Source organism: Sus scrofa, chromosome 1, assembly GCF_000003025.6.
Source record: "Sus scrofa isolate TJ Tabasco breed Duroc chromosome 1, Sscrofa11.1, whole genome shotgun sequence".
NCBI classification, from domain to species: Eukaryota; Metazoa; Chordata; class Mammalia; order Artiodactyla; family Suidae; genus Sus; species Sus scrofa.
In genome coordinates this window covers 209,722,718-209,794,806 of record NC_010443.5, presented here as the reverse complement: position 1 = coordinate 209,794,806, position 72,089 = coordinate 209,722,718, and the positions used below count along the sequence as shown (strand labels likewise).

At 34.9% G+C, this 72,089-nt stretch overlaps 1 protein-coding gene across 2 annotated transcripts; it reads left to right on the top strand.

Moving 5' to 3' along the window:
• TYRP1 (tyrosinase related protein 1) lies at positions 49,666–69,109 on the top strand. Of its 2 annotated transcripts, XM_013993569.2 has the most exons (8): positions 49,666–49,768; positions 50,193–50,657; positions 51,807–52,129; positions 55,154–55,358; positions 59,064–59,231; positions 61,419–61,598; positions 66,812–66,958; positions 67,801–69,109. In XM_013993569.2, the coding sequence occupies exons 2-8, from the start codon at positions 50,198–50,200 to the stop codon at positions 68,004–68,006; spliced, it is 1,689 nt and encodes a 562-aa protein (XP_013849023.1). In that variant the 5' UTR covers positions 49,666–49,768; positions 50,193–50,197; the 3' UTR covers positions 68,007–69,109.

Here is a 72,089-nt window from a genome sequence, read left to right as displayed (position 1 = left end):
CCGGCATTGCCGTGAGCTATGGTGTAGGTTGCAGACATGGCTTGGATCCTGCTTTGCTGTGGTTGTGGTGTAGGCCAGCAGCTGTAGTTCCGATTCAACCTCTAGTCTGGGAACCTCCATAGGCCGCAGGTGCGGCCCTAAAAAGCAGAAAATAAATAAATAAAAAATAAGTGTTGGGGTTCCCCACACAGCAATTGGCCTTGTCTTCCATTCCAGTGCCCAGGAATGGGAATGCACGTTCTGAGGCTATTTCTTATTTTCCTTCCTTAACTGAGTAATCAAGTGCCAAGATCTTATACCAAATCCCATTGATGAGAGTGTAGTGATCAAAATAAGGAATATGGTTGGGATTGATTTCTCTTCTCCCATTGCTTAGCCCTAAAGGTTGAGCCTTTCTGGTGTCAGGGAGCTGTGTAGGTGTGCAATATCTTTGATGAAGGAAACTGTAACTTCATTAAAAAAAAAAAGTTTTTTTCTCAAATTAATTCTAGATTCCTGATTATTGCCACTGCCACATAATTATCCTCAAAAAGACATGGACAAATTGGTCTGGTCTTAATTTTGGATAGTTATGGGGACACACAATTCCATCTGACTACTTTGTGATAAGGACTTCAAATACCTAATACTTTGTTCTTAATATCAGAAATGGAGACCTCGGTATAAGGGCTTCTGAATGTTTTTTTGTTAGCTTCTCTGTATATGCATACACACACATTTAAATTAAGATTCTTATATATTCAGTGTTAACCTCTTTTCCTCAACATGCAAGCTCAAACCACTCAAATGTTGGATTACAAAGACATTTTTAGTGCTATACTGATAATGGACCAAAACATGCTCGTATTGAAAGTATCAAAGTTCCAATTAACAGCAAAATCATGCTAAAAAACACACAGCACATGAAGGCTACTTGCTTCCCCTGATCATTTCATATTGTTTCAGTATAAACTCAAGTCTCCTTTCAAGGGAATTCCACACACCTATTCCTGCCATTTTCTATAGGCTCTTAAATACTCCTTGGTTCCTGTGTTCTCCCTCCCTCTCTCTCTCTCCTAGCTATCTAAAAATCCAGCCAACAAGACTGCACACTTCATGAAACTTTTAATTTTCACATATAGTCTCTCTAGTGTGTATTATGTGCAGAGTACATTTAATGATACTCATTATAAACACGATGATCATTGTATTTCCATAGGTTCATACAGTAGCAAGAATATTACTTTGGAAGCATAACTAACTTCATTATTAAATGTGCAAGCACATGCTCTTGAAAGTAAATGTCCTCCAAATGAGAAACCTGTGAATAATTCTCAGTAAAGAACATTGAGATTGTTGACAGAGATCCTAGTACCTCTCTTTCTCCTACAATTATAATCATATAACTGTGTTTCTTCTATTTTCAAAAAAGGTTCTTTTTTATTATTTGAGTGTATGTAAATACATTTAAAAAAGGCTGACAGTTCTGTATGGTATTCTCAACCAGTCCCTTCAGGGATATATTTGATCCATTAGGATAGACTACAAAAAGTGTGTGCATGTATGTATCATGTATATTTATAATTCTATTTAGTTCAGATTTTTAAAATATATTTGAACAGTTACATGAAAAATTTACTTAGAATTTTATTTTCTAAATAATATTTAGGAGTTCCTGTCATGGCGCAGTGGTTAACGAATCCGACTAGGAACCATGAGGTTGCGGGTTCGGTCCCTGCCCTTGCTCAGTGGGTTAAAGATCCGGCGTTGCCGTGAGCTGTGGTGTAGGTCGCAGACGCGGCTCAGATCCCGCGTTGCTGTGGCTCTGGCGTAGGCCAGTGGCTACAGCTCCGATTCGACTCCTAGCCTGGGAACCTCCATATGCCGCGAGAGCGGCCCAAGAAACGGCAAAAAGACTAAATAAATAAATAAATAATAATATTTAGCATGCTGTAATTCTTCAGCTAATTTGTTCAACATTCTCCTTCAGTTTCCCATTTAAGAAAAGACTATATTTTATATTTAAATAAACAGAAACATTTTAAATATATTTTTATTGAATTTTGTTTCCTTGAAAGATGGCAGTAAGATAAAGAATCTTTTTTCTGTTTTAGGACTTGCCAACATTTTTTGATCAGGCACCTTATTAGGGAAAAAAAAAAAGTCTCTTAACTAGTACCACTGACACAAGTAAATGTATTTACTCACACATGATACATACTTAGAAATCTGTTAATATATCTTTATAAATTATGTATGAAAATATACCATTTATGTGTTGATAAGATGAATAATATTCATTTCATTTTTTAAATGAACCAAATATTTCAAAAAGATTGAGTAGGGTTTTTTAATCAAAAATGTTTTAACACTTTGTGATAGACAATTTGAATATCTGACTCTAAGAAGAGTTCATTTTTATATGTCGTTTGAAAACTTTCAGAGCTAGACAAAGTTATGCAAACCCAAAATAGAAAAAAGTCATCATTGACTGTTCTTACTTAATTAAGATAATCATTTTTTGGAGTTTCCATTGTGGCTCAGTGGTTAATGAACCGGACTAGCATCCATGAGGATGCAGATTCTATCCCTAGCCTCGCTTAGTGGGTTAAGGATTCGGCATTGCCGTGACCTGTGGTAGGTCTCAGACGTATCTTGGATCTGTGTTGCTGTGACTATATGGTGTAGGCCCTCAGCTACAGCTTTGATTTGACCCCTGATTTGAGTTAGCCTAGGAAACTCCACACACCATGGGTGCAGCCTTAAAGAGACAAGAAGACGAAAAAAAAAAAGATAATCATTTTCCATTTCAGCCACAAGCTATTCAAAGAAATTTGCTGAAATACAGTTAGTAAAAAGACATCTTTTTAAGACAGCAAACAGATGTTCTGACAAACTACATGTAATAGCTTTTATTTTATGTTTTCTGAGCTGGGTGATATCAATTATGCTTTATGACAATACATACTCACCAATGAAAAGAAACAATGTCAATCCATCCATATAATATTAGTAATGCTGAATTACTTTCATCTAAAAATAAATAAATTTAAAGTCTAATATTTCCTTAAATACCACTTAAATACCCCCAACAGACTATTTTGCCTGCTGATAAGGATATCAGACCCTCATAATCAACGAATCTTCATGTCCTATATTCTCAAAGCTTGAAAAATGAACTAACAAATAAATCATTAATGTGTGATACTTCTTGGGACAGAACCTGTGCCTTTAGCATTCTATTCCCCAGGGAAAATACCATAATCCCTTCAGAGGTCCTAAATCTTTATAACAAACATTACTGTGACCTGTTTTAAATGCATGTTGTCCAATCTCTTTCAACTACCTTTTTCTAATTTGTTAACATTGAAGTCTAGAGTATATCTTTTTCTCCTTAATCCAGTGCCATAATCTCACATGTCACCTGCCCCACAGCTAACCACAGGCACATTTTAGAGGGTGTTTTAGGTGCAACTGGAAAGACAGTCTGAACTTGTGATCTGTTAAGGTACTGGGGTGAAGAGTTTCTAGCCCCAACTGATGGACACTCTCTGCCATCCTGCAGCACAGTTTTATCAACAGGCCAGTCTTACATTTCAATGCTGAGACTTTTGCCTGTGATATTTTCTCCCATGGCAACACTACTTGGGGGGTAAATGGGAGGAGGGGTGTTCACTTACTTTGGGATTCACTTGTCTAAGAAGGGTCAGTTTAAAATATTTTTTTAATAATATGACCATTTGCACTCAATAATTAAAATACTTCCTCATTCTCATTAGCTGGGTAAAAGGAAAGCTCCCTTAAATGAATAAAATAAAATTTAAAATGCCAGTGAGTGGTTCTGAAATCCTAGCCTTGTTTAGTAGTTTTGCTGTGTGCCTTTTTCAATCACGAATGGTGAAAAGGTCACATCTGATTGAAAAACACATCAGAGCAAATATCAGATTCAGCAGTACAATAACAAGATGATCAAGATGTATAATTCAGCTGACAGCCATGCTTGGTTATTTGATGCTTGTCGGCTCCCAGAAACCTTATCTTTATTTGGAAGTACCTACTAAAAGATTCTTCAATGACTTGCTATCACAACACAAGCATTATTGTGCATTTAATGTGATTTCCTGCGGAGTCTGGGAAAAAAATGAAAACGAGTTCAAATCAAGATGTGAAATGATGTGAAAGGCATATCAAAAAGCCAATGGCCAAGCTTTAAAAACTGTTTTTATGTCCTGATAACACTACTAAAATGATGAGAAATTTTTGAGCACAATCTACAAAACAGACATATAATAGACTTCTACAAAGTAATCTTATATTTCAAATAAGGGGAACAGGAATTACCTAGTTTTTTTTTTTTAATTTTGAGAGAAAAAAAGTGTAATCTTGGTTGAATGAGTTTCACATGCACAGCAGATTTGTCCTCCATCACCCAGAATGTGAATCAAAATTGCATGATAAATCACTGCTTATTCAATCTATTTCATGCAAGCATAAACAAGAACACAACAGACAGCAAAGAAACTATCACCAGGCTGTATTTCAAGGCCCCTTGAAAATTATTTCACATGGTATGCTAAATATATCAAATCTCATAGGAAGTAGGAATTGAGGAAATGATACAATTGTCCAAATAACTTAGTTTCAAATCTTGTTAAAATTCAAAAGAGTTAATAAATGATGGGCTTGGCTCACAGAAGAGAGACATAGTCTGACCAAGTTTTATTTCCTGATGCCATTGTTTTTGTTTTTAATTTTTTATTATAGTTGATTTATAATGCTCTCTCAATTTCTGCTCTACAGGAAAGTAACCCAGTTGTATATATATATGCATTTTTTTTCACATTATCCTCCATCCTGATGCTATTGTGTATTCCTCTTCCTTCAGGATTGCCAGGCTGCAGCCAGATATAAACCGAAGTAGCCTCAGCTGATTTGCCAGGACCTCATGGGCTCAAGTCTCAAAAACATCAGAGATGGGATTGTTCCCTTACATCCAGGCCCTCAGTGACAGATTTTGGAAAGATGTGTAAAGTTCAAGTTAATGACAGGTGATGAAGAGTAGATTGGTAAGCCAACTTTATCTGTTTAATTGTTTTGATTATATATCTACCCTTAATGACTTAAATCAATAAATTAATCTGGAAATACCAAAAAAAAAAAAAAACTCAGAGAAAACCTCTGTTTTTATATGTATACAGCCATACAATAAAATCTGATTTACGGCCCATTGTGGGATCAGGATTGTACTAGATTCAATGAGCAAAAACTAGTTTGCAACACAGGGAGAATTATTCTAGAATGAGAAACCTACCAGAAGGTAGGCTGTTATCATGATGTGTGTAATAAAGGACAACTAGGGAAGTTTTGAACAAATTATTCGGTTCAACTCAGGTTGGTTTAGAGATTAGTCAGGATAGACTTTCTAGTCTAAGTGATTCTCAGACTATTAGAAGGAGCAGAGAAGAAGATGAGAAGAGAGGATTTCAGATGATATAAATTGTTCTTAATCCTTGAAGCACAGAGCATTGAGGGATTGGGAGGCTAAAAGGGCTTCAGTATGGCTGCACCCTAGATACTGAGAGGAAAATTGACAAAAGATAAAAATGAAGAGGGAAGTACAGGTCTTGAACTGATGTCAAGTTTGAACTCTGTCCTGAGGATAGAGATGAGCCACCTCAACAATGCTCAGTGGTAGGCATTATTCTGTGTCTTGAATAAAGAGGAATTTGAAATTCAAGTATCAAATAGGACTTTTCAAGGTAAATTAGTGTATCAGTCTGAGTTCTTTCAGGAAACAGATGGCATCCTCAAGCAAGGAATTGAGGCAAGATAAAAGGATTGTGTATTTATAAAGGTGAGTTCAGGATATAGGGAAATCAACACATTGCAGGTCTAAGCAGTAAGTGCTTATTACCTCCAGGGACATTGCCTCAGGGACAAAAATTACCAGAATGCAGAGGGAAAAGATTTGTGGAGGGGGCCATCTGATACACTGAAGAATAATCCCTTATCCACTGTGAGCAGCACTTCATAAAGGAATAGGGGAAATGTAAACCTTGACCCCGTATGACATTGGTTGAACCCAACAGGAAGTCAAAGGACAAGGGACAGTCTGAGGACATAAAGCATGGTAGAGAAAAATGGAAAGAGAATATAAATAAGACAAGTAAGAAATTAATAAGAGAGTTTAAACATAACCTGGTTCTCTGTCTCCATCCAAAAATTATTACTGTATAAAAAATCATTGAATTATTAAAATAAAATTTCCTTTATAAGCCATGATTGCTTTTCCATTCCTATATAATACTAACTCAGGTAGTCAGTGTAGGAGTATGGGCTTAAATACATTCTCGACATGGCTATTGATTAACATTTATGGCTTAAGGTCTCCAGGGAGTAACATCTCCATAAGCATTGTTTACTATAGGGAGTGTACCTACCCCCAGATGGACATTAATCCCTAATCCTACATGACTCAGTCTGCAGGAAGAAAAGGGCAAAGAAACCATGAGACTTATGGGATATGTCCACCCCTAAGACTCCTATTGGACAAGGACAGATATAGGTAAATGATCAAGGCCAATGGGAGAAAACCACACCTTTCTGGACCCCATGCTGGTATGCCTGCATCTTTAAGGGGTAAAAATCCCTATAAGACAATAGAGAAGGGGGGCTCTTCTCCCCTCCCCTAGCAGCCCTGGGAGCTATCTGCTTTCCTGTAATAAAGACTTTGTTTGCTTGCAAATATATATATATATACACACACATATATATATATATATTTAAAAAATAATAATAGATTTTAAAAGTCTTTTTTTGTTGTTGTTTTTTGTTTTTTGGCAGTGCCCACAGCATGCCAAATTTCCTAGGCTAGGAATTGAACCAGCGCCATAGCAGTGACCTGAGCCACCAGGGAACTCCAAGAAAGTCTATTAACAAGATATTCAGATCCTGAACTATTTTTTTAAATTCTTGAAACTCCTCAGTAATTAAGAACTGAGCCATAGAATTTGGGCAGTAGGATCTGCCTTTAGGTTCCTACAAAGAATGCAGTGGTCTTGATGCTGTTCAGATCATAGAAAAGAATGAATGTTTATTCATTTTAAATGAAAATTACTATTAAAATAACTTGAATTTCATGACAGAATTTCTAAGATAATTAGAATTTATGTCACTTCAAATTCATTTACTTCACTAATAACTAATTTACCAGTGTAAAGTGCTTTAAGGAATGAAGAACATTTGTTTTCCTTCTTTTTTCCTTCAAATATTAAGGTATGCTTTACTACTTTCAGTAAATTAGACAATTTAATCATATCTATCTTTAGATAAATTTAACCAAAATTTTAATTGCATACTTTATTTTCAAAAGAATTCTTAACCCAAAAAAATGTACTGTAATAATTTTTTTAAAAAGCTGTGGATGTTAATAAATTATCTTAATAATAAAGAGAATCATTCTTCCTGAAACATGCTATATAACAGTTTCTGGGAGGAATAAAAAATTAAGGTATAAAACAGCACAGAAACACTTGACTGGCAGACCAGAGGTAATTATTTCATTTTTACCAAGGCATAAACTAGCTCATTAACACATTCAGTTCACCCAACTTACATAGGCCTTCATTTTTCCTTTGGAAATTGAGGAAATGACACTGAGATTCACCCTAGCTCTGAAATCCTATGACTTATGGATAATTAAAACATCCATATGTGCAATTAAATATGCCATGTCAGTAATACAGAGGAAAAGAGCCCTGGGTTCTGATTCCTCCACTTAAATATTACTAACAAAACTTAAAACTCTAAGTCTCAGTCGCTTTGCATCCAGAGTAGGGAATATATATTAAATTTCTTATAGAATTGCTGGGTGAATTAAATGAGAAAAAATTACAGGTGAAGTCAGCTAATAAAACATAGCTAATATTTTTATATGAGAGAACTAATAGAAATTGCTGGCACTCTGAATTTGAAAGAGTGTACCAAATACTCCCTATTCTATTTATGAAGCTCCTTGTAGATAATAGATATTTGTTTATTTGTTTGTTTGTTCCTAGTCCCTCAGGAAGAAATTACATGTGTTTTATGGTTTCCCTATGTTTATCAGAATGATCATGTTCACTAGAGCAAGAATGAAAAGTGTAAACATGGAAATGCTACTGGGAATAAAATGGCAGACTAACAGGAACTACTGACTTTCTCCCTATTCCCCTATCCCCAGCCTCATCCCAGTAATGTCCCAATGTGGTCTTCAAAATGTGATGAAATTTTTTAAACTTTCCCATTTTTTATTGGAAAAGCTGGTGAAAATCTGTAAGAATCTTCCAGGGAGACAATGGGTATCTGGGCCCCATTCTTAGAGATGCCCCATAAGAAGCACAGGTAATATTGGGAAGCATTCCTGGGCAAGGTACTTTTGGTTGCACTTTTCTCTTTTATGTACACTTTCCCTGGTACATAACCTGATATCTCTTTGCTCTGGTGGTGGATGGGAGAGTAATCTCATGCAACACCAATTCCTGCTGAATGGTGAGTCAAAAAGAGGTGCAAGTATTTCTCAGTCCCTCAGGCACTTCCTCCACCACCTCTACTCCAACAGACAAACCTAGATCTCAGTAAACTTTCTAAAACGGGGCCTTTTCTGAGGGACTTTCAGTTGAAAAGGAAGCACATGGTAAAAGACAACTCAGACTATATTTCCAGAGACACATCACTCAAACAGTACAAAAGAAAATAATCATCCTGAAAAACATACAAACAATAAAGTAAAACTTGACTTCCAAGTAGAACAAGTTTTAAATTAACACTTAATACTCTCAAAGAGTAAGAGAAGAGAAGACAGCAAGATGACATAAATAAGCATTTTAAAAAAGAAAATTGGAAGTATAGGGCATAGAAACATATTAATCTTTATAAAGTACAGAAAAGAAGTGTTGAGTAGCATAATGAGAATGTAATCAGAGAGCTGGAAGATGAGATAGGGAGATTATCCAGGAAATATCAGAAATGGATGAAGAGGTTCTAAGGTCAGTTAAGATCTAGGTGGGCAGAAATAGAACTGTTAAAAGCTGTATAGAGGCGGTCACAAAGAGGAAAGTAAAATAATGAAATTATCTGAAAAATATTAATTCAGAAATTCCCAGAACTGAGAAAAATAAAAAGCAACACATGAGAAGAAAAAAAAGTTAAATACTAGTAAACTGTCACACAAGGTGTATAAGAAGAAGAAAATATAAATAAAAATAGTAAAATTTTAAGAATTTTAAAATAAAGAGAAATTCCTAAATACTTTCAGAGAGAAAGAAATGGTAATAGGATCATATTTGCAACAGATTACTCAAGAGTAACATGGGTTATAGGAACAAAATGGTGTGATATGTACAAGACATTGAGGGAAATTAATTCAAAATTTTATATCTAGCTAAAATAGCATTTTAATGCCAGTATAAAATGCATTTTCAGTCATCTAAGGCCCCAGGCTGTTCCCACACAGAGAACAACTTTGAAAATGATTTTGAAATGTATTAGCAATAAGAGGAATTCATCCACAAGATATATCAGAAACAAAGGTAAATAAATAACTTCAAAAAAATGCAACTCATTCTACATCTGGATCATAGTGGGCTTGTGACAGCTCTCCTTGGCATCTTAGAATATATCCATTTCAATACTTTTGGCAATGCACTGTTACTGTTTTGTCATCTAGTCTGGCTTTCCACATGACAGAAGACAATTCAGAGCAAGGACACTTTGAAAATTTGAGTTATATAAAAATTAATGAAGAGTGTATTTTAAGGGTGATACTCAAAAAAATGATACATTTCACACTTGTAAATTTCACCTAAATTTTGCTTCAAATAAAAAAATAAAGTATCATATTTCTAGCTCAGTGGTAAGTGTCAGTGATCTGAGCTTCAGCAAAAAAAAAGGACTGTGAAGTTCCTGCCATGGTAGAGTGGATTAAGGATCTGACTATAGCAGCCCAGGTCGCTGCGGAGGTGGTGCAGGTTTGATCCTGGCCTGGCACAGTGGGTTAAATTATCCAGCATTGCTGCAGCCATGGATTGGAGTTGAAGCTGCAGCTTGGATTCAATCCCTGGCCCAGGAACTTCCATAAGCCTTGGGTGCAGGCGTAAAAAGAAAAAGGAAAAGAAAAAAGACTGTATTAGAGAGCTATTGAGTCAGATGAACATCTGTACTTTGGAAGACATTTATACACTGTATTAATTTTCATCATAAGTTAAAGTCAACTACTTCTGGCTTTGAACTGGACTAGAAGTTTTGCTTGAGGCTTTTTCCCTTTGTCTTGATTCACCAAAAATTTTTGAAACGTAAAAATTTTCCATCCATTCATTTTCAACTTTCATGGCATATACACTAGAATTTACTCTTGATATGAAAATAATGATTTTTGGATAAATTACAGACTCTTTCCCATAGAGATATCTTAAAAAAAAAGTAGCCTTATTCATTTGGCATGACAAAAAACATGACAATCATATAGACAACTATCTAAACATTTTAGAACTTAAAATTTGTTTCAGTTATCATGATTGCATATATCTAGTTTCTGGTTATATAAATTAAAATTTTTTTCCAATTAAAAAAAATTCCATTTGGTAGTGAAGTGCTAGGAGACTTGATTTGGGTCTTATTTCTAACAATTTTTAGAATATGTTTCACATTTTAAAGAATATGCATTTTAATTTGTTTTTAAATCAAAATTATTAGATATTTCTTAGTAAAAATTCACACTCTGGAGAGTGAGAAAAGGAATCATTAAAAAAAATGCTAAGTTGTTTATGTGAATTCTCATTGAGTTCAAAATTTTATAGCCTAGAAAAGGTGGGTAGGGGAGATTCTTCTGTGATGCTATAGGTTAAGGATCTGACAGGAGCAGTTCAAGTCACTGTGGAGGCATGGGTTTGATCCACAGTGGGCTAAGGATCCAATGTTGCTGTTGCTGTAGCTGTGGCGTAGGTTACACTTGTGGCTTGGATTCAGTCACTGACCAGGAGACTTCCATATGTTGGCTGGTGTGGCAAAAAAAAAAAAAAAAAAAAAGAAGAAAAGAAAAGAGAAGAGAAGAAAAGGAGGTCTAGTGACTACTGCTAGAGATGAAGCATAAGATTACTTACCACACGCCTTCCAAAATCAATGTAACATTTTAAATTTAATCTTCCTCAATCACCTATAAAATTGGTTTTAAATAATCATTTATTTTCTTTAAAATTATGATATACCACTAGCTGCTAAAGAGAGTGCTTTTTGTTTTTGAAATGTGTAGATAATCCAAATCAAGAACTGTCCAAGAAGATCTATTCTTAGGACTTGAAATCCCATGTGTTCTTATAAATAAATAAATAAATACTTTAATTTATAAATAATTTCAACTTTACAGAGAAATTTCAAGAATAGTTTAAAAAACATTCATTTACCATATCTCGGAATAATCCAGTGTTAAAGTTTGGTCCATTTACTGTATAGCTTGCTCTCTTTCTATCATGTCAAAGAAATAACAAGCATCTGGACATTGACAAGAGTATTGTTTCCTATCAATTCTCATCAGAAATGATCAGGGTCAAATGCATCTTTCATCTTTGAGGTGGACCAGATCTCTGCTCCAATACTGCTACACTAGTTGTTTTTATTGAACCTAACAATTTTCTTTATAGTTGTTTTTCTTCAGTGCAGGATCAGACTTAGAATCAGGTGTTGTTCAGTTCCCTTTAATTAAAATAGTTTCTCAGTCTGGCTTTGTCTTATATGACATTGAAATTTTTTTGCTGAATAGTCTCTACCTTGATCTCCTTTTTAAATAGAATGTTCCACATTTTGTTTGTCTGATGTTTCCTCATGATTAGATTTAGGTTATACATTCCCCACTGGAATACAACAGAAGCAATGTTGCATCCTCAAGTCACCACATTCAGAGGTACCTTAAGTCAACTTGTCTTTATTTTGAAATTAATTTTGGTTCCTTGCTCTTCTATTCCACTCCTATGTAGTTGGTTTTTTTTCCTCTTCCCACTCCTAAGGCATCCATGAAAAAGATTCTTTAGGATCAAACACATATCCTGCTCTTCGTCAAAATTTCCATCCTAAAGTAAGCATATATTAATGATTCTTGCCTGACCCAATTTTTACTGTGATAGTTACAAAAGGGGATTTTCTAGCTGCAGCACTTCTTCCATATTTAACAGTGTGCGACTGGCATTCTACTGCGAATAAGATCACTCATTCTCCCTTTCCCACATTTATTTTTAGTCTATTTATTAATGATCTGGATTATAATTTTTCCAGTAGTTTATAAATCACTACTCTCCTTTGATACTTGATGCTCAAGTTGCCATTGATTTAGTAGGAGGGAGATGCTGTAAGCTGACTCTATTGTCTGTGTGACAGAAATCACCATTGTTTTTAACACTTCCTTACTTTCCAGCAAAACAAAATGTTCCAGACTTCTTTTTTGCCCTAGCTCTATATTCAGCCTTGCAGGAAGCCTGAATATTCTTATTTTTAGCATGTGGTATTAGAATCCAAGACCTGAGCAGTGGGTGTGCTCACCAATCCCAGGTGTCAGTAGACAGAGTTAGGAAACAGATGCATACTTATACAGCCATACATACACTAACATACCTAAATATATAAGGACATACAAACATACAGATATCTAAATATATAAACATATACATGAGTATACACTACACATTTTTAGAAATCAAGTATCTATTCCGTCCTTCAACTGCTATCCATCCTCTCATGGTTCATCTTTGTCTTCTCCCATTTTATATCTTTATCTACCTCCTTCCTCGGTAAGAGCTCTGTCTCCCAACCATCTGGCACATTTACATATTTGCACAATAACGATTTTTTCACCCATACTACTACAAAACTAAACCCACTATTAAAAGTTTGGTATTTGTTTGCTGCTCAAGAATAAGAGTAAATATATTTAATTAATAAATTTAATAATAATTTATGCCCAAAAATCTCTCTGATTTAGTAAAAAATCAGTCTATTCTATAGATTATTATTCCAATACGTATAGAGTTAGATCTGGTTTCAAAGAATGGCAATCCATTTCAACTGTGACAAAATTCAGCTTAATTCAGAAATACTCATTGCATCAACTATTCTCTATATGTTGAATTTAAAAACATAAAGAAGGCATGGGAGTTGGCTCTGTCGCTTAGTTGGTGAAAGCACCTGCCTAGTAGTAAAGAAGGCATGTCCTCCACCTTTGAGTGTGTATAATAAAATATGCAGATGCAGGTAGGTAAAATAATTATGATCACAAATTACTATAAAGGCCACATTGTGCTAAAAGGAACTGAGATTAGGGAAAATGTATTAGAACTTAAAGTACTTCTAGTTATTTTTGTTTATTTGTTTTTGTTTTTGTTTTTTTGTCTTTTTGCCATTTCTTGGGCCGCTCCCACTGCATATGGAGGTTCCCAGGCTAGGGGTCTAATCGGAGCTGCTGCCGCCTGCTTATACCGGAGCCACAGCAACGCGGGATCCAAGCCGCGTCTGCGACCTACACCACAGCTCACGGCAACACCGGATCGTTAATCCACTGAGCAAGGGCAGGGATCGAACCAGCAACCTCATGGTTCCTAGTTGGATTCGTTAACCACTGCGCCACGAGGGGAACTCCAAAGTACTTCTAATTATTAATGGAGCTCCAATGGTTTCTATAATTCTTATAGGAAATTAAAGGGAATTTTCTGTAAAAAAAAAAAAAATTCTCCCTAATTCTAAAATTCCATTGAAACTGTTTATAATAATTTTTCCAAATGAGAGTACTGAGACAATTTCTACAATACCAAATTAAATTGTGACCCCTGCTTGGCTATGACTTGAAACTCAGTTTATAAATGATGCAACATTTTATGAAGTTGTGCCCACCCATAATATATTTTATCAAGCAAGCTTTCATGATATAAAAATAATCTTTATCCATATTTTCCTTCTCACTGGCTTACTATTTATAAGAAAAGTTTGGGTTCAATGAAAGAAAGATTTCAAATGAACAACTACAAAATTTACTCAGTTTTTACAATGTCTATCACGCTGCTAGCATATAGGGCACTAGAAAATTATCAGTAACCTTGTGTGATTTCTTAATTTTTTGAGATATAATTAACATATCATTATATTAGTTTCAAAAGTATGAGGTAATGATTCAATATATGTATATATAGAAGTCTAGTTAAGATTTATCACCACACAGATATAGATTTTTCTTGTGATAAGAACTTTTATGATCTACTCTCTTAACATTTTCCAAATATACAATATTGTTGACTATATTTACAATGCTGTACATTCCACTCCCATGGCTTATTCATTTTATAACTGAAAGTTTTTACATTTTAACTACCTTCACCCCTTTCACCCACTCTCCAGCCCAACCTCTGATAATTTCCAACTTGTTCCCTGTATCTATAAATTCATTTTGATTTTGGTTTAGTTTCTTGGTTTGGAGTTTTAATATCTGATTCTCCTAGATATTTTCTAAAAGTTTTCCAAATGTTATACAATAATAAAACTATCACAAGGGAATATTCTCCAAAAATCATTTTCCCTCAAGAAAATATTTGGTTACCCATTCATAAACACACCTCACTGAATGGAGATGAGTGTCAGTATTTTGCTCATTACCTTCAAGGCAGTGATTATTTTCTGTTATATTTTTATTGTTAACCTCCCCATTGATTCTAGTATATAAATATTCAGATAATTATAGACATAGCTGAAATGAGGCAAGATAGTATTCAAACCCTCTATCCCACCACAAATTGATAATATGGGTCATTTGTGCTAAGAAAAATCAATCTGGCTTTTTCCTCCAGGGAAGACATAGTAGATCACAGCTAAATATTGTTCTCATGACAAGCACTGAAGAAAGCAGGATAAATTACAAAAATCATGTTTAAAAAAAAAAGAATAGTTGACCTAAAATCCTAGAGAGGGGATAGTCCTTCTAAACTAAACTGCTAATCCTACCCATTTTTTTCCCTAAAGGCATTTGCTAATTTTTTTGTTTTATTTTTTCTCTCTGTCTGCACCTGCATCATATGGAAGTTCCCAGGCCAGGGATCAAATCTAAGGCAGAGTGGTGACCTACACCACACTGTGATAACACCGGATCCTTAACCCACTGTGCTGGGTTAGGGACCCAATCAGTGCCTCCACAGAGAATGCTGGATCATTAACCCATGGTACCATTGTGGGAACTCCAGCATTTGCTAATTCTAGGCATAAGCTATGTTATTGGGATTGATTTGGACAGAAGGATTCTGCTGGGGAAAAGGAAAAACATCTTAAGCTTTAGCAGTTTAAAAAGCTCCATATAAGAAATTGGACAATTAGTGGGCCACAAATGCATAGTCAGTTTTACCCTTTAGAAACTTGCTGATATCTGAGGCTGCTGATATCTAGGCCAAGGGATGCAAGAATGTCGGTTACACCTCATTTCTGGATATGTCAGTGAAGGTGTTCCAGAAGAGATCAATAATTGAGTTCATGAACAGCATAAAATACGTGGCCCTCCTCTATATGAGGATATATCATCCAAACCTTTGAGGGTCTGAATAGAGCACAAGCTGAGAAGAACATTGTACTTTCTCTCTGTATGACTGTCTGGGATGGGGCATTGGCTCCTGTCATTGTCATTCCTACCTCTCAAGCCTTCATACCAGGACTAAAATCTACATCATCAGCTCTCTGGCTATGAGGCCTTTGAACTACACCATAGGCTTTTCTGGGTCTCCAGACCGCAGAGGGCAGATGGTGGGATTTCTTACCTTCTAAAATCACATGAGCCAATACTTTATAATAAATCCCTTTTCAGATATGCATGGATATATGTTTATACCTGGATAGTTACATAGCTACATATCTATATTTATATCCTATTAGTTCCCTTTCTCAGGAGAACTGTGGCTAATACTTGAGTCTAGAGAGATGGGCTCAAAAAAATCTGAAGGGCAAAAGCAGACCACTCCTAATATCTCAGGGTAAGGAAACAGAGAACCACCAGGTAATCAGCCAGACACCAGATGAAACAGAGGTACACTGAATCTTAACTAAAGCATCAATATAATTCTGCAACATATCAAGCCCAATTGGATTTAGGTGATCACCTCTCCATCTTATATGCTTATAAATGGAAATCAATGTCTCTGGTGAAATATAACAGCACCTATAACTTCCAGTTTTCTTTAATACATAATATCTAGAATAAGATTTTTAAAGTTATGAGAGATGAGGAAACAAAAATCAAGAGGTAAGACAACAGAAGTAGATGCAAAGATGATCTGACTATTGGAAGACAAGGACAAGGAGTTCCCACTGTGGCACAATGGGATAAGTGGATTTCCTGGAGCACTGGGACACAGGTGTGATTCCCGGCCTGGCACAGTGGGTTAAGGATCTTGGTGTTGCCACAACTGTAGTGTAGGTTGCAACTGCAGCTTGGATTGATCACTGGTCCAGGAACTCTATATGCCAAAGGGTGACCAAAAAAGAGAAAAAAAAAAAAAGAATAAGAAGAAGACAAGAAATATACACTGACAGAAACCAATATACTTTAATTGAAGATGGAGAATTTCAGCAGATAAATAGAATCTAGTATTTATTTATTTATTTATTTATTTATTTATTCAGTCATTAGTCACTCAGTCTTTCATTTTAGGGGCACACCTACAGCATCTGGAAGTTCCCAGGTGAGGGGTTGACTTGGAGCTGCAGCTGCTGGCCTACACCACAGCAACAACAACGCAGGTTCCCAGCCATGTCTGCAACATACACCACAGCTCATGGACAACACCAGATCCTCAACCCACTGAGTGATGCCAGGAATTGAACCCACTAGTATCCACTCTTGGATACCAGCTAGGATCATAAATCACTGAGCCACAATGGGAACTCCTTAGAATCTAGTTTTTAAATGGATCTTCTGGAATTGAAAAATACAGATTTGAAATTGCTAATGCATTAGATAAGCTTAAAAGCAGAGTGGAACAATGAGAAACCTCACTAAATAACTGGAAAAGATATCAATGGAATATAGAAAACATCCATAATAAAACACAGAGATTAAGAAAAAAAAGCAAGGAACAGAAATTTAAGAAGAATATGGAACATAAATGGGACAGTCAAAATGTCTAGGATGAACTTGAAAGATCAACAAAAGGTAGAAGTAATATTTGAAAAAATGATGGCTAGAGTTTCTACTGAGACCTAAAGAAAAGCCTGAATAGCAGCTTCAGAAATAAAAGCTGGGGTAAGGTGTGTGGGGAGAGGAGGATGAGGAGGAGACAGGGACACAGTACTATCAAAAGTGAAACAAAAGCCTATACTGACTTCTCTGTAGAAAATATAGAAGCCCAAGCATAGATAAATTACATTCAGGAAATGCTGGAAAAAAAATAAGACAACCTATACAATGAAATGCTTTTCAAAAATGAAGGTTATGGATTTTCTGCTGTAGCACAACAGGATAAGTGGCATCTCTGCAGCACATAGACATGGGTTTGTTTCCAAGTCCAACATAAGGGTTAAAGGATCTGGCTTTGCCACAGCTGTGACATAGACTGCAACTGTGGCTCCGATCTGATCAGGAGCTCCATATGCCACAAGAAAGCCAAAAAAGAAAAAAAAAAAAAAAAAGAAGAAGGTTATACCATAATTCAAAAAGACACATTCACCTAAATGTTCACTGCAGCACTATTTACAATAGCCAAGTCATAGAAGCAACCCAAATGTCCATCAAGAGAGGAATGGATAAAGAAGGTGAGGTATGTACATACAATGGAATATTACTCACTGTAAACCAGCTATAATGGAAAAAATAAAAATCATTATTAAAAAAAAAGAATGAAATCATGCCATTTGCCACAACATGGACGGAACTAGAGATTGTTATACTGAGTGAAGTAAGTCAGACAAAGACAAATATCATGTGATATCACTAATATGTGGAATCTAATTAAAATAATACACAAGAAGTTATTTATAAAACAGAAACAAACCCACAGATTTCAAAACCAATCTTATGGTTAACACAGGTGAAACCATTCATAGTAGGGAGGAATTGGGAGGGTGGGAATAATATATACACACTACTGTATAAAATAGATGCTTTACAAGAAGAATCTACTGTATAGCACGGGAAAATCTACTCTATAATATGTAATAACTTATATAGAAAAAGAATGGATATATTTATATGCATAGCCAATTCACTTGTACACCTGAAACAAATACAATAAGTCAGCTATACTCCAAAAACATTTTTTTTTTTTTTTTTTTTTTTGCTTTTTAGGTCCACACCTGCAACATTTAGAAGTTCCCAGCTGGGGGTTGAATTGTAGGTACAGCTGGCAGCCTATACCACAGCCACAGTAACACAGGATCTGAGTTGCATCTGTGACCTACACCACAGCTCATGACAACACCAGATCCTTAACCCATTGAGTAAAGAAAATTTAATTTTTTTAAAATGAAGGTTATAATACACTTAGAAATTAAATATAAGGTAATAATAGCAAAATATGTGAGATAGGAAAAAAATTACATTGGAAAGTTACTTGCATAGTTTAAAAAGTGATAAAAAAGTAGAAATAATAAAGAAGATTTGAACATTATTTGCAATAGTACCTAACTGTCATTTATTGGACATCCACTGAAAAGATGCAGTATATAATTCTTTTCAAGTGTATATGTAATTTTTCTGAAATCAAACATATACTGAGTTATAAATCAGGTCTAAACAAATTTTATAGGATTGAAATCATACAGAGTATGTCTTATGACCACACAACAGTAGAAAATATTTTGATTTAAATGAACTGAAGGAAGTGAAAAATGTAACTTGGAAAAAGTATAAGACCTGAATAATTATGATAACTTATAAAGAAACTAAATCCATAACTGAAGATCTTCCCATGAGAAAAACGCAAGCTGCAGTTTGCTTTACCAGTGAATTTTAACAAATATTTAATTAAATTAATTAATTAACATACTCAGACACTCCTCCAAACATCAGAAGAACAGAGGACACTGCAGCCCATTTTCTGAGGCCAGTATAATGTTGACACGCACATGTGATAAAGATATTAAAATAACAAATATATTCTCTCATGAATATGGATGTGAAAAATTTCTAAAAATGTTAGCAGGAAAAAATCCAGTGATATAAAATAAATACAATATATAATGAGTTTATCCCATCAATGCAGTTTGCTTAGCATTAGAAAACAAATCAATGTAACATCATATTAACAAAAAGTTAAAAATCATAATCTTGAGATTCAAAAAGATTCAATCTCTATAATCTTTAAAAATGTATAAGCAAATTAGCAATAGAAGAGAATGTTTGTTATCTGATTAAGAATACTTACTAAAAAATGTACAAGTAACATTATAATCATTAGTGAAATGTTCAATATTTCCTCCTGAATTTAAGAATAGGAAAAAGATGCCTAGTATTACCACTTCGAGTCAACACTGTGTTGGAAGGCTTTACAACTGCAGTAAAGCTGTAAAAATAAGTAAAAAGTAAGGAGATTAAAAGGAAGAATGAAAACTGACTTCGTACATGAATGGCTTGATTGTTTGCACTGAAAAAAGTTGAAAAGAGCCTATAAAAACCGCTATTAGAATTACTAAAGGAATTTAGCGAGGTGGCTAAATTCAAGGTTGATAGATTTAAAAAATAAATTGCAGTTATGTTGTGAGACACATGGGAAGTGCAAAGAGAATAATGTGAGAAAAATAATGTATATATGTATGTGACGGTCACTTTTCTGTACAGTAGAAAACTGACAGAACACTGTAAACCAGCTATAATGGAAAAATAAAAATCATTAATAAAATAAGTAAATAAAAAAATTTCACTTCTGTATAACAGAGACAAAAATGTAAAAGAAATTTTAAAATGCAATTTTAAATCCTATAATTAAATATAAAATATCTATGAATGAAAATAATGAAAGATGTATAAGGACATTAAACTAATAATCACAAATATAGCTGAGAAAAACTAAAAACAAATAAATACAAGGTGTAGAGCAAATGATAAATCCCATATATTGCTGGTATGAGTCTAAATTTGTACAGTTTCCTAGGAAAAACTTTTGGCAACAACTACTAACACTTTATATTCACATAATCCATGATCAAGTAATTGCATTTTGAAGTGTATACCCAAGAGAAGTGCATACTTCTGTACATCAAATCTACTACACAAGATGTTCATCCATAGTATTAATATTTGTAATAGCCCCAAACTGGAAACAATACATGCTCCTATTTAAAGCTCAATAACCAGCAAACTGTGGTATGTGTATACAATTACTTATTACACAGAAATCACAAAAAATGTAATTTCTCCTACATAAAACAATACAGATAAATCTCAAAGCCATATGTTGCATGAAGAGTTCAGAATAGCCTTTATCTGGAGAAGCGTATTAATTGGAAAGAGGCATGTGGGAGCCTTTCAAATCTGCTAGAAATGTTCTATAGATGGTCCTAGGTAGTTATTACATAAGTGAATACACATGGAAAAAAATGTATCAAGTTGGACACTCAAGATGTAGTCACTTGACTATTTAAATTATACTTCAATTTTTAAAAAGCAGCGATAGGGTAATGGAAGTGAACATTCATCTTCTGAACCAGAACTGTCTTTTACACAGACTGCTCGACTGCACTTTCATTGTGTATTTCTAATATTAGTTTATATGCGTTTTTAATTCTTGATTCTTTGCTACATGAAAATACACCAGTATATTCTAAGATCCTACTTATGACTGTATCCTGAGTTTCTAACTCAGTGCCTGACAGCAATATGAATACAAGAATAAACATGAAACGTGGCTGTGAGGGATAAATGTTCTAACAATTATTTTGAACGTATTAGAGAACAGTGCCAGAAAATAGCGTGTTTTTAAAAATACTTAGTATTTTTCTTCCCTTCCTAGCAACACAAGCTAATTTTACCTGCTTCTTTCATTCTATAATGAAGTTCCCTCTGTGAAACGTACTGTGGGGTATATTCCTTTTTAATAATATGGATTTTGTGTAAAGTATGATTCAAAGTGTATAACAGAATTACCGTGTTAGTCAAATAGCAAAATCTTGAAAAATGTTGACCTTCCATCAAAGGTGAGCCAGAGTGATCTGTTTATTTATGGCAATGTAATAATATCCAGGGTATAAGACTTGATATTCACCTTGTTTTTAAATAAATATTATTCAGCAATAGCTAAAATATATAAAATATTTCTAAAAATTTCAGGAGTGATGAAAGTCTAACTTGATTAAACAATTGAATTATTTTAAATGATTTTGTGAGTAAAAGACATATTCTCAACTTATTATTAAGATTCTGTCTCTTCTATTAATTCCTTCTAGGCTATGTATATAAACAATGTCTTCTTTGGATCTGGGGCAAAGGAAAGCGACATATAAAAGAGATAGGCAATTAGCATTAAAAGTAGTTGAAAGTGAGGAACAGGACAGACTCTTGTATTTCCCAATCAGAAGTAAATGGCACGATTCCAATATGAGCCTTAAATTGTAATTCACAGGGACAGACACAAAATTACTAGCATTGATTTGTGATTAAACTGCTGCTCACATGAGTAATTCTATGAAGTATATTTCTCGGGTGAGTAGCATCAGGAATATATTCATTTTAAGAAGGGAAATGATTTTCCTCAGGAATGATGGGAGAGGTCAGCTAATCAAACATAAATTCATATGGCTGATAAAAGAGTTGTTTTAGAATGCTATGGGATAAAGAGTTGTTCTCAAAGTGTCAATTGCCTATGAATATGTTATTTTTGTTATTGGGTTAATTTTTAGTATTATATGATAATTGTTCTTTAAAACAATTTTTAAGCAGAATTTTAAAAATATTTAGCAGAGAGATTTAGGATAACCCCAATAACTTACCTAGATTATCCACATAATTTTACTAGCTCTTCAATTTATACTGAACAATTTGTCTGTATATTTGTGTATGTATCTTCCGGACACTTTATCTATTACATACAAGAATGCAAAAGTGATCCCTCTGTGATGTATCTCCATATATCTCCTTCTAATGAGATGTTTTTACAAGTACATATTTTATGTATTTTACAAATAAACCAAAGGTAACTTAGCCAAACATAAGTCTGGGAAGTCATTGCTACTTCTAAAGAAAGAAAATAGTAATATATATTTACTTATCTGTAACCACAAGATAACAATTAAATGTTAAACTTTAAAAAAAATAATGTGCATGCTGACATAAATATATTGTTACTTCTTCATTAGCGAAGGTCAGAACATCCTACCTGTAGTAGAAAGTATGGGGACTGTAAATATGTTAAAAGCATTTGCAAAAGGTAGAGAGCTTCTCTAGCCAGCTATGATTCAAAGGCAAAAGGAGTAAGAACCTTCTCAGCAGATGGGATGGTGTAATGTGTCTGGGGCCAGGGATTTGCATGAATATGAATTACAAATAGCACAGATAACATGGTGTTCAAAAGCTGTTACGAATCTTGAATGTCAAAGTCATTTAGCTGACATTTGAAGGGACATAATTACCTTAAGAACATGGAAATGGGTTGGTCTAAATTGCATGGGCAGAAACTCACAGGACACACAATGGCATTGCTTTGGCAATAATTGTGACAAGCAGGCATGGCCAAGAAGCCAAGAATGGCACACATTAATGCAGTGACATTTTTTCAATGCCTGCTGCCCTTTCAGAAATATGCATATGAGGCCTAAATAACCTCTGACCCACTATAAAATAACAGAAGACCAAAAAAAAAAAAAAAAAAAAAAACAAAACCTACCATAAGCCCTATTACTGGCAGTCCAAAGAAAAGTGTTCATTCACATTTGATACATACAGTTTTACATATCTCAAACACTTAAAATGCATTTTACATTACCAGACTTCAAAGTTTCATCATTTGTATGTAGGTTTTCTCACAAGTGCTAATGGTACCTGAGTATTTACATTGAAAAGACTGACAGTTCCTGATTGGAGAATATGATGCTATCAACTCATTTCCTATATTATCATAAATTATGTATCAAAAATTAAATATGCATTTATAGAGGAAAAATGTTTTTCATCAGTTTCTTATTCATTCAGGTGTGTAAAAAAGATGCTTGAAAGTGAGGCACTGTAAGATCTGGAGGAAGTGTACTAGACATGATATTTATAATAATAGGTCAGTTCATGGTTTCCAGGAGGAGGTAATTTACCACATGTGGTAGGGAACACAGGAGAGCATATTTTACTTCCTAATTTTTGACATTGGTGCTACATCTTTAGTATCAACCAGGATATGAGCAGACACAGCAAGAAAGTCATGCCCCATTAACATTTAATCAGATAATTCACGTATCATTTCTGAAATATTGATTAAAATTCAACACCAGTGATGCAATGAACATTTTAATATCTTTCCACTAAAAGGAAATTTGTGAGCTCTAATTAATATTTCATTTTCAAAAGTGAATGAGATACTTGATTTCTCTAGCAGATCAATATCTCAGTCTGTAACAACATTTGGAGCCTAGCAAGTAGACTTCAATTTGCACCTCTATTCACCTCCACTCTGATGCTCTGATGAACCCAAGCCTCACCAATCACAAATTCCCCTTATCTTCAATGGCACCTGTGGTCTATTTCACATTGTTTAACACTTGCTCACTCCTGTATGGTTTGCTAAGCTTTCATATATGTTAGTATTTCCTTTTTAGTGGAATTATAAGAATTATTTAATTATATATATATTTGCTTTTAAGGGCCACATCTGCAGCACATGGAAATTCCAGGCTAGGGGTCGAATTGGAGCTGTAGCTGTCAGCCTATGCCATAGCAATGCCAGATCTGAGTTGCATCTGCAACCTACACCACAGCTCATGGCTATGCTGGCTCCTTAACCCACTGAGCAAGGCCAGGGATTGACCGCGCATCTTCATGGTTACTCGTGGGATTCGCTTCCACTGCACCACAGTGGGAACTCCTGATTATTATTATATTAAGGATGTAATAGCTGCTGGTAGAATTAGTTGATAGATTAGAAAGACACTGATTGCTATATGGTGATGAAAATAACAAATATGGATTGTTTATTTATGCTAGAAACTGTGTTTAAAATACAGAATAAAAAACAAACATATAGTTACTTTTAATGAAGATCACAGGCTGGAAAAATCAGAAAGTAGATGTATACATAGTCTTAGAAGTCAGAGTGATTGAGAGCCAGAGAGACATGATAATAATTACTACATTAGAAAAACATTATGATAGCAAGTAATGTCAAAGATTCAAGGAGTTTCTGTTAGTGAAACGAATATAACCACCCATCACAGAGAAGCTTATTTTGTTAACTGTGAAATATTTCAAAGTCAAACTTGAAGAATAACTTAAGATCAGGAAAAATAAACTGACAGCATTTTCAAGATTCATGAAAATAAAATCAATATAAAACTATCTCTAATCTAGATGAACAAAATAGGGAAATCATAAGATATGTGTAAAGGATTCTGTCCTAAAGAACCTGATTCTGAAATCTAATCAGCAGAATCAAAACTGGTTCATTTATTCAGTCATTGAATATTGAGCCCATACTCTACTGAAATAAAAGCTAAGGTGTTGAAAGAGAAAGGTGAGCAAGATAGACTCGATCCTTTCCTATAACAGGATTTCCTTTGTACAAAACTGTCCTTATTTAATTTGACTCAGTACAAATCTAAAATTTTAAATTGTTGCAGTTACATTTCCTTGACAGTAATGATAATATATACACACTGTGGGAAAATTAGAAGACAGAAAAAGTATAAAAACCTGAAAAACCATCACTTTGATATTTAATAATAATTTCATTTTTCCTGAATACCTCTTTTTTCTGTTTAAATATCATATTTTAAAACCTGATATGTCATTGTATAGAGAAATTATACCATGCTTTCATATAGCTTTATGTTTTAATTATTATCCCCATAAATCTTCACAAGCATGAGTATGAATGTTTTCATATTACTTCAGTTCATTCATTCAACAAATAGCTTTCAGGGCACACTATGTTCCTGACACCATCCTAGATGCGGTGATACATCAGCAAACAAGGCAGAGGAAAGTCGTAGTCTCAGGGATCTCTCAGCAGCTCATATGGCTTTGCCATAATTAACTCCAATTCACTGGTTTGGACAACCGTTTATTATTTACCGCTAGAGTAAGGAAGGGCAATGAAAGACATATAACTATGTCATCAAATACTTGATTATTACCTAATGATACAGTTCTTGAAATGTCATGTTGTGAGCATGAACAATTTAATATTATTGATGCATTATGCAAATTTCTTTAAAGAAGAATTTCAGAACTATCCACATGCTCACCTACAGTATATGAGTGTAAATTTCATTACACACTCAAGGTTATAAAGGATGTTTTTATTTTCATATATTTATTCATTTATTTGTCTTTTTAGGGCCACACCCACAGCATATGGAGGTTCTCAGGCTAGGGGCTGAATCTGAGCTGTAACTGCCAGCCTACACCACAGCCACAGCAACACAGGATCGGAGTTGCATTTTCAACCTACACCACAGCTCACAGCAACCCTAGATCCTTAACCCACTGAGCAAGGCCAGGAATCAAACCTGAGTCCTCATGGATACTAGGGTTCACTAACCACTGAGCCATGACAGGAACTCCAAAGGATGTTTTTAAAAGTCTTTGCCAATTTAACAGTCAAAAAACAACATCAAAAATTGACTTATTATAAGATTGCACAGATTTTCTTAAATTCACTAGTAACTTGTATTTCTATTATTTAAACTGAAAAATGTTTACTTGCTTGTCAACTGATGGCATCTTTAGTGGATTGCTAAGTACAATTTGTGTGGTTTAGTCTGTAATTTTTATATTTACCTTTTAATAAAATGTCTCTGTGCTGGAAAATGCTTTCCTACTTAAGATTAATTACCTTTTTTATAGAAATTTATATTTTACACTATTTTAATACATTTAATTTATTTTTCTTATTGACATAATGTATGAGATACATTGATTTTCACTCCTATCATCACCATCAACAGAGTAGCATCATAAGCTCATTTCAAAATAGTGGTTTAACAAAAATTACTAAAGTATTTCCCTCTTAATTGAAATGCTAGCTATTGAGATATATATATATTTCAATGAAGTTAGGGAAATAGTCTCCTGTTTTTAGTTCATAAAGAAGTTTTTTTCATCAGAAACAGGTATTAGGTTTTCTTAAACATCTTTTAACCATTTACTAAAAACTTGATGTTTTTACTTTTACTTGGTGATAGACTATATTTATTTTTCTAAAATTAGGTCTCATTTGTATATCACAAATAAAGTATTGAATCAAATTTATTATATTTTAATAAGCTTCTTAAATTTATTTACTGGTACTTTATTTGTATATTTACAAATATTATTTGTAAATCTCATGTATTCCCACATAAGATTTGTGTGTAGTTTTGTTTTATGCTCCGTTTTTATGAGGTTTTGAAATTGGCATTTTTAGAGCTTCATACAATAAATTTGAAAGAATTTCAAGATTTTTTATTTTATTTTATTTTTTTATTTATTTTATTTTTTTTAATTTTTTTTGTCTTTTTGCCATTTTTCTTGGACCGCTCCCGCGGCATATGGAGGTTCCCAGGCTAGGGGTCGAATCGGAGGTGTACCCACTGGCCTACGCCAGAGCCACAGCAACGCGGGATCCGAGCCCCATCTGCAACCTACACCACAGCTCACGGCAACGCCGGATCATTAACCCACTGAGCAAGGGCAGGGACCGAACCCGCAACCTCATGGTTCCTAGTCGGATTCGTTAACCACTGCGCCATGACGGGAACTCCTCAAGATTTTTTAAGTAGGAGCTCCCACTGTGGCTCAGCAGTAACAGACCCAACTACTACCCATGAGGATGTGGATTTGATCCCTGGCCTCACTCAGTGGGTTAAAGATCTGGTGTTGCTACAAGTTGTGGTGTAGGTCACAGACATGGCTCAGATACGGCGTTGCTGTGGCTGTGGTGTAGGCCCACAGCTGCAGCTCCAATTCAACCCCTAGCCTGGGAACTTCCATATGCCGCAGTGCAGCCCTAAAAAAGAAAAAAAAAAAAATGTGAGATATAATTTCATGTGGCACAGGATTTAATATCAGGAACCAACAACCACATATTTATATAGAAATTTTTGTTTACACTAAGTCCAAGCTTTCTCTTTGATGTAGACCCAAATAGACATAAAATAAGTAATAGTTAACACACAGCACAGATTTACACCTGCCTTTCCATACCAACATATTTTGTTTTTGTTTCTTTCATGTGTTTTGCTTTGTTTTGTCACTGTACTCAATAGTTTAACAATTCCAATCTGGAGCTATAAGGAGTGGGCATATCAGCTTAAAAAGAAACAAAATTTATGGTAACCAAAGGGGAAATGTGGGGTGGGAGGGATAAATTGGGGGTGTGGGATTGACATATACACACTATTATATGTAAAATAGATAGGTAACAAGGACCTAGTATACTGTGTAATAACTACTCAGTACTGCATAATAACCTATTTGGGGAAAGAATCTGAAAAGAAATGGTTTTATGTATATGTTTAACTGTTTTACTTTGCTGTACACCTGAAACTAACACAATTTTCTAGGTCAATTATACTCCAATAAAATTTATTGAGAAAAAAAGAGAAAGTTTTACCATATTCCTTTTAAATAATTAATGTGATTTGTACATTTTATAGATGTTCCTTGGCATTAATTATTCCCCAGAAGTTAATAGCTGTGAATGTATAAATAATGAACTAATTGAAGGTGGGGTGTCATTTAAGTGGCCGGCAAATTGGTTTAAGATTTACACTCTTTTCTCCAACTATTTGCACTTATTTTAAGGTGCTACTTTCTTCTTAATGTCTTTAAAATCTCAGATAACTACACATGGAAAAGGCTCTGACCGCGGCATGACAAACTTAATTAGAAAAGGGGAACTATAGTGTTATAGAGCTTATGAGAACATAATATTTTCATAGTTTAAACTGGTGACTTTCAAATGTGTGAGGGAAACAATATCGTATTCTTTGTCTTGCATATCATGGGTTACTTTGTACATGTGCGTGCGTACTTGACTGACGTCATTTGGCTCAGTGAACAATGCCAACTTATCAAGGCATCCATGAGAACTGCATTTATGGAATTCATTCAGTTATTTTCTTTTGTATATATCCCTTTGGCATTTCCTTCCATTAAAAAAAGTAGAATGGTTTTAATATTTTTACTGTGGAATTTCTCCAATTTGACTTGCCAAAATAATTAATTCTTTTCATGTCTTCTGAGTCTCAGTTCTTTCATATTTAATACATTCCACTAAATTTGAAAATTTCTGAGATCCAATCCCCATGTAACATTATAACTAATAGGCCATAAAAGATATGGGTATTGTAGACAACATTAATGACTTGAAAGTGAATTTTTTTTAACTTACCTACATTTCTTCATAGCTAATTCAATTAAATCAATTAACTCTGAGTTATCTACATATGGAAAATAATGATAGCAATAGACACTATATCATAGGATTGTGGGCAAATTTTTAAAAATATGTTTGCAAATGCTTTTACTGTACCTAGCATATTGTGAGTACTTAATAAATCTTGTTATTATTATAATGATTATTATTATTCCTTCACATTAATGGGGATGTTTTTAATCATGTACTAATATCAGTGAGGACAATGTAGCCTATAAAATATATTTTTAATAAGAAGCTACAATCATAATCTATTATCATTATTTTTAGTTAAAATCTATTCAACTGCCATAAAATTTCTTATGTGCCTATTTTGGAAACATTTAACAATTCTTAATTTTAATCTTCACATCTTTATTGTAAGATTATTAAAATGTTATAGGCAGGAGTTCCTACTGTGGCACGATGGGTTTAGAATCCAACTGCAGCTGCTGCAGAGGTGCTATTCAATTTCCAGCCTGGCTCGGTGGGTTAAAGGATCTGGCATTTCTGTACCTGTGGCACAGGTCACAGCTGTGGCTCAGATTCAATCCTTGGCCCGGGAATTTGTATACACTGAGGGGATAGCCATAAATAAAATAAAATAAAATAAAATAAAATGTTATAGGCATAGTGTGGCTGATTTTGAATAATAATTTTAATAGTCTTAGATTTCATTTTGCAAAAACTAAAACAATGAGTGCTGAATTAATGTTTAATGGCTTTTCTGTGGGCTGAATTGTTGTTCAATGGGTCATTACTAACTGAGCAAAGTTCACATGAAAAAACAACTCTGTAAAATTCTGGGTACAACTTTAGCTACCAAAACTGTCAAATTTTTGGATAAAGAGATAGTTGACATCAAATTCAGAGGTGACATAGAACTGGATATAAAAACTAGAAAAATAATAGGTTAGAATTGTAAGAAATCTTACCAGTCTATAAAAATTGGCAAAACTGAGCAAGTCATGAAAAAAATTTTTTAAGAATGCCTCAGGATATTTTTAGGACATTGTAAACACATGTTTTTATTTTTGTTTAAATATGAAGTTCCATCAGAGAAATATATTCATTATTATTGACAGAAAAATGTTGATTCCCCAATCAGAGAACTTTTCTCTTTATTGGACAATGAAAAGTCTGTAACTGCTCATATTATTCTTTTCCCCTCTATTGCTTAGAAACTCAGAATTCACTTACTCCTTTATTCAGTGTTTATGCATAATATTTGTGCATTTTATTACAGCAGCTGTTCTGTCCTGGGTACTGGAAATGCAAGAATGAAAATGACATGTTCTTGTGGAACATCTATTCTTATGGCCATGGAAGGTGAAAAGAAAAGACATGAAACAAACAAGAAGCACATGAGAAAAATACTTTCAATAGAGAGACTGTTTTGAAGGAAATTAAATAAGTTGACATAATCGAGAAAATCTGACATTTAGATAAGGCATTAAAGTTGATGATTAATTCAGGACAACTGACAAAGCTCTGGGACAGGGATCTAAGCAAATGGAAAAGCAAGAATCAAAACCCGAAGGAAGACAAGAATTTGGACTGATGATGGAAAATAGGAGAAAAAGGCTACAAAAGTGCTGAAATTAGTGTGCAGTCAAGAAGGTCAGAGAGCTGGGTAAGAGTAGACAATACTGATACTGTAGTATGAAGACGTAATTAGAATTTTACCAATTAGAAATTAGAATTTGCTAATTCCCCTCCATGTGTGAGGGGAAGTCATTCAAGGATCTTAAACAGAGTACAGAATGATTTGTTCCTGGTCTTTCAATAATCAATCATTGTATAATGCTGTCAACTCTGTAGAAATCTATGATATATATATGCACATGCATTCTTAGTTTCTCCCATCTTGATCTCCTATTCTGATTTCTTTGCTCTCTAGCCTTGTCAATTATTATTTACATCTCAATATGTATACACACGTTTATACACACACACACACACACACACACATATATTGGCACACAGCAAGTGGAAGTTTCCAAGCCAGGGATCAAATCCACACCACAGAGGTGACAACACTTGATCCTATAACTGCTAGGCCAAGAGGGAACTAGAGGGAAGTTCTACGTATACATTCTTTTTTCCTCACAAGCTATTGAAATCTTAGGGAAAAAAAAAGTAGATTATAAATTTTAAACTTGAATGATTATGGTTTGTTGAAGATTTTTTGAGAAGAATTAATTTCCAAGACTTGAGTTCGGTCTTTAAAAACTCTATCATATCTGAAATTCTAAAAATCTCTGTTATTGTCCACGGAAAAGGGTAAGTTGAAAGCAAATTTCAGGACAGGCTGAAGGGGAAAAGATAGTTGATCAAAGATTAGAGAATACCGGAAATGCAAGCTTGGCCTAAAGCCATATGCACTCATTATTTCCTAAAGTTGTGTTGACCAAGCAAGATGTGATTCTCCCTCAGAATTTGGTGTTTTCCACAACACTTGTTGAAGATCTTGGTCTACAGACTTAGGAGTGAGAGAAACACTGTTTTATTTTCCTTATGTCAACTCCTTCCCCACTGAGATGTGAGAAATTCCACTGACTAATGGGATCTGTCCTGCATTCAGCCGTATTAGAATCTGGAACTTCAAATGATGCCAAGAAATTTTGGAAAGGAATGCTAATTTTTAGTATATCCTGGTCACTGCTGGTACCCTCATTTTCCAAGTTCATAATGACCACCCCAAATCCAATGGCTCTCCTTTTCTTGCCACATACTTAGAATAGGAATATTACTTTGGTTAGGATCCTGTGATTCAAGTCCCACATCTCTAAATGCACCATGCTAACAGTACTTGTAAGGACTGGTCACAGAGCACTTCCTGGGTCCCCATACTCCCTAAACAATGCCCCCAACATACCTCCACTCACCCCACCACCTCATTCCCTTACCCAATAAACCTTCTGCATCAGCTTTTAAAAGATACCTTCCCTTTCCTTTTTTGCCAGTAAATCAAAGGAAATCTCATCAGCTGGCTTTGAATTTCTGAAACATAGTCCTTTTCAGGCTATTCTTACTGTTCACGTAAAGATTCCCCAAACCCATCTGACTCAAATAAGAGGGAAGAGATAAATAAATCAAAAACAATTATTTAAATAACAAATCATACCTTTAACAAACTATTTCTGCCTGAAAGTATGGTCTTATTTTAAAAATTATCTGAAAATTCTAGTAGGAAGTCACAGAAAAATCATACATATTACTTTACTTTCTGAGCTTTCTTAATGTAAAATAAATTAATTACCTATGTTGCAGATGATATATGAACAATATCATTTCAAATTTAATGTAAGGGCACACACTATCTTAAGCAGTAGTTTAACACTTTTTATATTAAATGCCACCTTTTCATAAAATTCTCCCTGATCTCAATAAAAAAAAAAGTGTGTTTCCCCACCTGCCATGGTTAACCCCTTTCTCATCACCATGTCAATTTCCTTTATATCACTTATCACAACTTGTAATGATTTTAATTTATATATCTGTTTGTTTTGTTTAACTGTCAGAGCTTGGAGCTTGGGACTTATACTTTACTTATTCTGTGTGTGTGTGTGTGTGTGTGTGTGTGTGTGTGTGTGTGTTTATACTGGTTCTTTGATTGGAATGAAAACTTCTTAAAACCAGGGCCATTTTGCATCACACAAATCTGCATTGCCTTTGTTTTCACAGTGCCCGCAATGTAGATGATCAATTATTTGTTGAATAAAATAATGATTCTAGATCATTAACCAGAATTAATCACTTCATGTTCTCATTCCCCTTTCTCCAGTCATTTAGCTTCATTTTAGCAATTAATATTGTGTGCCTTCTTGAATGATTTGAGTTCCTTGAGAGAAGGGGGCACATCTCACTTGTCTGTGTACGTATGTAGGTCCGTCACCCAGCGCCTGGTCCATAGATGGAGTTATTAAATGGCAGCTGAAATGCAAATGGAAGACAGCAAAAACTGTTTCTATTGCTTCCCCATAACAAAGACACACTTATCTGGCCAGACTGAGATGTTTAACTACTCAAAGACTGACCCTCAACCACAGAACACGGGGTTTATTCCAAGATCATATGAGTTACAATAAAAAAAGAAGAAAGGAATGCAAACTATTTCTGCCTGAAAGCATGCTCTTACTCTAAAAGTCGTACAAAAAAAAAAATCAGGCAGCAAATCACTGACAAATCATAAGCACTGCTGTCTGAGATTTTTGGGGTTTTTCGTTTTTTTTTTTTTTTTGTCTTTTTGCCTTTTCTAGGGCCGCTCCCTAGGCATATGGAGGTTCCCAGGCTAGGTGTCGAATCAGAGCTGTAGCCACTGGCCTATGCCACAGCCATAGCAGCTCGGGATCTGAGCCGTGTCTGTGACCCACACCACAGCTCACGGCTATGCCGGATCCATAACCCACTGACCAAGGCCAGGGATCAAACTAGCAACCTCATGGTTCCTAGTCGGATTTGTTAACCACTGAGCCACGACAGGAGCTCCCTGAGATTTTTGAATTATATATTCCAAATATTTCCTCTTAGGAAACAAATAATTAATAACATAACCTAATTCTTATGTCTCTTCCAGCTTTTGGAAGCTGGGAAATCAATAAGTCTGAGAAATGGACAGCCTAAATCTTGTTCCATCTCAAAGAACCAAGGATACTTGACTTTCTCCTTTAAGGCTATTGATTTGGGACCCATAGTATGATTGTGTTAATTTTTTAACAGTTTAATGCAATGTATCAAACACAAGAATGAATGCGATGAATTGGTAAAGTTCTACATTTAAACAAATGCCAGCAGGGTGGGGGCCCTGTTTTTTTTTTTTTGTTTTTTTTTTTTGCCATTGTTACCACATGGCTATTTTAGACCAAATGTTTAGTGGCAGGTGGGTCTTTGCAGTTCAGTTGAGGAGAAATTTATTTATTTATTTATTTTTTGGTTTTAGGGCCACACCCGCAGCATATGGAAGGTTCCCAGGCTAGGGGTCAAAACGGAGCTACAGCTGCCAGCCTATGCCACAGCCACAGCAATGCAGGATCCGAGCTGCATCTGTGACCTACACCATAGCTCACAGCAATGCCAGATTCTTAACCCACTGAGAGAGGCCAGGGATTAAACCTGCAACCTCATGGTTCCTAGTCGGATTTGTTTCCACTGTGCCACAAAGGGAACTCTGAGAGATTTTTATTCATATCAAATTATCCACATTATTTATTTGAGAATACCCTGGAAAAATAAGAAACAGTGTTTTATACATTTCAATTAAAAATTACATTGCTCTTAAGAATGTAGAATATAGTGTAATTATGAAATTATGGACAAAGTGTATATCTTAATGACTCTAAGTAGGGAGGCCAGATTTAGCAAATAAGATTACAAGATTTGTCAACAGGGTCCTGCTGTATAGCACAGGGAACTCTACTCAATATTCTGTGATAATCTATATGGGAAAAGAATCTGAAAAAAAAACGGGTGTGTATATATGTATAACTGAATCACTTGGTTGTACAGCAGAAATTACCACAACATGGTAAATCAACTATATTTCAATAAAACTTTAAAAAATGGAAACAGTGAAATAAAATTACAGGATATCTAGGTAAATTTGGGCATTAATAAAGAACAGTTTTGTTTTGTATAAGTATGTCCTATGGGACACACTTACACTGAAAAAAAGTTCTTGAGGTTATAAAAAAATCGAATTTACCTGGGTGTTTTGTATTTTATCAGACAACTCTTCCCTAAATTTAAATTCCAATTTTTCTACCAAATATGGTTGGCTTATAATTTAACCTCTCTGAGTTTTCCTGTAGAAATGAGAGTGGACACATTACCTTGCATGGTTTGAGTTAATGAGACATTGTGTTTCTTTGCATGGATGCCAGATCAAAAATAAATTTAAGCATATCTTTCAGTGTTAAGGCATATTATCAGTCAAGATAAGGTTAAGCATGCATTGTGTTAACAACGTCCAAATGTCCAGTGTCCTAACATAAGAAGAGTTAATTTCCTATTCATGAATATTACTTTGGATTCCATGTAGCTTATCAGTTGTCTAGACCGCCTGGATCCTATAGTCCTACCATTTTGCCATAGGACTGCTTTCATAATTGTCAGCACAAGAGAGAGAAATAAGAAATACGAACTGTGCCAGCCATTAGTTGCTTCATTGACAAAACTTGTCACATAGCCCTGACTAGCTACAAGGGGGCAACAAAATATAATCTCCACATGCCTGGAAGAAGAAAGGACCAGTATGTGTGAGCCCTACAAGCTATTACCAAAAAGTTATCATGATATTAGAAGCAATAATAGAATCTGCAAGTTAACTAAGCACTCAGTAGTCCAAACTTCATCCTCATGTGAAAATCTCTTCCAAGATGTCATCTCATTCTCCATCCTCCATTAGCTTGAATGTTTCCAATGGCGTGGGGCTCACAGCTCATTATTAAAGATTCCTATCTTTGTTGAACTTAAACTCTGTAGCCTTACATTTCCTAAAATTTGCTCCACTCTATGGCTGTCACCATCAATGTTTCCACTTTATTAAACAAAGAAAAACTAAAGAAAATAAGATTTAAAAATGAGAAGGCATAATTATTTTAAGATTGATGAATAGATACTTGAGAAAAGACTACATCTTTTTTTTTTTCTTTTTAGGGCTGCATCTGCAACATATAAAATTTCCCAGGCTATGTGTCTAATTGGAGTTGCAGCTGCCACCCTACACCACAGCCACAGCAACACCAGATCCAAGCCACAACTGTGACCTAGACGCAGCTTGTGGCAACGCCAAATCCTTAAACCAAAGAGCTAGGCCACAGATCAAACCCACATCCTCATGGATACTAGTCAGGTTCTTAACCCACTGAGCCACAATGGGAACTTCTAAATCACTTTTAAAAGCTAAGCACGCCTAGGGATAATTACAGTATATAATCAGTCAATTTGTTTTATTTTAATTTCTAAGAGGTTATTCTCCAAAAGATGTGGATAGAGGTGCAATGGGTTGGGAGGGGGAGTTGTTTACTGCAAAAAGAAATTGTGGCTTTTCATTCTAGTTGCTGTGTGTATGTACCACTTTTATTTTGAAAGAAGAATTTTATGTGGAAAATTTCTAACTACAAAAAAAGGGAAAGCTTAATAGCCATGACTAATTTGGGGCTACATTTTTAAATGCACTAGCCAGGTAAAAGTGTTTAGTGTACCACATTAGGTCTTGAAAAACAATAAACTGCCATGATGGCAGTTCCTAAGGTTTTAAGAACTTTCTTCCTATTGTTTTTTTACTCAAGGGCTAAAATAATAGAATATTTAATATAAATTCTATGACTAGAGAAAATAAGTTGTTTTGTTACTGGATTACTATTCTTCATGTATTCAAAAGAAAAGTTTTCTTTGCTTCCCATTTGATCTTTCCAACTTATTAGCAGCTGGTCTTAATTTTCTTTCTCATCAGGTTTCTATTTATTCGTTAAAACCTTTCATGCATTTTGGAGGAAAATCACTGAGCACTTCAGACAGGATATAGAGTTCTATTTTTATACTGACCTACTTATAGTTCTGAATAAGAAAATAACCTACAGATAGAGATCATTTCAAATTATAGGAAAAGATTTAATAATGACCACTGACTAAAGGGAGACTCAAATAGGACCTGGAAAATTACCCTAGGACTAGACAAGAAGATTGATATTAAAAGGTTATAGTCTATAATAGTTAATACAAATCATTAACATAGCTTATAAGTGAAATATATCTATTAACCAATTTCTGAGCCCCAAAGACATCAGTTGACTGCTCTTTATAATTCCCTCCATACTTATTCCATTCCTATACTCTACTTACAATTGTCCTGTTTAGTTAAAACTGTATAATAACACAAGGCCAGTCAGATGTAGTGCTGTGGAAATGTTGATGGAAACGGCACTAAGAAAACATGTTCAATCCCACTTTGTTTCTTTCTTTTCTTGAATTTAATTTTTATTTTATATTATATAGTTTATTCATGATGTTACGGTAGTTTCAGGTGTACAACAAGGTGATTCAAACATATACGTATATCCATTCTTTTTCAGATTCTTTTCCCCATCAATCTTGCTTCTTTACTGATATACAAATATAAGCAAATAGTTTTGTGAGCCTCTATGATCAAGGATATCTACCTTATAAAGTGGGTGTAAGATTAAATGGAAGATAAGCTACAAATTTGTCCCCAATATTGTAAGTATTCTTGGTGTGTGAGTTCCCTACCCATTTTGATGTCCACAGAGACAAAGGATTCACAAAAGATGGTTAATCTATGTAGGTGTTTACTATCAACAATCTAGATAAAGAGCTAAGTTATAAAACAAGTAAAAAGTCAATGTAAAATTTGAAAAACAGGAGTTAATGAGCCCTGGGAGTTCCCACTGTGGCACAGCATAAATGAACCTGACTAATATCCATGGCTCAGATCCAGTGTTGCTGTGGCTATGGCCGGCAGCTGTAACTCCGATTCGACCCCTAGCTTGGGAACTTCCATATGCCTATACCATGGGTGTGGTCCTTAAAAAAAAAGAAAAAGAAAGAAATTAATGAGCCCTTGAAAGATAGAAAATATAAAATGAGCAGTGTTAATAGTTTTTTTTTTAAATGCTTCTTCTCTATAGAGTCTATAAAGCACATACAGTCATACTTAAGAATTCTCATAAATATTTTACAAAGGTAAGTCACTGTTGACATTAACTTTAGGCCTTTTTGCAGGTCTCAAGTATCTCTAGACGCGGAGAGCAACAGATGTGAATAAATAGGCACAAGAATATTTGTAATAAGTAGCTTGTCAAGCTACAACCAACTGCCTCACAATCTCAACGTCACCCATGTGAAAATAACACATTTTTTCTTCCACTTTTCTCCATAGATATGCATTTCTGCCTGAGGACTGCTGCTTCCTCCCACACCCTCATACTGAACATTCCAAGAGAACAATCAAGCGCAGAAATTCTTTTATATTACCATAGTGTTGGTAATCTTCTGCTTCGACTCCAGTGTGAAAAGGCGGGGTGGTTAAGAGCTCTCAAATAAAAGCCCTGTCTGATAAAATTCACTCAGTTACAGAACTTGTTTTAATCATCTACATAATTTAAAGGTAAATGATGTTTAACCTCCTACAGCTCAATACCAAAAAAACAAACAACCCCATCAAAAAATGGGCAGAAGATCTAAACAGACAGTTCTCCAAAGAAGACCTACAGATGGCCAAAAAACACATGAAAAGATGTCCAACATCACTCATTATTAGAAAATTGCAAATCAAAACCACTATGAGGTACCACCTTACACTGGCCAGAATGGCCATCATCAAAAACTCTACAAACAATAAGTGCTGGAGAGGGTGTGGAGAAAAAAAACCCTATTGCACTGTTGGTGGGATTGTAAATTGGTGCAATCACTGTGGAAAACAGCATGGAGATGCCTCAGAAAACTAAACATAGAACTACCATTTGATCCCACAATCCCACTCCTGGGCATCTATCCAGAGAAAACCATGACTCGAAAAGACACATGTTGGAGTACCCATCATGGCTCAGTGGTTAACAAATCTGACTAGGAACCATGAGGTTGCCAGTTCAATCCCTGGCCTTGCTCAGTGGGTTAAGGATCTGGTGTTGCTGTGAGCTGTGGTGTAGGTTGCAGACGCGGCTCGGATCCTGCGTTGCTGTGGCTCTGGCATAGGCCAGCGGCTACCGCTCTGATTTGACCTCTAGCCTGGGAACGTCCATATGCCATGGGAGTAGCCCAAGAAATGGCAAAAAGACAAAAAAAAAAAAAAAGAAAAGACGCATGTACTCCAATGTTCACTGCAACATTGTATACAATAGCCAAGACATGGAAACAACCTAAATGTCCATCAACAGAGGAGTAGATAAAGAAGGTGTGGTACATGTATACAATGGAAAATTACTCAGCCATTAAAAGGAAAGAAATAACAGCATTTGCAGCAACATGGATGGACATAGAAATTATCATGCTAAGTGAAGTCAGTCATACAATGAGACACCATAATCAAATGCTATCATATACATGTGGAATCTAAAAAAAAGGACACAATTAACTTCTTTTCAGAATAGATACTGACTCAAAGACTTTGAAAAACTTATGGTTTCCAAATGAGACAGGTTGGGGGGTGGTGGTGAGAGGATGCACTGAGAATTTGGGATCGAAATGCTATAAACTGTGGTGGTGATGATTGTCGTACAACTATAAATGTAATAAAATTCATCGAGTAATTAAAAAAAAAAGGTAACTGATGTTTCTCAACCACACAGAGTCCACAGGGTACTAAGTACTGAGAGTGCCTTCCCTAGACCCCATGTACCTGAGTACCATCTCTGTTTATAGATGCTCACCCTCCTAACTTAGTCCTTTATAGTCAACTTACAGGACTGCCCACACCCTTTCCCTGCTGCCCTATAGCCCTCCCACCAGCACTCTGCTGCTCTCTGCTTCCTCATTCCCTCCCCTTGTGGTGTAACTGCTGATGTCCAGTCTCTATGAATGAATGACCAGATGGAGGAAGGAGGAAGGAGAGAGTAAATTTTGATCTGAGGAAGAAGTGGAAAGAGCAAGAGAGCTCCACCACTGTTTGACTTCTGAAAGGTTATCTAAAAATTAAGAAGGCATCTTTAATGAGAGTATTAGCAATACTCTGTTGCCTCTTCAAACTTCTTATGGTTAAAAAAAAGAAAACAAACAAAAAAAAGCTCTGTCTTCTTACCTATATTTGGTTTACATATCCAAATAAGACAGATCTAACAGATTTCAGTGTACCGAAGATGTATGTGCATGAGTATATGGACACAGAGAAGGGTGATAACCTATCTAAACATTTCAGCAATACTTGTAGGAAATAATAGCAGTGATCATGCACCTACACAAAGTCCTTCAGGGTTTTCTTATTTATCTCTCTGGATCCTCTAATTTTAACTTCTTAAATGTCTCACTCTATCCATCTATAAATCAGAAAATTATCTAACTTAATTCAGTGAGAAAACATTTATTTGAAATGATGACAAATAACTAGCCTTATCACACTAGATGAAATTCAGAGTTCCTGTTGTAGCTCAGTGGCTTAAGAACTGACAATAGTGTCCCTGAGAATGTGGGTTCAATCCATGGCCTTGCTCAGTGGGTTAAGGATCCAGGATTGCCACAAGCTGTGGCATAGATTGCAGATGTGGCTCAGATCAGGAGTTGCTGTGGCTGTGGTGTAGGCCTGAATGCAGTTCTGACATGACCCCTAACCTGGGTGCCAATGTCATAGGTGCGGCCATTAAAAAAAAAAAAAAAAAAAAGGTAATCTTCCTCAATCCATTACTGTATATAGATGTCCTCTTATTTTATTAGTAAATTAATTTTTTTGGCTGCCCCTGCCAGCATGTGAAAGTTCCCAGGCCAGGGATCAAACCTACACCATGGTAGCAACACAAGCTGCTACAGTGACAATGCCAGATCCTGAAATCCCCTGCACCACAAGAGAACTCCTTATTAGTAAATTTGACACTGATTATGGTATCTTTCGTGATCTTCACTTCTCCATCTATGAATTTCAAAGTTTAATTTTACTTTTTAAGGATGTTTTAAAAGTTCAATCTTTTATAGGTTTTCAATATTAAATATAAAATAATTGAAATATAACTTGGAAGTATTATTTAAAAAGTATTTAGGGTACTTAGGCTTCAAGTTAGTTCTCTTTTATACATGAAGCTATTTCTTTAAGCAAAATGATGGATCATGGAGGTGACTGGAGAGCTGTATTATGGTTGAAAATTAGTAAATAACCTAAAGGCAATGACTTTGCCCTCTGAGCTTCCCCATAACCTGTTCTTGAATATACTCTTTCCACTTAACAGCAAGTTCTCTGGATCTGTTCCCTCTTTAATTTGAATGTTTATCTGAAATTACCCAAAGCTAACAGATTTTTCTGGTCTCAGAATTATCTGATATCCTTTGGTAGTGAGGTTTCTATAAGAACCAAGCTAAAAAATTACCAACTATCCTTCAAGTGGGCAAAAAGGAAGAGAAATTGAATCTAAATCTCAGGGTCTCCTTTGACCAACAGTATTTAATTTCTGGTAGCACTCATTTTACTGCATTTTAGTGAAAACACTAAAAAATGGTCCCAACAGGACAGCCATACCTTTGTAAATTTTTTAATGCTTGTCACTGCATTATTTGTGAATAGGGATTAGAAATGTTTTTAAATGGGAAATGTGATTTTGCCAACAATGAGAAGTCCCATCAATCTCAGCTTCCTGTCTTGTAGATGTAAAACTAAGAGGTAAAAATTGATTTCTCATTATTGGAAATGTTCCTGGTTTCTCTAGCCCAAAATTTATAACCCAGGTTAGGGTTTGGATTTTGCCTGTGTCTTTCAGTTAACATCTATGTGTCTTATGAGTTATCGAAATCCTCACCTCCTTCCACGCTTTCTCAGTTATCATGGTATTACTGATGCAGTGTGCTACTTTCCACTTAATAATATTACAAATACATGACATCCCTTCCAATTAAGTAACAGAAATATAACCATAGAATATTGTCTTGGCACCATAGCAGCACTACCATCTCCAAGCATCAATACTCTGTTTTTATTCATATTCTTCTCTGGAAAAGAGTCTTGATAATACACCAATCCATAATGATCTTACTCAACTAAATTTCCATCACCTTTGTAGCCATTATCAGGCATTTCAGCAAACACATTTTGAGGATCATAATTCTTTCTCCCCAGTTAGATGCAGGCTCATAGAGGAAGGGTGGCATTTCCTACTCTTATGGTTGAGGCACTGACTAATATATGAGGAATTTAATCCATCAGATATTACCATCTATTTAAGAATTATGTTAGGCCACTTCTAAAGAATGAGCTTAAGTCAGAGCAAAAAGGATCAAATAAGAAAACAGAATCACTAATGAACTCGACATATAAAAAATATGATGTCTTCCATCTGGAACAATAAATACATATTTATAATTATTATGCTAGCTATTTTGGAATCTTCAAAATAACTAATAACTGGTCACCAAAATAGGGACTGCTAACTTATGGACAAACCTATTGCACTTTTTTCCTTGGTGTATAGCTATATGACATTTCCCAGCTTCCCTTGCAATAGTGTGGGGCCAAATAATTAATTTCTAGCCAGTGGAATTGTGTAGGAAGTGATGAAATCTGCTTTCAAGTCTGGCCTGTTAAAAAAATCTTCCTTATAATTTTAATCCATATTCCTCTCTTTCACTATACTGATGCAAATATATATGATGACCTTTTAAGTCAGGTATTGAAGATATGAGTTTCACAAAATGGAAGTAATATAAATTCTCTATCTTAAAGGAGAATCACTCTGATTAGAAACATCCTTTACCCTTCACATGAGAAGGAAAAAAATAAATATGATAAGCTACAGCCTGTCTGAGATTTGTCTATAAATGCAACTAGAGCTAAAAATAAAGTAGGTCATCCCTCCTTTTTGCACAAGGCAACATACTGAAAGAAGAGGAGGAAGAAATGTCACCACCAAACCTCCAACCTCATTTCATCCATGAAGCCAGATTGGAGTACCACAGAAGTTATTGGGCTCTCTCATGTCATTTCATAAGACATGTCTCAGAAATAAGATATATATATATATATATATATATATATATATATATATATATATAATGTATATTCTGTACATGAGTATATAGATACACACATGTACATATATACTATATATTTCATATCTCTATATATTTATACAATATACATTTCATTTAACTATTATATATTATACACTGCATATCTATATAAAACTATTATTAATAGTATATTATGTTTAAAAATTAAAATTACAACCCATACATTAAACTTTTCAAGTAATTAATAAGAAAATGGTTTTATATTCATTCTTTATTTATTTACTTATTTTTTGCTTTTTAGGGCTGCACCCGCGCATATGGAGATTCCCAGGCTAGGGGTCAAATCGGAGCTGTAGCTGCCCACCTACACCACGGCCACAGCAACACAGGATCCGAGCTATGTCTGTGACCTGCACCACAGTCCACAACAATTTTTTTTTTTTGTCTTTTTGACATTTCTTGGGCCGCTCCCGCGGCATATGGGAGGTTCCCAGGCTAGGGGTCTAATCGGAGCTAGAGTCGCCAGCCTATGCCAGAGCCACAGCAACGCAAGATCCGAGCTGCCTCTGCGACCTACACCACAGCTCACCGCAACGCAGGATCGTCAACCCACTGAGCAACGGCTGGGACTGAACCCTCAACCTCATGGTTCCTAGTCAGATTCGTTAACCACTGCGCCACAATGGGAACTCCCCAATGCTGGATTCTTAACCCACTGAGCAAAGCCTGGGATCAAACCTGTGTCTTCATGGATGCTAGTCAGATTCGTTAACCACTGAGCCATGATGGGAACTCCTCATTCTTTATTAATTGACACTTCCTTTACTGTAGAAAGCTTATGCCTTCTTAAATATTTCTTTTGCTAGAAAATCTATTACTATTCCTAAGGTAATTATGGATATACTAGACATTAAAGTAGAATATGTTAACATTATTGATCAATTATATAGGCTTGATATTTTGTTCATTTCTACTTAATTTCAAAATATGGTTAAAAATATAAATGAGCCAATGTGCTCATTATATACATATTTAAATGTGTGTATATTTAAACAGAGCATCAGCCCTGTTTCATTCCCTAGCACAGAGTAGATGCTAAATAAGAGGATATGATGATAATAATGACCATAGAGATATGTTTAACAATCTCAGAATAATGGAAATTTTATCTTTCACAAATATTACACACATAATCTTTGGAAGTGGGCACAATGATCTTAATTACACACAAATGCCCTATTTAATTCCTCTCCCCAGACAAGTATTGATTATTTTGACTTAAAGCCTAACACACACGTATTTAAAAATGTCTTTGTGGGAACTCTTACAAGGTCATTTGTACAAGCAAGCAGAATACAAATCATCAGCTAAAAAAAATACTTCAAATGATTTAATCTTAGTAAGAAAGGATTTCGCTAAATAGATGTCAAATAATTGTTAATTGGCCCTAAACCAGTATTTGTAATATTGTTTTAGAAAATTCAATTAAGAAATAAGTGGCAAATTTTATGGGAATTTTATGGTATCTGAGATGTAAACTTGAAATATTCTGTCCTAACATATCAATGTTATGTTTGACTGACTCTATGCTAAGTGACACAAAAACACTGTCTTAACATTCTCCCTCTTTGCATTCACAGAATTTAAGCTTCTGCATGAGGCAAAAACACATGACTGGCCTAACAGATGACTTTGAGTTGTCTTAATGCCTTTGGAATTCTAGGCATTAGTCTAAGCTTAGTACAACTATGCATATAATTTAATAACATGTAATCCAATTGGACAATTAATATCATTTGCCACTAATAATCACTAAAGATATTAATATTCACTAACAATTTTTCTGGAAAAATTAAGATGCTCCTGAAACCCTTCTCATTTAGCCTAAATTTGTGGTCTTTATAAGTTAGCTTTTTTATTGCATATTTTATAAATGACAATCCTTAAGACTTCAAAGGAAAAACTAGGATGGGGAAATCAGTCTTTTTTCTTGAGATATAAGCTTCACATCAACTCTGTATATATATGACATGCCCAATAATAGTGGTTACTAATAAACCTATCATGCTGCCTGTGTGTATATTTCTGAACAGCCCAATTCTTCATCCTCCAATGTGCTTATTTCCTATTGTCTTCAGAGCTATTTCTTTGATTTATTAATGATTTAATATTAAGAGGTAATTTATGCAATTCAGTAGTATCAGATATATAAGTAGTTTTTAATAAATGCATGCATTATTTGTTATAGACAGATGTAGGCAAAGCTTCATACTTAGCTTGTTGTCTTATCATAAAGCAAAATTACTGCATAAAACTTAAGGTCCATCAAATAAATATTTCTTAGAAAAAATTTCTGCAGGAGACCAAGGAATGTTACATGTATATTTCTGACCTATGCTCTGAACAGCTTTGTTAGAGTATGGCAGTTTAACCATTCCAAAATATCTGATTAAAGAGGAAGGACAAGATACATTTTTCTTTTTACACTTTGCACCAGCCTCCTGGTTGAGAAAAAACTGTAAGCTGAAGAGTAATGTCAGTATGTGCAGATGAATACACTGCTGCTTGTCTATTGCCAAGTTTTCACAATGAAGAGAGATTTTCATTTCAGCTTTTCCTCTTCAATGCTTGAAGTTCTTGTTTCACAGAACTACTCGTAAAATGAATGGAATATTTAGCAATAGCAAGGCATGGTGTGAATTGTGTTCCAGTCTAAGAAAATTATTTATTAAAATATTAATTTCAGTATTTTTCATCTACTTTAATATTTCTTTTTGTTGTTGTTATTGTTTTGGTATTTGTTTGTTTTTCACTTTTTAGGGCCACACTTTCAGCATATGGAAGTTCCCAGGCTAGGGGTCAAATCGGAGCCACAGCTGCTAGCCTATGCCACAGTCGCAACAAGGCAGGATCCGAGCAGTGACTGTGACCTACACCACAGCTCACGGCAATGCTGGATCCTTAATCCACTGAGCGAGGCTGGGGATCGAACCTACATCATCATGGATCCTAGTTGAGTTCATTAACCACTGAGCCATGAAGGGAACTCCTAGGCTTTTCTAATATTCATGTCCATGTAACAGGATTGTGCAATGTTTAAAAAATAATATAAAAATGTATTCTGAAAGAAAAAATACACTGCAAAATTATTGCGCAACATGTGAGTATATTGTATACACTTTTCAAGAGGTGCTACATATATGATATTCAAACAAGAGTACAGGTTATTTTAGCATAAATACCAGAGAAGATATACTGGAGCTACATTTGAAAACAAAGAAACTAAGCTTGTAGAAGAATATTTACAGATTCCAATTAAGAAATACAAAAGAAAAAAATATTCAAATATCAAACTTAGTTTTGGATAAATATCTGGTGTCTTTTGAGGTAACTTGCCTTCTTCTTTTTTCTTTTCTCCCTACAAGTGTGCAGTAACAGAAAAACAACTTGAATTATTAATATAAACACTGAGCCTGGTAACTTTAGATCAATTTTTATGGTTAAAGAACTGCCTGTTAAAGATACGGGTATATTCACAGTCCATTCTCCTGGGAATAGAGTCATTCTACACTATAATAATAAAATTCCCAGCCTGAGAATTCCCCCTGTGGCTCAGTGGTAATGAACAAAACTAGTATCCATGAGGATGCAGGTCTGGTCCCTGACCTTGCTCAGTGGGTTAAGGATCTGGAATTTCTGTGAGCTGTGATGTAAGTTACAGATGCAGCTCAGATCCCACGTTGCTGTGGCTATGGCCTAGGCTGGCATCTCTTGTTCAAACCATAGCCTGGGGACTTCCATGTGCTGCAAGTGGAGCCCTAACAAAATAAAAAGAAAAGAAAAAAAAGTCCCCAGCCTGTGTTTTGTGATTCTAATAAATTCAGGCCTAGCTGCTGACCCAAAGAATATGGGTATTATTTTCTTTACATATTTTAATATTATTCTACTGATAGAACCAATTTCTATTTGACTTTAGGTAGTTCCATCTGACCTATATGACAATACTTTAAATGCTCAACAACTTATAAATATACTTCTTCTAATAGAAACCATTAACCCTGCCAATTCATACAAAATAAAAAGACAGGTTACGTAATATGAAGTACAGAGTAAGAACATATGCCTAATCATTGATCCAAATGATGTAAATAGATTATGGAGATGAGGGAAATTTTGAAGCAAAAAATCACTAAAACATTTCCAGTACTGACAAAGTAATGAATCTGTAAGTACATAAAGCAAAAGTAGAATAAATAAAAATATATCCATTTCTGTACACAACCTATGATGCAGAGACAAAAATAATATTTTAAAAGCAGTCAGAGAGAAAAAATAAAAAGATAACTTACAAAGGAACAGCTGTAAGAATAACAGCAGACTTCTGAATAAGTTCAAGGTCAATGCAAAAACAGCACAGTAGTAGCTTCAAAACTATCATTCAAGAACTAAAGTGAAATAAGCCATAAGGAGATAAACAAGTAGTGAGAGAATTTACCCTCTGATTAAAAAAGCCAAAAGAAGGGATAGTCATATAGACATTGAAGATATTTAATCAGTGTTAAAAATCTATCCACAGAGTAGTCATCTCAGATAATTTTACAAGAGTTTCTACCAATTTGCAGGGAACAAATGACCTCAATATAACTCAAACATCTTCATAGATTTTTTTTTTAAAAAAAGGAAAAACACTCCGCAATGTATTTAATGACTCTAGAATAATTTTTTTCCCAAATCCAGAGAATGACAATTTGAGAAGGCAATTTAAGGCATAACTCACTCATTAATATAGCTGCAAAATAACTCTATACAAAATGTTACAAGCCTAAGAGTATAAAAATTCTGGAATTAGAACAATTTGGTAAGACTTTCTCAACTACAATAAGATATATTATAAAGTAATAGCAATCAAGAATATATAGTATTAAGACAGGGAGAGTCAAATTCACCAATAGAATAGAACAGCAATGCCAGAAATAAATCCATTCATACAGGAAAATCTGGAAGTGTAATTATGCAAATGACTTAAGAGAAGATGAATCCTTTTGTAAATGGTACTCAGAAAAACTGGGTTTTGATATGGAATAAAAATGTAGCTGACATTCCTATTTTACATCAGGCATAATACCCAGTTTTACTTGTGTTTAGAGACTGTAATATGAAAAGTAATACTTAAAATACTCAAAGACTATTAAAAAATAGTTCAATGTTTATGGAATGTGAAGGTTTTCTTAAGACATGGAAGCTACTAACCATAAAATAAGATAGATATAATGCCATTAAAATTAAGAACAACTAATCATCAGAAGATTGTATCAGGAATGCAAAAATTAAGCCATATTTTCAAAGAATTTATCTGAAGGAAGATTAGAAGCCAGAATACATAAAGAACTACTATATATCCAAAGGACAAAAAAAAATTAAAAATGGGCAATAGACATGAAAAAATAGTTTGTAATGAAGGAAACAATAGTGATAAAAATCACAAGAATAGTATTAAACATTTGAGTTATTATTACGAATGAAATATCTATATCTAATACGTCAGTTAAGTCTCTTAATACCAGTGTTAGCAAGTTTGTGACCCAATAAGAAATCTTAAGCACTTGTGGTGAGAACATAAATTGATACAATCACTTTGGAAAACAATTTAAAATTATCTCATAAATATTCACAAATCCTATGACTAGCAATCCACTGTTTAGATATTCACCACAAGAAATTCTTACATAAGTTTAAAAAGAAATACTCTTCGTAGCAGCTTTGTTCATAAGATCAAAAAATAAATGGAAAATCCTTGAAAATAACCCAAATATTCACTAACAAAAGAACGGATACATATGTTGAGTATATACTTACAATGATATATAAAACGTACATTAAAAAAACATAAAATATTGCTACATACAATAACTTGGATATGTAGTATTAGTGGGGAAAAAAAAATGTCTGGGAGTTCCCATCACGGCTCAGTGGAAATGAATCTGGCTAGTGTCCATGAGGATGTAGGTTCAATCCCTGGCCTTGCTCAGTGGGTTAAAGATCCAACAGTGCCATGAGCTATGGTATAGGTAGCAGAGAGAGCTTGGATCTGGTGTTGCCATGGCTCTGACATAGGTTGGCAGCTGCAGCTCCAATTCAACCCCTAGCCTGGGAACTTCCATATACTATGGGTTTAGCACTAAAAAAAAAAAAGGAAAAAAAAGTGTCTGCTCATTAAAGTGTACATATATAGAACTGATGATATCATTTTTGTGAGTCTAGTATCCTAGAGATCCAGGGCCAAAAAAGAAAAGGGACTTTTGGCCTCTATGCACAGGACAGATCACCATAACCAGGATTGTTGTGTTTTAAAAACATTTTAGGATATATCCTAATATGTATTCATATTAATAGATTATTGTACACATAAAAGATCAAAACATAATAATAAATTTTAAAAGAATAACATGTTAGATTTATAAATATAAATCTTAATAACCGTGGCTTCGTATGGTTGTGATAAATCATGCTGATAGTCTGGCCAAGGGGCTATGAACAGGAAATACTTGTTCTTTTTTATCTTAATTTATAGGCATAGCCTTGACTAACTTTTTATTTGTAACCATACATCTAAATCCCTTATATAGGTTTCTGGACAATTTTACGGCTGAGAGTCAAATAAGACAGGTAACCCTGATCATGAATTCTGATAACTTCTATACAGTAATTATATATTCCAAACTAAAGATTCATTTAGAAGATTGATTCACTATGCATGGGTTCTCAACCCCAGAAGAAAATTCTTTTTGAAAATGAATCCCTTAATTTTAGTGTCATTAACTTAAGCCTGCATGCAGAGAAGGTGGAAATGAATAAGCCAAGTAGTGGTCACTTTCTAAACAGACGTAGCAGTGACTCTGTGATGCTTGCCACAGGGATGAACACCACCCCAAATGGAAGTAAGGTGTTGGAGGACACAAATGTCCATACCAGCAGACCCAGTGATAGCCAGCATCATGTGAGTTTGTGTAATTGTAGCTGATCCTTCTTCTACTTCATTTATTCTCTCTGGAAATTATAAGAATGGTAGCGTCTATTTTGAAGATGGAACAAAATCAAAACCTATCATCAGGTACAAGCACTAGCCTAGCCCTTTATCACTAAGAAAAGGTAAGTAATTTCACTTTATCCTTTAAAGATATACTATCAAAGTTGAAAATAAAATCTCTACAATGAAAACAAAAGTCCTCTAGTTTCTCTGACTTGTTGCATTCCAAATTAGTGTCTCTGACCTTTTCTTAAAACTTCAAGCATCACCAGGAAATCAGTGGGAAGGCAATCATGTGCTAACCAAATACTTAAAGGGCAGAAAAACTCACTGAAGTGAAAGAGGATTAGTAAAGAGTGGAAAAGAGGACCAGCCCCTCCCAGTTTGGGTGAACAGATTTGGGATTAGTTATCAGGCAGAAACCCACAAGCAATTAACAGCTCTGACATCAGGGGACAAGCAAATATAAAACACTCAGTTCTAAAAGAGGTTCAGCAGAGAATCCCCTCAGGAGTTCAAGGTACTGGAGAGAAACTCTATGGGAAGTGGGTGGACTCCCGCCAAAACTCCACTAGGATATGGGGGACTTTAAAACATGGAAATTAACTTGCTAAAAATCTGCTCTCAATGCTTCTTTCAGCTTTATAGATAAATGTAATTAATGGTGGTGACCTGCTAATGAAGGCTTTTGACATTCAAGATAGATATTTTTTTAATATAGAAAGAAATTTAAAATGAAGAAAATTAAATGATTAGGATGGGGAATTTAATTATGTAGGAACTATACGTTTCAAATTTTTAGAGGTAAATTACTATTTTTATGATTTTTTAAAATGTCATTTTACAGATATTAAAAGCATTTTAAAGGTGGGTGGGAAGGGGCTCATACTAGTTATAATGGTACAAAAATTCATGCATAATCCATTTGTTTTTTTCCTTTTCAGATCGAATGTTATCTACTCCTTGGTCTCTACACAAAGGGCTACAAACCAAAGCCTCATCCTGCACCCTTGCCTCAAGCAGGATGAAAGCTCAGAAACTCCTCTCTCTGGGGTACACTTTCTTGCCTCTGCTGTTTATTCAGCAGGCCTGGGCTCAGTTCCCCAGAGAGTGTACCACCATTGAGGCTTTGAGAAGTGGGGTATGTTGCCCAGATCTGTCCCCACTGTCTGGGCCCGGGACTGACCGCTGTGGCTTCTCCTCAGGGAGGGGCAGGTGTGAGGCCGTGACAGCAGACTCCCGACCCCACAGCCACCACTACCACCATGATGGCAGAGATGACCGAGAGGGTTGGCCCACACGGTTCTTCAACAGGACATGCCACTGCAACGGCAATTTTTCAGGACACAACTGTGGGACTTGCCGTCCTGGATGGAGAGGACCTGCCTGTGACCAGAAGGTTCTCACAGGTAAGTGGGTTTGTGAATGGATCCACAGTCCTGCAAGGGACTCAACCCACTTAATAGACTCCTGAGTCACTGAGCTGGAAGAACCCCTAGAAATAAGTCATCAAGGTCAAGGCTTACTTTTTGCAGCTGAGGAAATTGAGGCTAAGTGAGGCTAAGAAATGTATCTGATGTAAAGAACTGAAGTTGAAGCTCAAATCTTGTGATTAAAAATGTTTCCTTCTAAAACACTTGTGGAGCAGCCACTTTATGCTAAGAACTCTGCTAGGTGTTTATGACTGGACTTTTCAGCAACTTCGCAAGGTAGTTATGTTAATTGTCCTAAGTCAAGTCCAAATAGTTGGTGCATGGGAAACCTGGAATTCACATTGAGACCTGTCCAGCGCTAACCCTTGAGCTTCTTCTGCCATCCTTGCTGACCCCAAAGACATTTCCCACTATGATGATTAAGTTTAGCCATTTGAGATGATGAGCCTGGCCTGCAGGCTAAAGAGCATTAACTGCAGGCTACAGAGTAATACAGGCTACAGAGTAATAAACGACAAAGCTTTAAATACCAACAGCCTCCAATAATGCCTTGTTCTCTGTGTGCCAAACATGGGACCAAGAGTTTCCGTGAACATTTACTGAGTCTTTGTTATTAACTAGGCTCTGGTCTAAGTGCTTTTTATGTGTGTATTCTTTAATCTTTATAACTGTATGAAGCAGATATCTTTATACGTATTTTACAGATGAAAAACTGATGCTTAGAGAAATGTGCACAGTCATAGAATAAGGCTCTTAACCATTTTGCTATAACACATACTATAGTTTTGCAAAATGTGTGATATTAAAAAGGTAGAAAGCTTCAAGAAAGATGCCAGTAGTGAACAGAAATAAATAATAGAGGATCACAGAATTATAAAGTTCATGCATGGTAAGGTTAAGGAAAGCTCATATAAATCCTAGAGAAAGTTGGAGAGAGAACAAGAGAAGGGAAGGGGGGGTGAAGAAGGGATTTTGCAACAGGTATTTTTTAAAGCATAAAATGATGTGAGTATACACACTAATTGCCATGAATGGGTAAATGCGACATGGCATTACAAGACCATTAGGCTCATTTTCATGCCCACCAGGCATATGTTTTCATGCTTGAATCTTGTATCCCTAAAGTCAGGAGAAACCTACTGGACCTAAGTACAGAAGAAAAGAACCATTTTGTACGGGCCCTGGATATGGCAAAGCGCACAATGCACCCTCAGTTCGTCATTGCCACCAGGAGATCAGAAGAAATATTGGGGCCGGATGGCAACACACCACAATTTGAGAACATTTCCATTTACAACTACTTTGTCTGGACACACTACTACTCAGTCAAAAAGACTTTCCTTGGGGCAGGGCAGGAAAGCTTTGGTGAAGTGGATTTCTCTCACGAAGGACCTGCCTTTCTCACATGGCACAGGTACCACTTACTGCAGCTGGAGAGAGACATGCAGGTATGCTAAAACATTGCCATGTTCACACCATTTATAGAGGATGCAGCTTGTTTGCAAGTGCTTTTAATGCTCTGTGTTCTGAATGATCCAAAGGTGCCATGACAAATCAGTTTCATGAAATTGATCTGCCATGGGCATTTTGTTAAATTTCTCCTATACTAGTTACTTCCTTCCTTATCAATTAATCTTTATCCTTTGTGAAATGAAAAGAGAGTTATATCAGTGATGAGGAAGCCAACTGAGACATGTGTGGGTGTGAATTAAAATACTGGGCATAACTGCCAACTTTGCCATTGAAAAAAATGATCCTCATATGGTATGCAACAAAGGAATCTCACTTGATAGTTCTTTCTCTTCATATATAAACCAATACCCCCTCCTGGTTTAGATGAAGCAAGGGGCCATAAAGTTTTAGTCATCCAAACCCCAAAAGTGTATATGGCTCATCATACCAGTTAATGATTCTTTCTGGTATGGCACAGGCTTTAAATTATGGGGAAAAAAGTACATTTAGCTTATATTGTCTTTTTTTTTTTTTTTTTTTTTTTTTTTTTTTGCTTTTTGGCCATACCCATGGCATATGGTGGTTCCCAGGCTAGGGGTGGAATTGGAGCTGTAGCTGCTGGCCTATACCACAGCCACAGCAACGCAGGATCCAAGCCACATCTGCTACCTACACCAGAGCTCACAGCAACACCAGATCCTCAACCCACTGAGCAAGGCAAGGGATAGAACCAGCAACCTTATGGTTCCTAGCCTGATTCGTTTCCTCTGTACCACAACGGGAACTCCTATATTGTCATATTTTAACTGAACTGCATTTTTTCCATGCCCCGCTCCCATACCACTTTGAAACTTGTGGTAGAAACCTACTGAAAACATCCCATTGGTCAGACATCATTTTAATTGAAAAGGCTTTTTAGGCATAAAGTGAAACTCAAACCAAAACAGTTATTGCTTGCTTATTTTTAAGGAGATAGGCTAAAACCATGGCACCTTTGGATCTGAATGATTTCCCATTGTTTATTTTATTGATTTTCTCTTAAGAAAAGCATTGTAATTTTAAAATGAATTTTTTAATTATTAGATCTCAGCTAGGAAATCCACAAATAAAAAATTGTCTTCTATGTAAAACAACACCAATGAATCTCCACCCCAAATTAAAATCTAAAAATTAACTGAAAAATATCTGAGGGCAGAAGAAATACCTGCGGGCAGATTCATTTATTGATTTGCAGTGCACTTGTGTCCAGGGTTATCCGAGAAAATAAATGGTAAGAAAGTGGAGATTTAATGCACTAAAATACAGAACAAAATATTCACATGTAAGTGGTCCATCCATATGCAGTTTGATGATTAAATGAATTCATCTGATACTCTGAACTTCCTATTTTATAGCTCTGATTTCAAGTAAGATATGTAGTAGATTATGAGTAGATAAATCTGTCATTTGTAATCAAATCCAGATCTTCCTGCCTTCAAATCATTTTCCCCGTGGGCACACCAAAATGAAAGGGCAGGTGGAAAGTATTTAAAAGCTTCAATTTTGTCTGGGTAAACTTCAGCCTCTACGACTTGCATTTTTAAAACCCAGCAGCACAAGGGATCCAACAAATTACAATCTAAATGTAATGCACCACTGAAATGCCACATGAATATGCTCCAGCTCTCAAATGTCACTTGCTGAACCACAAACTGACTCTTAATGATGCCCTGGAAGCTGTCACCGATTTGGGTAAGCCAAACAATGGCTTCTAAACAAGGACTCTAAACCCCTGGAGATCAATAACAGGGGATACCTTAAAAGCTTTTGACCCTCTAAAATACCCAGAGGACAAGGAAATGCTTCCTAGAAAGGGTTGAAAGTAAAAAAAAACAAAAATGTACTAAATGCTTGCAAGGCAGGATAAAACAATGGCAATCCCTTATGTATACCCCAGACTCTAAATAAAACTCCCCACAGGCCTGAATCCATACATAAATATATGTTTTTAAGGAACCAAATAAAATGAGCATGTGATCTTGAGCCCAGCATTTTTTAAATTGTTGAGATCAGAGCTACATGGAAACTAGGTCCCTGGTCTAAAGCACAGTGCACACAAAGAAACAACCTGCTTCCATTTGGCACTTTCTGTCTGTATGAGTTTCAGGCCGAAGCCTGAGTCTTTACAGTTTAGATTGTGAAGGAGGGGTCTCTAAATAAAACACCTTCCTTGCCCAGGCAGATAAGGCGAGTTTGAAAGAGTCTCTGCAGTCTGTGGCCAAACCAGAATCTAAATGCCAAGAGCCTTTCCAGTTACATTGAAAAGCAGAAACAAAACAAAAAGCACTGCTTCACATAGCATATTTCAAGTCTGGATCTGGCTACAGACCCAGAGTTAGTGATGCTCAAATTAGAGATGGGAATATGGAGGGAGGTGGAAATGCCGAGTAGAAGCTATTATTGATAATTTCTGGTATAACCAATAGAAATGTAATTATCCACCAAAAGACGAAATGGAAGATACCTCCCCAAAGCATTTGCAGAAACTTCTGTATAATGAGTGGAGTTGTATCCCCTCCAGTGCCTAAGTGACTTCTTGTGGTAAATTAAAGGCTTTGGTAAATAAGCTATTTAAGTTCTTTAGCCCTTCAGACACCAACACCCTAATTTCTAAGTGGCTGGAAGGAACTAGTAGAAACAAACTGCCAAGGAGTAAACTAAAAAAAAGGGAGACTCTTTGGGGGTCGGGGGTCGGAGAGAAGGTTCACCTGCAGCGTGTGGAAGTTCCCAGGCTTGGGGTCAAACCAGAGCTGTAGACACTGGCCTGTGCCACAGCCCCAGCACCGCAAGATCTAAGCTGTGTCTGCAGCCTACACCACAGCTCACCAAAATGCTGGATTTCACAACCTACTGAGTGAGGCCAGGGATTGAACCTCATGGATGCTAGTCAGATTCATTTCCTGCTGCTCCATAACAGAACGCCCACAACGGGAGGATTTAAAACAAGAGCAGAGATTGCTAACTGAGTTTCTGTAATCTAGGAAATGTTGCAGGATCCTTCTTTCTCCCTCCCTTACTGGAATTTTGCCACTGGGAAGAACACCTGTGACATTTGCACTGATGACTTGATGGGATCAAGAAGCAACTTTGATTCCACTCTTATAAGCCCGAACTCTGTCTTTTCTCAATGGCGAGTGGTCTGTGAATCCTTGGAAGATTACGATACCCTGGGAACCCTTTGTAACAGTAAGTTCCAACTGATATCTAGGATGCAGAATTCCCTACTAGGTAAAGTGATGAAATGTGCTGCCTGAAGGCCCTTCATTCAACTAAGGGCTTCAGACTAAAATCTACTTTTTTAGGGAGAATTGATGTACAGATATCCACTCAGCACCTGGCATAGTCTGGGCAACCTAAGGTGATCTAGGGGAAAAAAGAAAGTCCCTATACATTTTTCTGTTGCTTTTCTCCAGCAATTTGGTTAGTGCTTTGCTCACTTTCTTATTTTGGAAACATCTGTTTGTATTCATTAATCCTCTTAGTGCCCTCAGCACTGGCTAGTGGTCATGTGTCTTGTGTTGGAATTTCACAGAAAATGTGTTTCTAGGAAAACTGAAATATGCAGAAAGAACTGGAAGTGCCCCGGAAGTAAAATATACATACTACTACTACTACTTGTAGTAATAATAATTAGTAGTCGTATATAATAGTCATTACTATTATTTTGTTATTTTACTATGTTAATCTAATCAAAAGGTTAAAAACCAAAAGGGAAGCAATATGGAGGATACCTTTAAGAAAAGAAAGATACTGTACAGAACACATTTGCCAACTAGCTCTTTCCAGGTTTCCCAAAGTAAACATAGAAAGAGAATGCTTAACCACTTGTGCTAGCATCCTTTCTCCAGTGATCTGAATGCCCTCTGCCACAGGTCAAATTTCTGCCATATGTAGATCTGTTCCTGTGGAGCTTTGTGTTCTCTTCCTTGGATTATAGTTTTATCATTTCCCTTGCTACAAATACAAGGTCTTAATTATCAGAGTCTTATTATCCCATCTTATTTTTATTCTTCAGGCATGTGTGACTATTTTGAACTAATGTTCTTGAATATAAAAACTAGATTTATGAGAATTTATTTTTTATTAGTATAGTCCTAACATTTATTCTATATATACTCTTTTAAGCATCAAATATTAAATTACTTTGTGAACTTAAGAGAATATTTTAAATAGAACAAAGAAATTAGGTAGATTTTTTTCATCGTTAGTTTATTTAGCTGTGTATAGGGATAAGAGAAGTAATATCATATAAAACTTTCTTCTGTAAAATTTAAAAATTAGAATAAATTTTTATTTCTTCGTTGTGCTGAATGAGTTGTCCCACCTTGTGGCAGGGAAATGAGAATGAGATCAGCATATCTTTAGATATCAAAACATTCATTTTTTCTGACTGGGATGTTTTATTTTGGCCTGGGAGTTTTCCAGGTATTTTCTGATCATACCAAAATTTAGCAAAATTTAAATGGGTAAATGAAATTACATCAAAGGAGACAAGAAGAAAGGGTAGAAGATTGTATCACAATTTTTCTTGTCAATTAATATAATGTCTCATCTGACACTTAGTTTCATGAAATATTAAAGTTACATATTTTAGGTAAAACGATTGTCACGTTTACCCCTTGCCTTAATTTGTGATGTAAATACTAAGCATTTTCTTTATCAAGAGAGTGAAAGAAAAAAAGGAAACTTACATTTTATACAACACATATTACAGGTCTGATATGGTCCAAATGCTTTAGTGAGATATCTGTTTAGCTCTCATAGTAATTCTTTCCTCTCTCCACTTTTCTTCTTGAATGAAATTATCCATGCCTGTGGTTTCACTGATCATCTTTTACAGGACACCCATACATGTACATCTTTATATAAAACTGTGCTAAGACACCCCATGCTTATGTTGTCATAGGCTTTTGGGACAGCATCTAGCCAATATTCCATAAATGCATCAAACTCAGTGTACTAAAAGAGTTAATTATTGGCACCTAATATTCTTTTAGCCACTAATAATATCATCTTTGATTCATCATATGAAAAAATAGGCTCTTTTTTCATAATCGTTCTCAGATCTAATTTCTACTTCAGATACTGTGAACTTTCCATTCATTCCTCCATGCAAATTCCACAGACCTCCAATCCATCCATAAGATGTTAATAGGTGCAATGACAGTTGGCTGCATGCAAACAAATTTAAAAATCACTGGATTAAAATTAAATGGGTTTAACCAGTTGCTTTACTTGTCAGAATTCTCTACTATGAAAATCCATGAAGGCAAATTAGACCACAGTGTTTCGAAAACCCATGTAATCAATACTTTCTTCTTGGGATGTATTGATAGCTCTCCGAACAGTAATCCACAAACCACCAGTTTGAACTGATAGTTTAACGGGTATCGTTTGAAAGTTTTAATGATAATGTATATCTAAAAAATATACATGCAGTTTCCAGTCTCAATATAGGCATATGTTTTATTTTTGTTTTCTATAAATAAAGTCAGGTATACTAATTCATCAAGTACTGATCATTATGTTAATTATAGAGCATGCAATATAGGCAGTTTTTTGAATGAGCTAAAATAAATATAAGTAGACGTTACAGTATCATCTCTTCTACTTCGTTGGATTATCCTCTAGGGCACAAACACTCCTTCCTGGAGACTACTGGGACAATGTAATGCCAAATGTTCCTAACCAATCTCTTCTCCAACTTTCTAATGAATTAAACACAACTTTCTCATCTCGCTTTTTGATTTCTTCACAATACGGTTCTGGTATAGCTTCCTATCTTTCTCACCATCTACTCTTGCCTTACATTGCCACTCTACACACCACCCCTGCCCCCGCAAGCTATTCCCCAGACAGGCCCTCTTTTGCAGTCAATCTGATTTTTTTCCCTATATCAACATGCACTGAACAACTACTTAGCTTCTACTATATCCCGGGCACTGTGTCAAGACTGGGGGATACAACAGTTACCAAGAACAGTTTTTGCTCTAATGGGGCTTATAGTACAGATAGAAAAAATATCATTTCTTATTACCTCTGCCTAAAATGTTTGCATTGTAAAATTTCTATTTTACCTATGGAATTTTTCTTAGTCTTTCAGGGCTCTTTGCAAATTTTTCTTCCTTAATGAAGCCTTCCTAAGGCCACCTAACTGGGTAGAACTGATCTCTAGCCTCTCTCCCCTTACCTCCCCTGAGGCAACCAAGTATCCCTAGGAGTACATATTATCCCTAGTATCACAGATCTTTGTTTACCTCTTTGTCTTATGGTAGCTCTATATTTAGTTTTCTGAGGTACCTCCATACTGTTTTCCATAGTGGTTGTTTACCTGTTTGTCTTAGTGACCTTCAAATTTTTTAATTGCTTCTCATTTTAGTTGCTGAAAAATACTTGTTGATTGAAATACAGACTACTTCCCAAAGAGATTTAAGATTGTTTTGCTTTATTTCTCTGAAGGCTTGAAACAGACAACATTCAAAGACAAAATTTCTCATATGTGCGAAATAGGGATTTCAGCATAGAATTTTGGTTTATAAGATTATTTTGAAAAAATTTTAATTTTCCATGGAGTTTCCATTTTAATGCACTCTCATGAAAGAAGTATATGTTGATTTAAAAAAATCTTTGTTTAGGACCTCTTTCTTTTATTGGGATCCTCTTTTTCTTCACATGATTTTTTATATCATATATTTTCCCTATTCACAGAAGTTGGACATGATAACTTAGATTTTTCTCACTTTAATGCCACTAGGTATGCATTTAAAAATTTTCCCTTCTACCAAGAAAAACCTCTCATTCAGTCTTCATGTTATGCATTAAAAATGTAAAGAGCAATGATAAGATCTCTAAGTGTCCTATAAATATTCACATACCCCATCTTTTCCCCAGGCACTGAGGGTGGGCCAATTAGGAGAAATCCAGCAGGAAATGTGGCCAGACCAATGGTGCAACGTCTTCCTGAACCACAGGATGTCGCTCAGTGCTTGGAAGTCAGTTTATTTGACACACCTCCTTTTTATTCCAATTCTACAAACAGTTTCCGAAACACAGTAGAAGGCAAGTAAAAGAAAATGGTGCTTTGAATTGATCGAATTGTCACAGGAAATGGAAGTATTCAAATTCAGATTTCTTTGAAAAAGCTTTGAATGCCATGTTGAGCCTGTCAGTTGATGTGAAAAGTGCTGCCAGTTAGGATATAGTCACAATTCTCTGCTCAAAAAGAAAAAAAAAGAACTTTCTTAAAGAAAAGTGTAAAACCATGAAATTCCTTTTAATTATCCAAAGAGAAGGGCTTGGAAACTGTTTTCCATTCTCTTAAAATACCTAAAAGGTATTTAAACTCAAATTTCTGTGAGGTGGCTGGTCAATATGTGTATAACTATATCAAATTCTAGTATAGACAAATAATATTCAAGATGACACATTATTAATTTTGTTCTTAAAAACATAATAAAAATTCTGAATATTAGTTGACATCTAATAAAGCCTGCTTTGTTCATATTGTTTTATTTATGTATCATCCTGCAGTTATTTTTAAAAATCCATAGAAATTCTAACTAGCACCTAAAGACATTTAATTTGGTTTTCCTTACTTAATTCAAAGTATTTTAAAATGAGAAATGAGATCCAAAGTAGTAAACTGGATTTCCAAAGGTATCCAGCTAGTTATTAACAGAGCACAGATTCAAATCCAAATTTTCTAAGTCCATTGTCTTAAAAAAATAAATTTTGATACTTTTAAATCATGCGTGACAAATATTTAGTTTTAAAAGAATAGAATCACAATTAACTATATTATAAACTTATTACTATCAAATTTTACCTTAAATATAGCATTGCACATTAGATGCCTCCCCCCATAACTAAAAGGAAATATACCTCTTCCCCTATGATCTAAGATGCTTGATGTATAAAACTGATCATTATTTTCAATTATCTCCCCTTTTATCATAGAAATTATACAACATTCTTTTCTAACTTGATGTTAATTTTAATAACTACATATGAATGTACTGACTTGAAGATAACTCATTAAATATCACTATATTTTGATTAAGCTGGTGTATATAAACTAAGGCTGTAAGTAGTGATTTCATAAAGAATTTGCAGATTGTGTCAAATTGATGCCCAAACAAAAGACAAATGGTTCTCATTTCCTGACAGAACAAATGAGAAGACTAACCCCATCCCTATACATTTTAGGCAATCTTTAAATATTTTTTGAGTCAAAAAACAATGGAATAAATACGTGAATGGGTAACTATAATTGTATAACTGAATTCAAAATTTTTAAATTCTAATCTTGTTATAATATCCAGCCTTTTCCTGCTCTTCCTTCTTTGGTCCTTCAAGCCAACTGGACACACTTAAAAGGCAATCCCACATCAGAGACCTCTGTTGTTGTTTATGATCTATGTTTGTCTTCTCCCTAATATATATGTAATAAACATATACCTATATTATATGTTATAATATATACAATCAATATAATACAATATGGGAAATACATATTCATTATATATTATATATACACACAATGTGGAAAATGTATATACTACATGTAATAGACATATAATGTATGTATTATATATGTGAAATAGAAATATATGTATAATATGGAAATATATATGGAAATATATTTGGAGAAGATATATAGAGAGAGAATGAGATCATTATCAAAATTCTATAAATGTTTTGACAGCAGTCTTTTAGATGTTTAAAACTAATACAGAGATGATAAGAAAGCTCTGAGAAATTGTAACTTCTCCAGAAAAATAGTTTTCTAAAAATAAACATGCTGACAGTCATTCAAAAGGAGTAAGGCAGGAGACTAAGGTAACATCTGGCAATTTTAGTTTCAGGACAATCAGATCGGTGTTCTCCCAATTGTATCAGCAGTTTTTGTAGAAGCTAGAGACTTTCACTGTCTTATTTCCATGTAGACCAGTGTTAGCCTTGTCAAAATAGAGTGTGCTATATATTTTGACTGGTGTCTTTTTCAGGTCATTATTTTTTACCTAGAGGCTACATTTAGATAGTCATACCACTTGCTTAAAACTAACCTAGCTCACAGTATAGCAAACGAAAGTCACCAACAATAGGTACAGAGAAGCAATGCGATTATACCAAGGTAAAAATTGGCCTGACAAGCTTAGGAAAAATTGTTTCCCAATATAATCACTGTTTTTGACTTGAAAAATAAGATATTTGCATTGTTTTTACTATTCTTATTTTTGTATCTAGGTTACAGTGATCCCACAGGAAGGTATGACCCTGCTGTCCGAAGCCTTCACAATCTGGCTCATCTATTCCTGAATGGAACAGGGGGACAAACTCATTTATCTCCCAATGATCCTATTTTTGTCCTTCTACATACTTTCACTGATGCAGTCTTTGATGAATGGCTAAGGAGATATAATGCTGGTGAGACTCTTTCACTTGATTTTTGCAGGCTCAGCAAAGGAGATTGTTCAGATGGCGTAGTTATCCGTTGAGGCTAAGCACTTGACACATTTAAACTAACCTTTGCAAAAAGGATAAAATGGCTATAATATCTTGCCATTTCCAAATATTCTAAACCACTTGGAAGAAGCAGAGAAGTAGTCTCTCAGAAAAGTAATTCTAAGATGATACTTATTAGCATTCACTAGACTAAAAAAGGTAATCCCTTCTTTTTACCATGTGAAGATGACTACCACGTTCCTGTAATTTTTTTTCTCATATCTTCCAATGAACATCCTCATTGCATTTTATTATGAATGCAAAAACCTTAAAGAGTTCTTGATACCCTCAAAAGAAAAATCATACTCACAATCCAGTTTTGATTTTTACTACTTTATGGCCTCTCACAAACAGAAATTTTATTGAATTTGAAAAGTTAATGCTGGTTTTTATATCACACCAAAGAAATTCTCTTAAGTTCACTTTAATGCATTTTTTAAAATATTATTTAAAAGACTAATTTCTCTTCACTTCTACTCAGCTGAGAGGCTTATATTACTTTTCAAACAATGAATGGGTTTCTACTGGTTAAAACATCATAAAGTTTCATATTTATAATGTTTTAAATTTTGGTTTTTGTGCCTTTACTTCATCATGCACATAACATAATATTGGGGATTATCTCTTGATTCATCTATCTATTCATCTATCTCTTATTTCCCTGTGTGTGTGTGTGTGTGTGTGTGTGTGTGTGTGTGTGTGTACATGTATTGTACATGTATAACATAAGTATATAATATGTAAAATATATATATATTTACACATACAGTACAAGCTTCTAATATAGCCCGGTTAGTACCATTAATTGATAAATTGGTCAAAATAGTTTGTTACATCTGAAAATCATTTTAAAATAACTTAAATATAAATATTTATTCATGTCATGTGTCAACCTGATATGAATTCATTGATTGGAGCTTCATCTCATTTTATATACATACATACAACTATATTGAATTATCTATAATTCACAGTTTCTTTAAAGTAAAACAAGATTTTAACAACTCTCATGATGCAATCTGAGTACAGTATTATTCTAAATTTTCATGTTTCCTTAACCCTTTATAATCACATTTGCCCATTCCAAACTCTATAGCAGTATTGCAGCCATTCATACTTAACAAATCTTTCCAAAGCAATTTACTTATTATGAAAATGACATCCTTCTCTTTTTGAAATCCTAATTATCAATTTTACAAATGTTTTGTTCAAGTACAAATATTTTACAATGTTTTGTTTTATTTCAACAACAAACAACTGGAGTTAATAGGTTTAGGAATTAATGAAACAAACTATTTTGAAACATGCACTTTTGAAAACTAGACAGCAATATATAAACCGTAGTTATCCAGGCATTCACAAGGCCATGGATGTTAGTTTTTCAGAGAAAATAAAAATCTTGGGTAACCTGGCAAGTCTTTTAAGTGGATCTTTCTTTCAACTATGAAAACATATATTCCTTTGCTTTGCATATTGTGATTGAAAGTATAGTTATTTCATATTCCTAACAATTTGTTAAAAGTTATCCAGATCTTAATCTAAAGGCCATTAATGAACCAGAAAAATACCTCTGTTTCTTATTTTCCTCCTGATCCCTCTGTACCACACATAGCATAAAGCCTCTCACTGGGTGCTACTGCTGGTAGAATTATGAAAATTAGATAACTAATCTGTAGCATATTTCTGATAAAATGTGGCCATAAACTTATAGAACAGGCTAATATAAACACTTATAAATAGTATGAAAGCTAGCCTGAAACAATTTTGTCACCTTAAATTTTCCACATACAGGCAAATATTCCTTAGAAAACAGTGTCATGAGGACAACTGCTAGAAAAAAAAAAAGATTGGAAGAATTTCTAAAATTTTTCATATAGCAGAAGTATTTATTGAAAATAAATCTACGAGTAGAGAACGAAATTATTTTTCAAGATATATCAGGAATTTCTTTTAAAAAGTAAATTTCTTTTAAAATATGCAAATTTCTTTAAAAAGTATAGCATTATAGAATGACTAGGATCAGAATGAAATAAGAATTACATTTTATAACTGAAGGAAATTACCATCATTCACACTGCAATGTCCACTACAGAATCCTCTCATTAATAAGAGATGACACAATTTAGAGCCTCCATACTCTATTTAATGTTAATTTTTATTTGCTAACATATGTATCCAGGTAAACATGTAATTTCCTTTTTAAAATTTTTTAGTTAAATTTTTTTTTAATGGCCTCACCCATGGCATATGGAAGTCCCTCCACCAAGGATGAATCCAAGCCACAGCTGCCAACCTATGCCACAGCTGTGGCAACACCAGATCCTTTTAGTCAAAGAGCTGGACTAGGGATCCAGCCCAGGCCTTCGGAGAGACCCAAACCACTGTAGTCGGGTTCTTCACACACTGTGCCAACAATTTCCTTTCTTCAAACTAAAAATCACATGAATTAAGTATTACATATAGTAACCTGGAAATTCAGCGCAATTTATTAACCCAGTTGTTCAGTGCAATTTTCGGAAGTAGTTTATACATGTCCCAGACCAATCAACCAATCACCACTTTATGGTATTACACCCTGAAACAAATGTAGAAAACACACACACACACACACACACACACACACACACACATACACACACACTTAAATCTTATACAAATATGGTTTGATTCTGTATCTTGGGTTTTGTGAATAGTGCTGCAATGAAGAAGAAAATGCAAATTATTTCTTCTAGATAGGGATTTTATTTCCTTTGGCTATATAGCCATAAGTAGGACTGCTGGATCATAAAATAGTTCTACTTTTATACCTCCAAACTTCTTTATGTAATGATTGTAGCAGTTCCCACAAATAATGCACAAGTGTATCTTTTTATCCACACCTTTACCAGTACTTGTTATCTCTTGTCTTTTTAATAATAGTCACCCTAACAGATATCTCATTGTGGTTTTTGATTTGCATTTTCCAATGATTAGTTGTGTTGAGCATTTTTTCATATGCCCATTGGCCATTTGTAAATCAACATGTTGTTCTCCCGAAATATATTCAATTTTTATTTGTCAGTTATGCCTCAATGGGGCTTGGAAAATATTATTTGAGCACCTGCTGTTTCCTAGGCATTATTCTAGGTATGAGAAAAAGAGTAGCATACAAAACACACAAAAATATTGTCCCTCCTAGAACTTTCCAACCTGTTGATAGGACTGACAATAAGCATATGTAAATAAATATGTACGACATTAGATAAGAGAAAGTCTTTGAAGACAAAATCAGGAATGGCAATAGGGAATTCTGTGTCAATATATGGGGAAGATCGTTCCAAGACAAAGGAACAAAGGAGCCACTGTAGCTAAAGCAGAGTTGGGAGTAGGGAAAAAATGGAAGGAGATAACAAGGTTAGAGGGAAAAATGGGGTCAGGCATGCAGATCCTGAAGGGCATTGGATTTAACTCTTCAATGAGCAAAGAGATGGGGAGCCATTGAGGATTTGATATAAGTAACATGGCAATCCAATTGTTATTTTTACTACTATTCCTCTATTGCTCTACTTGGTTCAATGGGCATAGATTTTTTTATACAACTGAAAGTGAACAAGGGTGAGACTGATCAAGTCAGGGTTCAATAAAGATAAATAGGAAGTTTCTGGAGTTTCCATTGTGGCTCAGCAGTAATAAACCCAACTAGTATCCATGAGGACTCAGGTTTATCCCTGGCCCCACTCAGTGGGTTAAGGATTTGGTGATGTCATGAGCTGTGGTGTAGGCTGAAGACATGGTTTGAATCTGGTGTTGCTGTGGCTGTGGCACAGGCCAGAAGCTGCAGCTCCGAGTATACCCCTAGCCTGATAAATTCTATATGTCATGAGTGTGACACTAAAAAGACAAACAAAAAAAAAGAAAGGAAAGAAAGAAAGAAATAGGAAGTTTCAAAAATTATTTAATGATCACCTTTAATATCTAACTTTAATAAATAACTGGTGTAAGTTCCTTGAGGGCTGAATCTTATGCTGTTGCCCAGATCAGCCGCTGGCACTAGTAGGAACTCAAGTGGTTCTAATAGCTAAATTATTAAGTAGCAATGATTCATTGTAAATTTGAAATCGCTCAATTTTAAAGTAACTAAATTTCAACTTACAAAAATATAAACACTACCTGCTATTTCTATGATAAATTTTCTTCAGAGTTAATGCTGTATCACTCTTTTAATCCATAAAGACAGAAATTCACTAATAATATAAATGTCCAAGATTTCTATTTCAGTAGAAAGATGAGAGGCAATAGGAAACAAATAGAATTCTAAGCCCTTGATTTAAAATGTTAAGTGATTCTTGCTAACAGAGTAAAACCCAGGGAATAAGTTCATATTTATTTCCCTAAGAGTAAATAGAAAAAATGAAAACTACATAAGAGTTCCACTGTGGCTCAGCAGTAATGAACCCGACTAGTATCCATGAGGATGCAGGTTTGACCTCTGGCCTTGCTCAGTGGGTTAAGGATCTGGCATTGCTGTGAGCTGTGGTGTAGGTCGCAGATGCGGTTCAGATCTGGAACTGCTGTGGCTGTAGTGCAGGCCCACGGCTACAGCTCTGATTTGACCCCTAGCCTGGGAACTTCCATATGCCTCAGGTGCAATCCTAAAAAAGACCAAATACAAAAAAATGAAAACTACAAAACAGAAATATTCATAGTTGACGACAAACTTCCAGTGGATACACTGTCTCCCAAATTTAAATTGTAAATCTTATAGATGATGCTATAGCAAATTATAGGTCCATCTTTTCTTTAGCTTTGAAAAATAAATTTTATGAAATTTATTCAAAGTAGTTTCTATAATTTAAAAGTGAAAAAAAAACCCTAGTAATCATCATAAATGAGAAAATACTAAAACTTCCTTTCTTTTTAAACTTTCTTCTTCTATTGGATGATATGTAGTGCTGCACTCAAAGCATCTGAGCTCTGTTTTATGTAATTCCCTGTTCTGCTGCTGTGAAAATTTTGTATTATATCTTTGCTAAGTGTAAAGTATGAAAGAATTTTTAATATCATCCTCAAATATTTGGGGTCACCTTCAGAACATAATAATGTGTTAATACTAACTTTATTATATCTATTAATAAGGTGTCTTTGACATATTTTAGATATATCCATATTTCCACTGGAAAATGCCCCTATTGGACACAACAGACAATACAATATGGTACCATTTTGGCCTCCAATTACCAACATAGAAATGTTTGTTACTGCTCCAGACAACCTAGGATATACTTATGAAGTTCAATGGCCAAGTGAGTACTGAAAATGTATTTTTTACCATGGAAATTTCCAAAAGCAAATTCGTTACCCCTAAAGTAAACAGTTTTCTGAGGTAAAGTAATCCAGTTTTCCACTTTAAAAGCTTTCATTGAATTTTTATTGGGGGACAGAGAGAGTAGATCTAACATTTGTTGAGATCCATTTGACCTAGTATTGAACTGATTACATAGCACATTATTTCATTTAATCCTTACAACCCTCTCAGGTAAGTATTAAAATACTCATTTTATAGATATGGAAGATGAGGCTTAGAGGGAGTAAATGTCAAAGATCACATTTCTAGTAAGCATAGAGAATGAGTTTTGAGCTGGACTCTATGTAATATGCCCTAATTTTTCTATTACATAATGTTATTTCCATTTATTAACACTATAGAAAAAGAGATGGAATAAGATATTCAGCTATTTTTTTTTTTTGAGGTTTTAAAATTTAAACTTTCTTACTTAATTTTAAATCCCTTCTCCACAAAAGCAGTAGGGCATGGTGGATTTGGATCCTGAAAGACCTGGGCTCCAAAACCAACAGTACTGCCAATTAACTCAGTGACCTTGGGCAAATGACTCAAATTCTGAGCCATCACTTCCTCACTTTCAGAATGAAAATAATAACTATACCAATAGGTCCCACTTATTATGAGAAATTAGGAGGTGCCTTCAAGATGGCAAGTGCTTTAATAGGCAATGTAGCCAATAAAAATTAAATATGAAGATTTCTGTAAAGTGCTTGGAACTATGCCTTCATTTAGGTTATCCACTTTTTTGGTGGCAACCATTTCACTATTTTATTTTCTGCTTTCATTTTATTTTTCACATAGGTCGGGATTTTAGTGTTTCTGAGATTGTTACCATAGCAGTAGTTGCTGCTTTATTACTGGTTGCAGTCATTTTTATGGGTACCTCTTGTCTGATTCGTGCCAGAAGCAACATGGATGAAGCAAATCAGCCTCTCCTCACTGATCAGTATCAACACTATGCCGAAGAATATGAAAAAATCCAGAATCCTAATCAGTCTATGGTCTGATGATAGATGACATATTCTCTTATGCATTAGTATCATAAAACCACTTGGTTCAAAAATAATAGATGAGTTACTAACTACAGTGTCTTTCATTCTGTTACTTCATTCCTTATGCATGCACATGTTGGAATTAAAAGCTTAGTTATTATTTTGCAGAACTGGGGAAAGTCACTCTCTTTTCAACGGTTTCTATTTCTCAGCTCTCTTTAGAATGATGGGTGGCACCATCTAGTATTTAAGCAGATAGTGTGAAGATTTTTGGTATGTTTTAAAGGTCAACTATACAACAATATGAATAACTTTGTGTACTTTCTTTTTATTGCAAAGTAAATCTCTGATAAAAATACATGAGTAGGACACAAATGAATTTATTTATGAAACAGAAACAGACTCAGAGACCTAGAAAACAAACAGACTTCTGGTTACCAAAGTGGGGAAGGGGTGAGAGATAAATTAGGAGATTTGGATTAGCAGATACAAACTATTACATATACAACAGAAAAAAAACAAGGTCCTATTGTATAGCACAGGGAACTATATTCAATACCCTGTAATAAACTGTAATGGAAAAGAATATGAAAAATATGTGTATATATGTATAACTGAATCACTTTGCTGTATACCAGAAACTAACACGACATAGTAAATCCACTATACTTCAATAAAAAAATTTTAAAAAACATAAGGAGGCATTTCTACAATGTTAAGATATAAATACATTTTCATTCATTGACAGTGAACAACTGATATAAAGGAAGCTACACTTGTACTTAAAATTAATTTTGTGAAGTTATAAATGGGATCCCAATCAACTTTTTCAAACTTGTCTTCCCATTTGGGAATCATACTGTTTAGTCTAAGATTCAAGGGCACAATAAATAACAATCTTTGCCACACTTTGGAGAGGTAAATGATTTATTTTGTTAAAAGATAGTTGGTGGTGCCTTTGTTTTCAACTGCATTCTTCTACTTTTCAATTCACTACCTACAATATATTTTACCTCACAATTTCTCTTCTAAGATCTTAGAGATCCACAAAGAAAGCATAAAGGTAGAGAAAATGTGTGATAGTGCTCTACAAATAGCACTTGGTTCATAATGTTGAATTCAAATACCATTCTCTTGTCATTTATCAGCTTTCTTTTCAAAATAAAATATTAAAATATTATCTCATCAGTCCGCCTTTTCTGTGCAAATCTGCAGGAAATGTCATTCTTTAAGGTCGTCCTATCTTTTAACAAAATATTTTTTCTCTTTTTGATCTTGTTCTACTGAAACAATATTCTCAATGAAGAACTCCCATAGGCTACTCACAGTGAACAATCATTTTAATTAAAATCTGTAAAAAGAAATAATATCAATAGTGATCGTACTATAGAAAACGGGTAGTGTGATATTCTCAATTCAATAAACAAAAGCAAGATTAAAGTTGTATACACCTAACTGGTTACTGGGTTTCCCTATATTAAGTAACCGTAAGGCACATAAGATAAGCAGACAAAATGTATTAGTGAGAGAGAAAATATATAACAGTTATATTGTTTTAACTTTCAAAGAGCATTATACAACTTCTCAAATACATTTTGATTTATTAAAATATTATATACTCAAAGTTTTTCAGATAAATTATTGTAAAATGTAATATTTCTTTTTATAAAAATATCAATGAAACTAAGTTCCACACTCGATTTTTCTTTTTTTTTTTTTTTTTTTTTTTGCCTTTTAGAGCCGCACCTGTGGCATATGGAAGTTCCCTGGCTGGTGTCAAATAAGAGCTGTAGCTGCCAACCTATGCCACAGCCACAGCAATGTTGGATCCTTAACCCACTGAGCAAGGAGAGGGATCGAACCCACATCTTCATGGATACTAGTTGGGCTTGATACTACTGAGCCACAGCAGGAACTTCCACACACTTGATATTTTTGGAGATTTACTAAGTACTCATTTTATAAACACATATTAAGCACGCACTGGGGATCTGGGGAGGGAAAAACCAGGAACATGAAATTGAGGTCACATTTGACTGGGGCCTTAAGGAATGCCAATAGATTTGTCAAATATTAAGTGTAAATTAGGTCATTCCATGCAGAAGTGACAGCATGAGCAAAGTCACAGAAGTGTGAAAGAACATGGAACATTCAAAAATATAAACCAGGTCACTGTGGTTAAAGCATAGTTCACATGGAGGGGAATAGAAAGATAAATTGATAATCAATCTGAAGAAATCTGGGGGAGTTCCCATTGTGGCACAGCAATCTGACTAGGATGCATAAGGATGTGGGTTCAATCCCTGGCTTCGCTCAGTGGGTCAGAGATCTGGCATTGCTGTGAGCTGCAGTGTAGGTTGCAGACATGGCTCGGATCCTGCATTGCTGTGGCTGTGGCATAGGGCATCGCTGTAGCTCCATTTTGACCCCAGCCTGGGAAGTTCCATATGCCGCAGGTGCAGCCCTAAAAAGCAAAAAGAAAAAAAGAAAGAAATCTGGAATGCATTCTATAGGTAAGAGGGAACAGGGCAGAATCACAAAGTGTGTTTTATAAAGTTAAAGGTGGTGGTAATATTTGCAAATAATGTTTATTAAGAATGATTTGGAATGGTGAGAGTAGAAGCTAGGAAACTAGTTAGTATCACATAGTTCATGGCAGAGAGGAGACCCTGTCCCAAAACATAAGCATTAATTCTAAAAAATCCTGACTCTAAGAGAGAGCTACACCCAGTATCTTATAAATATAGCTTTGATATTCTCTCCCTCAGTGTGTTGCTTTATTTTTCTTTCACTTAAAACATTTCTCTTTATTTTATAGCTCTGTAAGGTCTTATGAGTTATCCTGATCAGGTGACCATTACTCCTTCAAAAATATGCTATATTATTCACTGCAAATAATATTCTTTTGTAGTCTTAGAGATTTTCCACTCCTCTTTCAGTGTCTTCTTATAAAACACAGCAAATGCACTCATTGGAAAGCACATTGTACACCACTTAAACCAACTCTTTCCTGTTGAATAAGCAGCCAATGCATGCCAATGCCACAAAGTGAGCTAAGCTTTATAGTCTAAACAGAGTAAGTAAAAAATGCCTAGTTGGACCTTCCTATACAATCAAAAATGAAAAGCTATTACTTTTGTGTCCCTCTGAAGTTATATCTTCTTTCATGGAAGCAGATTTCAGAGATAAATCACAGTTCCATGTAATCTTTAAAACTGGAAGAAGGACAAAAAGGTTTGTCTATTAAAATAACTGTTCCAAGGATTGGTTTTGAAACTTTTGTTCTGAGCTCAGTCCATAAAGACCCAATAACATCATGTATTTTGTTCTTTGCCATTGTCTAGTCAAAATTTTTATATAAGCAACCAATCAATGGAAGATCAAGTTGGGCTGAGAAAGCTAATATGAAATAGAAAAAAATATTCATAATTTTTAAAAAATTACAGAAGTTTTAAAAAACATTTTAACAGGAATTAACATTTTGTGGCACAGTGCAGATGAATCCGACTAGTATCCATGAGGACGTGGGTTCGATCCCTGGCCTTGCTCAGTGGGTTAAGGATCTGGTGTTGCCATGAGCTGTGGGGTAGGTCTCAGACTCTGCTCAGATCTGGCATTGTTGTGGCTGTGGTGTAGGCCGACACTTGAAGCTCTGATTCAACCCCTAGCCTGGGAACTTCCATATACCAAGGGTTCAGCCCTAAATAAAGACAGAATAAATAAATAAACACACACACATATATGTGTGTGTGTGTGTGTGTGTGTATACATGTATATATTAACAAACCAAGAAAAGAGCTTGATAGGAAGGAGATGAAATTTAAAAGGAAAAATGCAAATATCTTACACTTTAAAAGCATGATTGAAAAATCAAAGGGTAGAACAAGATAGAAACTTGCAGATTTTTGTGGATTTGAAGTTCAGTATAATCCAATAGTGAAATCAACCGATAAAAGGGAAAACACTATGTGGTTGATAAGGAGGAAAACATACTACGCAAGTACTAAAGTATTATGCTTCATTAGTACTGAAACAAATCTTCAAGGTGTCTGAGTCACATGTGGAGTATGGATTCAACTTAAAGGAAATAGTTTAAGA

Bases quoted from the DNA above. Each gene is read 5' to 3' on its own strand.
- TYRP1 (XM_013993569.2), top strand. From the start codon at position 50,198: ATGTTATCTACTCCTTGGTCTCTACACAAAGGGCTACAAACCAAAGCC. The intron at 55,359-59,063 runs GTAAGTTCCAAC...TCTTTTCCCCAG, and splicing joins CCTGGGAACCCTTTGTAACA to GCACTGAGGGTGGGCCAATT. The intron at 66,959-67,800 runs GTGAGTACTGAA...TTTTTCACATAG, and splicing joins TTATGAAGTTCAATGGCCAA to GTCGGGATTTTAGTGTTTCT.